At 50.4% G+C, this 72,089-nt stretch overlaps 1 protein-coding gene across 2 annotated transcripts; it reads right to left on the bottom strand.

The window, feature by feature from the left end:
* Positions 1-15,434: 15,434 nt before the first annotated feature.
* SLC49A4 (solute carrier family 49 member 4) lies at positions 15,435-70,572 on the bottom strand. 2 transcript variants are annotated; one of them, XM_073647517.1, is made up of 9 exons: positions 70,209-70,572; positions 61,274-61,367; positions 43,887-44,152; positions 43,444-43,573; positions 35,356-35,464; positions 34,331-34,398; positions 32,381-32,508; positions 25,886-26,068; positions 15,435-18,579 (listed from the first exon to the last, which is right to left on the bottom strand). In XM_073647517.1, exons 1-9 carry the CDS (start codon positions 70,471-70,473, stop codon positions 18,464-18,466), a joined length of 1,359 nt encoding a protein of 452 aa, XP_073503618.1. In that variant the 5' UTR covers positions 70,474-70,572; the 3' UTR covers positions 15,435-18,463. The 2 variants fall into 2 exon arrangements, with proteins under 2 accessions (XP_073503618.1, XP_073503619.1); XM_073647518.1 differs by lacking the exon at positions 15,435-18,579 and adding an exon at positions 18,586-18,729.
* Between the last annotated feature and the right edge of the window lie 1,517 nt (positions 70,573-72,089).

The raw sequence follows: 72,089 nt of genomic DNA, 5'->3' as shown, positions 1-72,089 counted from the left end.
GGGAAGAGCTTAATCGTGTAGAATGGGACCATGTGATGATAGCTGGGGATACCGAACGTAAATGTGGCATGTTTAAGGAAATACTACTATAACCCTGTAGAAAATGTATACCCTCTGGTAATAAAAAGAAACCATTATGGATAAATAAGACAGTACAAAGTTTAATAAGACAAAAACAAAAAGGGAATTAGTCCTACCGGTAATTGGGTTTCCAGGAGTCCAGCCTGACAGCACACCAGGAGGTAGTCCTTCATGTCCGACTACGGGCAGGAACACACGAGATGTTAAAGGCCCCTCCCCACCCTCCATCGCCAGTGTTTTTCCCAAGTACCACACCAGGATGGATGCAACACAATTTTATTGAAACTACCGATACATGTTAAATCCTCACATGCTCTGGCAACTCAAAAAGGGGGAGGGAATATAAGGGTGCTGTCAGGCTGGACTCCTGGAAACCCAATTACCAGTAGGACTAATTCCCTTTTTCCAGGACATCCCTCCTGACAGCACACCAGGAGAAATGCCAACTAAATGGTCCTAGGGAGGGACTACAGCCTGGAGTACTTTCCTCCCAAAGGCTGTCTGCTGATTGGACAACAAATTTAGTCTATAATGCTTACAAAATGTATTCAACCCTGACCAGGTGGCTGCATTACATATCTGCTCTGAGGATGTTCCTGCTCTCTCTGCCCATGAGGTAGATATGGATCTGGTGGAGTGGGCCCTTATGCCTTCTGGCACTAACATCCCCCTAGAAACATAAGCATGGGAAATGGCCGCTTTGATCCATCTGGCCAAAGTCAATTTTGGCAGGGGTTCAAAGGGGCTTTTACATAGGGCGTTTAGCACTAAATTTAAGTCCCACGGGGCCACCTTTTCCCTTATAAAGGGCCTTAATCTACCCACTGCTTTCGAGAATCTGGACACCCACGGATGTTTAGCCAAGGGATAGTCTAAGTATGAACTTAAGGCCGAAATCTGGACCCTAAGCGTGCTGGGGCTTAGTCCCTTGTCATACCCTGCCTGGAGAAATTCTAAGACTTCTGGAACTGGTGGGGTCTGAGTCTCTATTATTGCGTTCCCGTATACCGAACAGAATCTCTTCCATACCTTTGAATAAATGGCCGTTGTCACCGGTTTTCTACTTGCCTGAAGGGTTGTGATGACCCTATCAGAGAGGCCCCTGGACCTCAAGATCAACCTTTCAGGATCCAGGCCGATAGCTGGAGCCACTCCACCGCAGGATGCTTCAGAGGTCCCTGTAACAGAAGGTCGTGTCGCAGCGGGAGAGGGAAATGATCTTCTGCTGTCATCCGCATCAAGAGGGGGAACCAGCTTCTTTTTGGCCAGAAGGGGACCACTGCGATCACTGTGGCCCCGTCCTCCCGAATCTTCCGTAGCATCCTTGGTATTAAGGGTATGGGAGGGAAAGCGTAAGCTAGCGGCATATCCCAGGTCTGGGACAGCGCGTCGACCCCCGCTGGATTATCCTCTGGGCACCTGGAAAAGAATTTTTGGGTTTTCGCGTTCTTCCTTGAGGCAAAAAGGTCTATAGAAGGGGTCCCCCATTTCTTTATTAACTGAAGAAAGACTGCTTGGTGAAGTTCCCACTCTGATGGGTCTATCCTTTCCCTGCTCAGGAAGTCTGCCACCTGATTTTGGGAGCCCCTGAGATGAAGAGCTGAGATGGAGGAAACCGTATTTTCTGCCCAAGCGAAAGTTTCCTCTGCTATCGCCTGGAGCCATGTATGTCTTGGTCCTCCCTGATGTTGAAGGAAGGCTACCGTGGTGGAATTGTCCGAGGGAATCCTTACGTGTTTGCCTGCTAGTAGTGACTGACACCTCTGTAGGGACTCCCAGACTGCTCTTAGCTCTGTAATTTGAGGACCGGTGTCTGATCTCCTGAGACCAAGCCCCTTGTACGTATCTGCCCTCTACATGGGCCCCCCAACCCCACTGGCTTGCGTCCGTGGTAATGGTAATATAAGGGGAATCTATCCACTGGACTCCCTTTCACAGATTTAAAGGGGATACCCACCAGGCTAGGGAGCCTGTTAAGACTGGAGTTAAGGGCATCTTTTTGTCCAGGCCTGACTGACGTTTGTCCCAAGCGGAGCTGATTTCCTTCTGAAGAATTCTGGAATGTGCCTGACACCGCTTTACACAGGGGATGCACTATGTCATGGTCCCCAGAACACTCATAGCTTCCCTGACAGTTACTTCCCTCTTTCTGCGAAAGGAGCTGAATTTTTTTACTATGTCCCGAGCTTTCTTTTGAGGGAGACAAGCCCTGGTGCGAATCTAATAGCACTCCCAAGAATATCTTCTGGTTGCTTGGAGCTAGGTCTGATTTTCCTAAATTTAGAACCCACCCAAAGTCTGACAATACTCGCATTATCCGACGCTGATGAAGAATTAACTGCGTGTCTGAATCTGCTACTAGAAGAAAGTCGTCTAGGTAGGGAATTATGACTATGCCTTCTCTCCTTATATGGGAGACTACTTCCGACACTATTTTGGTGAAAATACGGGGTGCCAATGACAGGCCGAACGGAAGACATTGGAACTGATAGTGGCTTACGCCACCTTTCCCTCTTGTTGCAAACCTGAGGTATCTCTGTCTTGAAGGGTGTATGGGAATATGGCAATATGCCTGCTTCAAATCCAAGGTACACATCACCGCGTCTTTGGGTACCAGAGGTATCACCGATTTTATGGACTCCATTTTGAACCTCTTGTACTTTACCCACTGGTTCAGGGGTCTGAGGTTTATAATTGTCCTGTACTCTCCCGATGTTTTTTTTATGGAGAACAGTCTGGAATAATGGCCCCTGTATCTCTCTGAACGAGGGACCAGTGTTATTGCTCCGTCCTGGAGGAGCTGCTTGATGTCTACTTCCAGACTTCTGAGGGCCGCTGCTGAACTGGCTTCCGTGATCTGAAATCGTCGGGGGGGGAATTGAGAAAACTCGATCTTGTACCCGTGTTCTACAAAGTTGTAAAATCCTCTGATGTTGGGTTATTCTCTGCCAACTTCATAGGAAATGCTGCAGCCCCCCCCCCCCCCCACTGGTCCGGCGTCATTGACGCGTCTGTCTCTGACTAGGCCCGGGCAAGTCGCTTCGGGTAGCTCCATCTACCCTCTTTCCCCTTTCCTCTATAATTCTGGGACTGGGAGGGGCGGCTCCTTCGAATGGAAAAAGGGTGTCTAGGTCGTCCCTCCGGAAACCCCGCTTTACTATCGGCCGCCTTCTGCAGAATGCTGTCCAGTACAGGTCCAAAAACCTGTAGGCCGGAAAATGGGATAGCACAAAGTTTGTTTTTGGACTGCATATCGCCTGTCCAAGACCTTAGCCAGAGTGCCCTACGGGCCGAATTCGACAGCGCATCATTCCTTGCCGCGAACTGGACAGATTCTGCCGACGCATCTGCCATGAAATTTACTGCCATCCTGACCATGTATAAAGCCTCGGCTACATCCTCCCTGGAACCACTCTGTCTCAGTTTGGCTTCCAGGTCCTCCAACCATAAGCCTGCTGATCTGGCCACGGATATGGCCGCAATATTGGTCTTGATGACTGCAGCTGAAGCCTCCCAGGCTTTCTTAAGTAGACCGTCCACTTTTTTGTCTATCGGATCATTTAGACTCGCATCCTCAAAAGGGATTGTGTTGTTCTTGGAAACTCGGGCTACTGGTACGTCGATCTTTGGCACCTCTTCCCATATTCTGGACTCTTACGTTTCGAAGGGAAGACTGGACCTAAACTCCCCCGGGATTGATGAACGCTTTTTCGCGCTTTTCCATTCCACCAGAATGATGGATCTGATGTGCTTATTAACTGGAAAACATCTACTTTTCCTTGCCTGTACCCCACTAAACATTTGATCCTGGATGGATCCTGGATGGACTGAGCTACCTGCGGCTGTTCAATGTTCATAGTATTGAGTACCGCCTGTAATAGCTCCTCTGTGTCAGCCGAGGAGAAGAGGTATCTTTTATTCTCCTCCCGCTGACCACAAGGTAAATCAAAATCCAGCTCCTGGTACTGGTCTGATCCGTAGGCTCCCTCCTCTTCTTCCGAAGAGACTATACAATCCTGCCTGTTTTTTTTTGCAGGGAGGTTCGCCTGTAAAGGCCTGTGCTGCTAAAAGGGTGGACACCGAAGACTGCACCTTCTCTTTAATCATAGCCTTTACTTCGGCTCTGCTCCTCCGCCATAACTTTTGCTATACAGTCCTCGCACAGCTGTTTGTTATATGTGTCCAGAAGCCTGGTATTACAAGTTGGGCATCGCCTAGACCTTTTCTTAGGAACTGATCCCTTTGGGGTCCCTTTATCCTATGGACAGTATCAGACACAAGCAGTTGGTCAGGATACATCACAATAGCTTCAGGTGACAAAAAGGGGCCCTATAGACTGCTCACTTACGTGACCCAGGGAGATGGCCGTGGAATCAGTGTGCTGCGTGGGGCTACCCTCCATAGCTCACTATAGGTGCAGTGCCTAACCGACAGACACACATGGACAGATTTTACCTGTCTGCCATCTTCGCCGCCATCTTCCACAGGGTGGACCGCACGCCACAGCCGCGTCACCGGAAGTGCGCCGGCCGGCAGAGGCAGCGCGCCCAGAGCCCTCCGACGAGGGAAGCGGCGCCTTCCAGGAGCTCCGCTCCACTGGGCTGGTTGAGGGATCGGGACGGGTTTCAGCCGGCAGCCTGTCTTGACAGCGGGAGGAGACAGGTATGGCAACCCCTCCGGCCCCTGGGCTGCTCCTATGCTTCCAGCGCTGCTGCGCCCTCTCATGTGCCTGTCCTAATAGGGACAGGAAAAACACTGGCGATAGAGGGTGGGGAGGGGCCTTTAACCTCTCGTGTGTTCCTGCCCCTAGTCGGACATGAAGGACTACCTCCTGGTGTGCTGTCAGGAGGGACGTCCTGGAAAAGGGCATTCAAAATCTTGAAAGCCGAGAATACAGAAATAGAATTCAGGAGTATAACGATCTAAATAAGAAATGTAAAAAATAAAATCAAGCTACAAAGTTATCTACAGAGAAAGAAATTGCCAGCGACATAAACCCCTTCATGACAGTCAGTAATAGTACGTCCCTGCGCCCTGGTACTTAAGGACCAGGTATGTACTATTACGATAAATCTTTAATGCGGTACCGCAACCGAAATCACGGTGATCGCATTAAAGTTACAGCGCCATCTTACCGTAGGGTAGATGATGTCATCATCCTGAGAGGTGTTGCCGCCCGCCCCCGCACGCAAGTACGATCGCTGTGATTGGCTGTTCAATATTGAACAGCCAATCGCAGCATTTCAGGCAATCAGATTGCCTGAAACACTGAAGTCCAGCCTAGGATGGGAGGCTGTAAGAGCACCGACCATAGCCTGGTGTCTGGCAAGGCCAGGCTTGGCCCCAGCCCACTCTGATTGACTATGACATTGATCGCACCAATCACAGCCCACAGACGCGGTGTGACTGCGCTGTGACCTGACTGACCGCCCTGCAAGTTCTCATAGTAGTTGAGGATTTGTAAATGGCGGTGACACTGCTGATCCGCGCTGTGCTGGGCCTTGTGGTGCCACAGAAGCCTGTGACACCACAATCGCTGCTACTGCTGCTCCAGAAGACATTAGTAGAAAGATCCCCGTCTGATCTCTCCTCATCTACCCCAATCCCCCTCGTCCCCGCTCTGCCACTGAGCGCTAATCAGTACTTGATCGCTCGATTTTTGCCAGTTTTTTGTTTCGTGCGTCCTGCAGCGGCCGAGCACTGATGACGTAAATCACTGACCAATGTCCGTGCTCGCCGTTTTCCAGGACTTTTTTTTTTTGTCCCTGTCCATTTTTTCTCCCTCCCACTTTTCACCATCTCTATGCGTGCAGCCAACAGCACTCATGCTTGCTGTTTTACACTTTTTTTCCACTGACCCTTTTTTTTTTTTTTTACATGGCGGTCACACTGTCCGACTGGCACCGCAAGGCCCACCACGGTGCACACAGAAGCCTGTGACACCACAATCGCTGCTCCTGCTGCGACAGAAGACATCAGAAAGACGACAACTGTAAGTATATTTTTGATCCTTTATCCACCCCAATCCCCCTCACCCCGCCTTTCTGCCCCCCCAAGCGCTGATCAGTACTTGATAGCTCGACTTTTGCCAGTTTTTTTTTGTGCTCCCTGCAGCGGACGAGCGCAGATCAGTGACTGCAGATCACTGATCCGAATTTGTGCTCGCAGTTTTACACTTTACCCCCTCCCCTTTCCACTACCTCTGTGCGCACATCCAGCAGCCGCTGAGCGTTGATCGGTGACGCATATCACTGATCCGCACTCATGCTCGGTGTTTGCACCACCTCCGGTTTTTTTTTTCCTTCTTTCACAAAAAAAAAAAAAAAAAAAAAAAAGAAGTTTACACCAAGCACACTGACACACACACGCAGCACAAACATTAAAAAAAAAAAACAAGTCCCACTTATCCCAACTCGCTATCCAGTGGAGGAGGCATATGCTTTCCTTGCCTCCGACACTGACAGTGAGGGAAAGGATCCCACCTTTATTTCGGATTCCTCCTCCTCAGGTGATGCGGAACCACAACGAAGAAGCCCAGGACAGAAGCTGAACCAGCGCCCCCCATTACTGACACCGTATGGACCTCGCCCCCAAAATATTATGAGCCACTGATTCCTGGTTTTGTAGAGGAATTTAGTTTGACACCACCAGCCTCACAGAAATAGACTTTTTCAAAGTTTTTTTCTCTGAGGATTTTGTAAACCTCATGGTGGGCCAAACTAATTTGTACGAGTAACAATTTTTAGCACAAAACTGCTCATTTTCTAACTGGACTCCTGTAGACGTAGTAGAAATGATGACGTTTTGGGGCCTGGTCCTTCATATGTGGATCCTGAAGAAGCCAGAATTTCAGCAATACTGGGGTGTTGACGTTTTGTATAACACTCCAGTGTTCCGAATGGTCATGACCCAGATACATTTTGAGGCCATCCACAAGTTCTTGCATTATAATGATAATGCACCGTGTCCTGCACGAGATGACCCCAACTTTGAACGTCTTTTCAAAGTTCGGCTGGTCATCGAGCACTTCAACAAGTTTGCTGAAGTGTCCGTGCCCCAAAGGGAAGAAGGCCAGGTACGGAATTAAGCTCTACAAGCTGTGAGAGAGTACCTCAGGGTACACCCACAAGTTTAGGGTTTATGAAGGGTAGGACTCCTGGATTGAACCCGCTGAATGCCCCCATCCTGGGAGTGGGAAAATTGTGTGGGATTTGGTGCACACACTGCTGGATCAAGGTTATCACCCCTACGTGGATAACTTTTATACCGGCCTCCAACTGTTCACATCACTCTCTGCACGAGGTATCGCAACCTGCGGTACTGTCTGCAAAAATCTGAGAGGCCTCCCGAAGAAGCTAATTGTGCAGATGCTCACAAGGGGTGAGAGCATAGTCCAATGTAGCGAACACCTGCTGATGGTCAAGTACAAGAGGGATGTCCTTTTCTGGACCACCATACATGGTGATGGTAGCACCCCCCAGCATTGTATGAGGTTCCTCTACACCGATCGTCAAACCAGACTGTGTACTGGGGTACAAGTAGTACATGGGGGGAGTTGCTCTCGCTGATCAAGTCCTCCAGCCGTACAGTGCGTTGAGAAAAGCCAAGATATGGTACAAGAATCTAGCCATGCACATCGTAAAGATGGCAATGCACAAAGCTTTCCTTCTATCACGATGTGCAGGCCAGACTTTTACGTCGTACCTTCAGCTCCAGGAGGTAGTGATCAAGGCCCTGATATTTGGCAATGGTGAAGGAGCGGGCCCCAGTACTTCCGGAACTGAAGGACCTCGCATCGTACCAGGCCAAAATTTCCCAAGGGAGGTCCCTCAAAGCAGAAAAAAAGGTAAGTCACAAAAGAGGTGCAGAGTGTGTTACAGAAGGGGGATACGCAAGGACACCATGTATCAATGTGACACCTGCCTCGACAAATCTGACCTGTGTATGAAAGAATGTTTCAGACTGTACCACACATTCATGCACTACTAAGTTAATTTCTGACTTACACAACTGACGTATGACAACCTGACGAACACTACAAAACTGACGTATAACACTACATTATAAAATTCACATACAAGGAATCAGTAGATCAGTTCCAAAAAGGGGGCACTTGTTGGGCATTTCCACTGTTTAGGCACATCAGGGGCTCTGCAAACGCAACATAACGTCCACAGACCATTCCATCAAAGTCTGCATTCCAAAAAGTCACTCCTTCCCTTCCGAACCCCGACGTGCACCCAAACAGTAGTTTTCTCCCACATATGGGGTATCAGAGTACTCAGGAGAAATTTTACAACAATTTTTGGTGTCCAATTTCTCCTGTTACCCTCAGGAAAATAAAAAAAATTGTGGCTAAAAGATTTTTGAGGAAAAAAAAAGTGATTTTTTTTTTCACGCCTCTACGTTATAAACTTTTGCGACACACTTGGGGGCTCAAAGTGCTCACCACGCATCTAAATAAGTTCCTTAAGGGGTCTAGTTTCCAAAATGGGGTCACTTGTGGGGGGCTTTTCACTGTTTAGGCACATCGGGGGCTCCCCAAACGCGACATGGTGTCCGCTTCCAATTCCAGCGAGTTTTGCATTGAAAACGTCAAACGGTGCTCCTTCCCTTCTGAGCCCTGCTGTGCGACCTAACAATGGCTTTCTCCCCACATCTGGGGTATCAGCGTACTCAGGAGAAATTGTACAAGAACTTTTTGGGTCCAATTTCTCCTGTTACCTTTGTGAAAATAAAAAAATTGGGTCTAAAAGTAAAATTTTTGTGAAAAAGTTAAATGTTAATTTTTTCCTTTCACATTCGATTAACTGCTGTAAAGCAAGTGAAGGGTTAATAAACTTCTTGAATGTGGTTTTGAGCACCTTGAGCGGTGCAGTTTTTAGAATGGTGTCACTTTTGGGTATTTTCTGTCATATAGACCCCTCGAAGTGACTTCAAATGTGGTGGGGTCCCTAAAAAAAAAGGTTTTGTAAATTTTGTTGGAAAAATGAGATATTGGTGGTCAACTTTTAACCCTTATTACTTTCTAACAAAAATAAAATTGGGGTTACAAAATGGTGCTGATGTAAAGTAGACATGTGGGAAATATTATTTATTAACTATATTGTGTGACATATCTCTGATTTAAGGGCATAAAAGTTAAAATTTTGAAAATTGCAAAATTTTGGCCAAGTTTCCATTTTTTTCACAGATAAACGCAAGTGATTTCAAGTAAATTTTACCACTATAGTGAAGTACAATATGTCACGAAAAAACAGTCTCAGAATCAGGGGGATCCGCTGAAGCTCCAGAGTAATTACCTCATAAAATGACAGTGGTCAGAATTGTAAAAATTGGCCTGGTAATTAACGTGCCAACAACATTCGGGGGTAAAGGGGTTAAACTAAATCCTAAACATGTTTATAAATACATCAATGGCAAAAACAAACATAGTATCGGCACCTTAAAAAGACGATAAGATGGTAATTATAAAGGACTCCCCACTTCCTCCTCACCCCGCCCCCTATCTGTTGGAGTTCCTCAAGGCTCGGTCCAAGGACCCCTACTCTTCTCAATCTATATCTTTGGTACTGAAAGCCATGGGATTTTATGAGCTGTCCCAGGCCATCTGTACGCTGATGACAGCCAGATCTACCTCTCTGCTGTCCAGAATCCCAGCATGTCTAGCATCCATATCCTCCTCCTTCTCCTCCCGCTTCCTCAAGCTCAATGTGGACAAAACTGAACTCATCTTTCCCTTATCTCACGTATCTTCCCCACCTGATCTTTCTATCACAATAAATGACATCACACTGTCCCCCATACCGGCAATCCGCTGCCTCGGAGTAACCCTCGACTCTGCCCTGCCCTTCAAACCCCACATCCAAGCTCTCGCCACCTTCTGTCGCCTCCAGCTCAAAAATATTTCCAGAATCCGTCCTTTCCTCAACCCTCAATCTACTAAACTGCTTGTGCATGCCCTCATCATCTCCTGCCTCGACTACTGCAACATCCTCCTCTGTGGCCGACCTGCTAACACTCTCACACCCCTCCAATCCATCCTTAACTCTGCTGCGCGACTGGTCCATCTCTCGCCTCGCTACTCCTCTGCTACCCCCCTTTACAAATCCCTTCACTGGCTCCCATTCCCCCAGCGTATCCAGTTCAAACTACCAACACTGACCTACAAAGCCATCCATAACCTCTCTCCTCTGTATATATCTGAACTAATCTCCCGATATATTCCCTTATGTAACCTCCGGTCCTCCTTCTCGCCTCCACACTTAGTTCCTCACCTAATCATCTCCAAGATTTCTCCCATCCTATGGAATTCTGTGCCCCAACACGTCCGATTATCCGCCACATTTGGATCCTTCAGACAGAACCTGAAAACCCATCTCTTCAAACAAGCTTACAGCCTGCCATGACCACACTGCCACCTCAACACCGGAGCTACTGCAGCCCCCCCAACCTACTGTCTCCTTCCCTGTTCCTGTAGAATGTAAGCCCACAGGGGCAGGGTCCTCTTTCCTCTGTACCCGTCTAACATTGTTAGTTACTGTAAGTGATATCTGTATCTGGTATGTAACCCCTTCTTATGTACAGCGCCATGGCATCAATGGAGCTATATAAATAATAATAATATACAATGTATCTGTAGAATGTAAGCCTCCAGGGGCAGGGTCCTCCTCCCTCTGTACCCATCTATCATTGTTAGTTCTTTACTGTAAGTGATATCCGTATCTGGTATGTAACCCCTTCTCATGTACACCACCATGGAATCAATGGTGCTATATAAATAATAATAATATACAATGTATCTGTAGAATGTAAGCCCCCAGGGGCAGGGTCCTCCTCCCTCTGTACCCGTCTATCATTGTTAGTTCTTTACTGTAAGTGATATCTGTATCTGGTATGTAACCCCTTCTCATGTACAGCACCATGGCATCAATGGCGCTATATAAATAATAATAATATAAGGACAAAGAAAAGGCGGAGATATTAAACAGGCACTTTTCATCCAAGTTCACCAACAAACCATCTGTTACAGGAATCTTTCAAAAAGGCAAAAATCAAAGTTCACCACCTGATAGAACTAGTTTAACACAAAAAGAAGTACGCCTGCGTCTGAGCAAATTAAACATTGACAAATCCCCCGGCCCAGATGGCATTCGTCCACGGATACTGAGGGAATGGAGCTCAGTAATTGACAGACCAACGTATCTTCTTAGACTCCCTTGTAATAGGGTCGGTGCCACAGGATTGGAGGACGACTGATGTGGTACCGATAATTAAGAAAGGTAAGAAGGTGGATCCAGGTAACTACCGTCCAGTAAGTGACATCAGTGGTGTGTGACATATATGAGGGCATCATAAGAGATGAGCTGCAAGGTTCATCATTTATTATATTAATCAGCACGGATTCATGAAAAATAGGTTGTGTCTAACCAACATGTTGGGTTTCTATGAGGAGGCAAGTGCAAATCTGGATGTTGGTAATGCGGCTGATGTGATTTACCTGGACTTTGCCAAGGATACTTTTGATCTTGTACCACATAACAGCCTTATACTGAAGCTACAGGAGCAAGGACCTGGGGGAACTGTATGCAGATGGGTAAGGAATTGGCTAAATGATAGGAAACAGAGTCATCATAAATGGTACATTCTCAACAAGTGATCTGTGCCGGGCGCCGGCAAGGGATCTGTGCTAGGACCGATTACTCTCAATCCCAGCCACTAGGACATTAAAAAAGGGGGTGAAAAGAAAGTGTCAGTCTTTGCTGACTACACCAAACTATGTAGGATATTAAAATCTGATCTTGAGATTACAATATTGCAGAACGATCTGGATAAGAAGAGTGAATAGGCATGCACTTGGCAAATTAGGTTTAATTTAGAGTATTGCACTTAGAATCTTATTGCTGCATATACATCAAATGGGAGTATACTATGGACTACAGAATCAGGAGAAGAATGGGGGAGTCTGGTTACAAGTAGACTGAGCAGCAGCACTCAATGTCAGGCAGCAGCCGCAAAAGCAAATAAAAAGAAAATCCTGCGATCTACAGTACTGTTACCTTTATAAAATCACTGGTGAGGCAACATCTGGAATAAGGGATCCAGTTTTGGGCTCCACATTTTAAAAAGGATATTCAGAAGTTAAAAAGTCAGTTCAAAGGCAGCAACTAGATTATTACAAGGGATAGAAGGCCTCATATGATGAGAGGTTGATAAAGTTGGGCTTGTTTAGCATAGAAAAAAAAGACACCTCAGATCTCATTTACATGAACAAATATGTGTGTGGTCAGTACAACGTACAGGCACATGATTTATTACTTCGAAAGACCATACTAAGGCTGTGTGCCCACGATGCGTGTTTTAAGCGTTTCCGCAGCGGCAGAAACGCTTAAAAAACGCTTGGTAGAAGGTCTCCCATGTCCCCCAATGATAATCTCCATGTGCTGTGTACATGCTGCGGAAATTTCCGCTGCGGATTATCATTGCGGAAAAAAACGCAGCATTACCAATTATTTTGCGGAAGCGCGGCGTTTTCGCCGCCATTGAAGTTCATTGGAACACATGGAATCCGCATCCCTGCATCTGTACATGCGGATAACATGCGTTTCAATGTGCGGTGGTACCCGGGTGTGGAGGACAGGAGACTCTCATCCGGACCCGGGTACCATAGAACCTGTAAAAAAAAAGAGAATAAAATAAAAAATAAATATGATATTTACCTTCTGATGGCCCCCGGTGTCCTTGTCTTCACTTGCCAGCAGGTCGCGGTGGACTGAAGGACCTGCGCTGAAGTCATAGTCATGTGACGGCAGGTCCTTCAGTGTAGTGTACCGCGAGCTACCGGCAAGCCAGGACGGAGCGAAGCAAGACACTGGGGGCCATCAGAAGGTAAGTATAATATTTATTTTTTACCATTCTTCCGGTCACACTATATATGCCGGTTGCTGGTTACATGGATTTATATAGTGTGACCAAGTTGTCAAGCACTTTCCAAGTGATGCTAAAATCGCTTGTCAACCCGCATGCGGAAATGCAAGTGAAGAACGCTTCACATCCGCATGTCCCTGGCAGGAAAAACACATGTACAATCCGCATGTACAATCCGCATGTACAATCCGCATGTGTTTTTTTTTTCAGCCAGGGAGATGCAGAAATGATCAGGAAAAAATCCGGAGCATTTCTGCATCGTGGGCACATAATGAGTGCCCCTTGGTCCTTAGGCTACGTGGGTGAGGAGGGGAGAGAAAGGCGATTCCGGCAGCTAAATGTGAAAGGGTTCTTTACAGTCAGAGCAGTTGGACTGTGGATGCCGACCACAAGAGGTAGTAATGGCCGACACTGACAGCTGTATACAAGGGCCAGATGATTCCTCGATACACAACATTGTGCGTTATAGTTAAATTAGTGACAAAATGTACAATTGGGGGAGGAAAGTTGAGCCTGATGGGCCTAGGTCTTCAACCTATATAACTATAAACTTGCACTTAAAAGGAAAAAACTGTTCCCCAACAATTTAATAATGAAACTTAATATGCATGTACTTTACCTTCTTAGAAGCAATGGCTCCAGCACATCAAAGATTTTTCTTAGTTGTTCAGTTCTCCAAACTCAGCCATAGCACATCTTACTACTCTCACCTGCATGGTCCCAGAGACATTCACTATGGCACAACTTGTGTCATAACTAGTCGACACAATGACCATTATTCATTCTGCAGTTTAGGTTTTCCATGTGGAGGAGACCACCCTGGTGAAAGGTAGAAAACTGGTAGAGGATTCTAGCACCAGGTTGATGTAATTCATAGTTTTGTCTTCGTTACTATCAGATTCTAGACCATTTCGGTTTTCCATCCAGGTGAAAAAAACACTAAATTGAATCACTAATAGTCAAGCAATAGAATCTCTTCTTGGTTTCTGGAATGAAGACCATTAAAATTTTCACTATGACACCATTTAATGCTTGTTATAGTGGTACATGCCTCACCAAGACCACCAGCGTCTGGTTCTCTGGAGGGACGCATGCCTTCTATCCAGTATCCTCTCTGGGTGTAATCACTGACTAACAGCAGTTTGGGAGATGAAAATCACTAATATTCAAGCAATACCATATATTCTTCTGTGGCTGCAGGTAGGTCATAGCTTGTCAACACATTGACAACTAGCCATTCTGCAGTTTACTTAGATTTTCAACGAGACAAACTTGGTAAAAGGTTAGAAAACTTGTAGACATATTCAACACTCAGTCAACGTAATTAATCTTATTATTAGGAAGTCTCAGTCCTTAAACAAGACCAGTGTCAGCTTCACCATAAGGCAAGCATGGCATACTGTTAAAGAGTCACCAGTCTGTATTTACGACAGCAGTGGCCAGCCACAGAATATTTTTCTAAGTATAAAATCAAAAGTGCCGCTAGTGTCTTAAACACCCCCTTAAATTTCTTCCAAAGGTCAGGACCAAGCTTCCAGGTTATGGATCCCAGGGCACTGCTGCACGAGCTCTTTTTCTGTTTGGTAACACTCAGTAATTAATAAATCAGCACCGAGTTAGTGCAAAGCGCGAGATCTCACCTTCACAATGAAAGTCAACCAAAAAGGGGTGAGCGATCCCGCTCTGCATGACACCTTATAACCTGGGAGATCGGGCCAGATTTTACTGAAAGGTAAGTATCCTTTAGGGATACTTCTGCCCAATTTCAACCAGTTCTATTTAGAGTAAAGGCCCAGTCTGCGGATGCCCACATTTCTTAAAAAGTGCAGGCACATACAGATAAGCGCTCTAAGTGGCTTGGCCTGTAATCATATAGAATAAGACTTACCAATTAAGATGCTAAGGAACTCTGTAAGACTCGAGCAATACTAGATTTTCTTTCATGATCTTTAGAGGCTTCATGGTCAAACACCGTAGTTTCCATTGCACAGAGACCGTCACTATGACACTGGGTATGTCAGAGCGGTTTACAATTCTCCATTTCTAAGCCATTTTGGTTTTCTCACACGAGAAAGAACCTGGAGAAAAGGTAGGAAAACTGGAAGAAGTGTCCAACACCAGGTTGCTGGAATTGTTTAACCTCGTTAGTATAGTGCCAAGTATCCCTTCCCATAACACACAAGACCACATCTGCAGCCCCCTAGGGATACATTACACATGAGTCTGGTCTCATGCTCAATAAACTAACCTATCAAGCAATACCATATCACTGATATTGCTTAATCCTCGGTAATAAGGTGGTAAGTATACCTGCCCATGACCAGCGTCCGCTTCCTGATGTGTTCAGGGGTCCGGTCCCTGAGAATCCTGCTTAGAAGACTAAAAGGTAATCACTAGTATCAAAGACAAGAAAACATTCAGAAAAGTTATTTATTTAAAACTTTTATTTCACATTACAATGAAAATTCTTTATAAAAAAGGCATTACCTGACAGTACTAGCAGTGAGCAGGTTAATAATTCATGATAGACATTAAACAACTTTATTCCAGATCACATTATATACAAAATTAGAGAACAAGATAATCAACACAAAACAAAACGGGAACTTTTTCGTATTCCCACCTCCCAGAATATTAGCAGCATGGAGTAAAGTACAAGAGAAAAATAATGCCACAAAGTCGCCGCTCCCCCTATAATCCTGAATATCTGAGGCCACGAGGAAACGGCACACTGACAGTGTTGGGATCAGTAAACCTTCATCAAAGACAAATCATGTATAAAAAGGTCTTAATTGTGGATATTACCATGGAGTGAAGTGCTGTACCGTCTCACATCGACCACTTCCCAGATAAGCAGATTATCTGCTGTGGCGAGTGCAGGCTTCACCAGACATTTTCTAGGAGATTGATCTTACTACGGTCATCTAGACGTACCTTCAGGAGTAAGCCTATGTACACGGGTTGTTGTTTTTTACATGGATTTTAAAGTAACATTCATATGCAATGGAAATTAAAGGGTTTCACCATTTTGTGCACTGAACATTGGGTCTAATCCATTACACTAGTGTGTACACCTGACCTAGGGTGAATTCACACATGCAGGTTTGTTGCAGAAGTTTCTGTGATTAAACGTCTTTTCCACTAACCTGAATGCGGTTGTTTCTGCAGTAAACATGAATTTTGACAAACGCACTCAGAGCAGTGCAAGTCACAGGAATCTACACAATGCTACCATGTGTAAAGTAACCCATAGAGTCCTCACTGTCCTGCGCCAAATGAGCCTCCATGTCTGAGCACACGACGCACCATACCGCCTTTCACACTAGAGCCGGGATCAATGGTTCAGGGCCACATTGGGTCACACTTCAGATTACATATACGAGGATCGCCATACATGTGGCGTGCCGTGGCCAAGGGCTATTTCACATGCGGTGGGTGGCGTGGCATGACGTGGCTACGCTTTGCTGAACAAATAGTTTAGTTTTAAATCCAAATACTGGTGGCTGAATCTAAACTCCAGATGGCGCCTCAGTATTATTGACAGCTTCTCTTAACAGATCAGGATTGAAAGTTCTCAGACGTCGTAGATTTTAGAAAACGACTACAACTACCTCCAGATAAAGCTGCTATACGGACAAGAGATTCAATGTACGATCTCCCCCGAACTGATCCCAGCCGGTCTTTACACTGACATTTCTAGATAATGATCTCGCAGAGCAATAACACAAAGCAAGACATGATGGGTAAGAAGTGAGCACTCTTACATCTTCCCTCTAAAGGGACATCATGGATGGAAAAGGATGTCGTGCTGCGATGACAACTCTGCTGTCATTAGTAGTAAAGTGGTGAAAGCTCACGAAACGCGCTCGCTGCCAGCGCTCATCATCTCCCCTCTCCACTACGACTATTGGATACATATATTCCCTTTCTACAGTGACGGCGACAGATAAATTAATTCTAGCAAAAGATATACTCAACAAACACCAGCACAGTCCAGTAACAAAAAAAGCCAACAGCGAACATCCTTAAAGAGCACCTGGCGTTTGCCAGAAATAGGAGTTTTTACCTGGTGTAAATGCTGCAGTCCTAATTCTGGGGTCAGTTTTGTATTTGTCCCTGCGTCTCTCCATTCTTGAGATCTGGTTCTTTCTTCGCTGTATGTAAACCTAGTTTGTCAGCCAAGGGGGTGTGGTCTTATACTCTTCTCCAGGAGCACAGCCCCATGGCTCGCAATGCTAGATTTACATACAGGGAAGAGGTGAACAACTCAGCAATGGAGAAGCACAAAAACAAATATGTCAGATCCAGGAGAGCAGCAGCCTTTTCATCAGATACAGAGATATATCTATATCTAAGCTCAGGTGACATCAGAAGGTCTCTGCTGTAGAAGAAAAAAAAGTAATGGGCACCTGGGAAGCGCCAGAGTCCCAATAGGAGGCAACCCGGCGCCAGAGTCCCAATAGGAGGCAACCCGGCGCCAGAGTCCCAATAGGAGGCAACCCGGCGCCAGAGTCCCAATAGGAGGCAACCCGGCGCCAGAGTCCCAATAGGAGGCAACCCGGCGCCAGAGTCCCAATAGGAGGCAACCCGGCGCCAGAGTCCCAATAGGAGGCAACCCGGCGCCAGAGTCCTAATAGGAGGCAACCCGGCGCCAGAGTCCTAATAGGAGGCAACCCGGCGCCAGTCTAGATGCAGAACTAACAATAAAACAATGAGTAAACCAGATGGACATGTGTCCAGATATACAAAAAATACTGACAATATTAATGACAGAGAAGCAACATTGTAGGTGGCAAATAAAGCTTAATCATTGTAAATTGAATGCTCTGCAGGGATTTCTCAACATTTTCAATATCTCTGCTTGCTGCTAGGAGGAAAAAAAAAAAAAGCTGAAAATGGAGCATTTACTCTCATCTTGAGAACTGCAGCCATCGCTGTAGGGTCTGGCTACAATGTTCTGTTTCACAAGGCTTTAACGGTATATTCAATATCATGATATGGTAAGGCCACCTAATTGGAGATCTTACAAGTTTGGGGGATAGAGTTCCTCAGATATTCGGACACAGAGGTGGGCAAGTCCTCGGCTCCTGGGTGTTGATATGGTATCATTGACGCTGACCATTTGTATCAGACGTTGCCCACATCTCCCCATCGTGTAAGGTGTCAGCAGATTGTGAAGCTTCCATGTGACAAACGGTGATTAGACTCCACGTATTCATGGTGAGCATTAATCCTTCACCTCCATTAATATCCCTCGAAGGCAGCGAGAGCAGACGACGTCCCTGGTAATTGATGCTCCTCACTTTCCAGGATCAGGAGTAAAATACACACGCGGGACCTTTTATTTAGTTGTTAATATCAGACCGCTGGTCTCGCGTCGCTCGTCTTCCTCCAGTCTATTGTGCAATACCAGACAATTGTGCCGTGAGCGGAGTGTGCGGCCCGGTTGGGGCTATTACACAGATATAAAGACATCAAGATAGAGTCTATCATAGGATTCCCTGAAGCACACAATAAAGAGCAGGCTGAGAAAGCTGGATCCCGTCAGGCACCAGTTCAGCCACGACAAGTCTGGAAATGAAAAAACAACATTGAATAATCCCGACATTCAGATCGTGTACTTCTGCTGAGACAGTTTATCACTGGACTCCCTGGAGCAGATAACAAACACGAGGCCGAGGAGACAAGACCCCGAGAGGCACCAGCTCGACCAGGACACTGCTGTGTGAATACAAAAAGCAAGAGAACATCACAGCGACCGTCACCAAACACTCAGGACATAGAAGTCTATAAAACACATGCACTCATGACCAGAAATAAGCAGCGCTGCCACAATCAGTCAGCGCTGCCACAATCAGTCAGCTCACATTCAGGAACGTGCAAGATGCTGCACAACGGAAGGAAAACTGCAGGGCAACTCCGAAGGTAAAGCCCTCACCACAAGCGGCACAAGCCAAACAGCGTCCAAGCCGAGAGACCGCTGGCACAAGCCAAACAGCGTCCGAGCCGAGAGACCGCTGGCACAAGCCAAACAGCGTCCGAGCCGAGAGACCGCTGGCACAAGCCAAACAGCGTCCGAGCCGAGAGACCGCTGGCACAAGCCAAACAGCGTCCGAGCCGAGAGACCGCTGGCACAAGCCAAACAGCGTCCGAGCCGAGAGACCGCTGGCACAAGCCAAACAGCGTCCGAGCCGAGAGACCGCTGGCACAAGCCAAACAGCGTCCGAGCCGAGAGACCGCTGGCACAAGCCAAACAGCGTCCGAGCCGAGAGACCACGGCACAAGCCAAACAGCGTCCGAGCCGAGAGACCGCTGGCACAAGCCAAACAGCGTCCGAGCCGAGAGACCGCTGGCACAAGCCAAACAGCGTCCGAGCCGAGAGACCGCTGGCACAAGCCAAACAGCGTCCGAGCCGAGAGACCGCGGCACAAGCCAAACAGCGTCCGAGCCGAGAGACCGCGGCACAAGCCAAACAGCGTCCGAGCCGAGAGACCGCTGGCACAAGCCAAACAGCGTCCGAGCCGAGAGACCGCTGGCACAAGCCAAACAGCGTCCAAGTCGAGAGACCGCTGGCACAAGCCAAACAGCGTCCAAGCCGAGAGACCGCTGGCACAAGCCAAACAGCGTCCAAGCCGAGAGACCGCTGGCACAAGCCAAACAGCGTCCGAGCCGAGAGACCGCTGGCACAAGCCAAACAGCGTCCAAGCCGAGAGACCGCTGGCACAAGCCAAACAGCGTCCAAGCCGAGAGACCGCGGCACAAGCCAAACAGCGTCCAAGCCGAGAGACCGCGGCACAAGCCAAACAGCGTCCAAGCCGAGAGACCGCGGCACAAGCCAAACAGCGTCCAAGCCGAGAGACCGCGGCACAAGCCAAACAGCGTCCAAGCCGAGAGACCGCGGCACAAGCCAAACAGCGTCCAAGCCGAGAGACCGCGGCACAAGCCAAACAGCGTCCAAGCCGAGAGACCGCGGCACAAGCCAAACAGCGTCCAAGCCGAGAGACCGCGGCACAAGCCAAACAGCGTCCAAGCCGAGAGACCGCGGCACAAGCCAAACAGCGTCCAAGCCGAGAGACCGCGGCACAAGCCAAACAGCGTCCAAGCCGAGAGACCGCGGCACAAGCCAAACAGCGTCCAAGCCGAGAGACCGCGGCACAAGCCAAACAGCGTCCAAGCCGAGAGACCGCGGCACAAGCCAAACAGCGTCCAAGCCGAGAGACCGCGGCACAAGCCAAACAGCGTCCAAGCCGAGAGACCGCGGCACAAGCCAAACAGCGTCCAAGCCGAGAGACCGCGGCACAAGCCAAACAGCGTCCAAGCCGAGAGACCGCGGCACAAGCCAAACAGCGTCCGAGCCGAGAGACCGCGGCACAAGGCAGATCACCATGGGACCAAGAGCTGGCGAGCTTACTAATGCTGGCCATACAAACTACCAGGACTCGCAACATATATAGCTAGTGAAATACACCCAGTATTCTACTGCAGAGCTGCACTCACTGTCTACATACATTACTGATCCTGAGTTATGGCCTGTATTATACTCCAGAGCTGCGCTCACTATTCTGCTGGTGCAGTCACTGTGTACATACATTACATTACTGATCCTGAGTTACATCCTGTATTATACTCCTGAGCTGCACTCACTATTCTGCTGGTGCAGTCACTGTGTACATACATTACATTACTGATCCTGAGTTACATCCTGTATTATACTCCAGAGCTGCACTTACTATTCTGCTGGTGCAGTCACTGTGTACATACATTACATTACTGATCCTGAGTTACATCCTGTATTATACTTCAGAGCTGCACTCACTATTCTGCTGGTGCAGTCACTGTGTACATACATTACATTACTGATCCTGAGTTACATCCTGTATTATACTCTAGAGCTGCACTCACTATTCTGCTGGTGCAGTCACTGTGTACATACATTACATTACTGATCCTGAGTTACATCCTGTATTATACTCCAGAGCTGCACTCACTATTCTGCTGGTGCAGTCACTGTGTACATACATTACATTACTGATCCTGAGTTACCTCCTGTATTATACTCCAGAGCTGCACTCACTATTCTGCTGTTTCAATTAAAAATCAGCAAGCATATGGCAAAACAATTTCCTATAACAGCTTAGCCAAGCTCCTATAAAGCCTGCAGAATAGTGAGTGCAGCTCGGGAGTATAATACAGGAGGTAACTCAGGATCAGTAATGTATGTACACATTGACTGCACCAGCAGAATAGTGAGTGCAGCTCTGGAGTATAATACAGGGTGTAACTCAGGATCAGTAATGTAATGTATGTACACAGTGACTGCACCAGCAGAATAGTGAGTGCAGCTCTGGAGTATAACAGGACCAGTAAAACGTAATGCATTTAGAAAGTGATTCATTATACACATTAACTCTACATGTAAGTTGCAACATGGCGGTCGGAGGACGACGTACATTTTAAGTGCTCCTCGGTGAGCATATATTTTATTAAAGAGGTTGTCCACTACTATTAACAATGCCCCCATCAATTTAAATTTTGTAAACAAGTCTTTTTGTAAGTACCTTGCGTGGTCTTCATTGCCTGTGAGTGGCGCTATCACTGGCCGCTCACCAGGCATCACGTGACCCCCTGATTGATGGGGAGTGTGTGGGGTCACCCCACGTGTCACAGTCCAGCATCCACTGAGCGCTTTCCCTCTACTCAGCTTTCGTTGGGAAACCGTGCGCTGTGCTGGGCTGTGACACGCGGGGTAACCACACACACCACCCATCAATCAGGGGTCACCCCCGGCTCCAGCCGGAACGTGCTGTGACATCAGAGCCGCCTGCAGCCGGGGTCACAGCACTATTGTTGACCGCTCACAGGCAATAAAGACCATGCAAGGTAATTACAAAAAGATAAAATTTAAATCGATGGGGGCATTAATAGTAGTGGACAACTTCTAAGAACTCGCCACACGCTCCCACTAAAAAAAAAAAAGCAGCTCCAACTGAGGGAGTGGAACTAAACGACGTCAAAGAGAAACGATCGGCAGCAGCAGTGAACTGATCATTGTGCCCCCCATACAGGATGATATAAATGCATGTGCAGCATCATACAGAACTACCCCCTGTGCCATCTATAGTGATACCCCCCATATCGGCAGCGAGTACTCCAATATGTATGTTGCCTCCCTGTTTCTCTGCTCTCCGTCCAGCATCCCTCGTGTGAAGATGCGATTCTTCTCCCATCTCGCTGGCCTGCCCTCCTTTATTATCAAAGGACATTGCATCTGCTGTACAAGTGCAGATCTTGGGGTCTGAGCGCTGGGACCTGCACAGAACGGGCACTATACCTCCCTTAGGATGGAGCGGCAGTGCACATGTCCAATTGCTGCTCTAATCCTCTATGGGGCTGCTGGAAAAAAGCCGAGCACAGAGCACGGCAGCTCCACAGGGAGCGAATGGCGCAGTGACAAGCCCCTCTATACTAAAAGGGGGTAAGAAGTGACCCGCTCCGCTATCTCAGGAGGTAAATGCACCAAATGGAAGACACAAAGCTATAAAAAAGGTAGTAAATGCAGATCTCGTGCTTTTTTTATCTCATGATATTGTTATGCAAGATTGCAATATCTGGATGCTGCAGAAATGCAAAAACAGAAAGTGTTAACTGCACCTTCAGAACAGCAGCTCTGGAGATAAATGGAGGCTACAAATCTAATGTCCAACCCATGTCTGTCATCTGGAGGAACAAAGATTCTTCATTCCTGGGAGAGATCAACGTCACCACAAAGTCGTGTGTAATTGCATATAATCGGATGCCTGGATGCATTTATGGTGACGTGTCCTTTGTGTACAGCAGGAAAGAACATTGGACATTTCCATCCATAGTTGTCCCGATGCTACACAGCCTTGTCCCCCCCCCCCCGGCATACAATTTCTCGGACACAGGGACATTACTGCATATTTGAGCCGCTCTCTTTTTCCATTGATGCTGTGGCCTCTATCAATCCCTCAATGGCACAGTCTTCTCCTCCGGTGGAATGACTGCCTGGAAGATGACGGATAGACCACGCCGGGGAATTGCAATGCTTGAGCTGCTCCTGATGGAGACATTTATCAGCCTGAATGCCGCACTTGGATTTATAACTGGATATTGCCCTCCTTCAGAATTTAATTCCTGAAGGCTGAAAAGGAGAAAATGGTCTTTTTTTTTTCTGCTCAATCTTTAAAATGACAAACGCTGTACGCAGAACTGGAGACAACTGGGCAGCGGCAACCCGAAGAAAGGAGAGACCGCGATGCAGCAAGAGCGGGCGACCGCAGGCCAGGAGCCACATCTATATCGTCAGAGGACCATACACAGCGCGATACAGGTTACAGGGACGGTAAAATGAATGGGGTCATTCAAAACCGCAACTCGTCTCAGAAAAACACAAGCCCTCGTGCAGCGATGTTGACGGAAAAATAAAAGTTTTGTTATTGCGCTTTCGTCTTTTCCTCTCCTTCTTCCAAGAACCAAAAGACTGACCGCGGAAGTAAGGGGTTAATGTGGAAGCTCGTTGCCCATACTGCACATTTCCACGGTCATCTGTATTTGGAAAGAAATACTAGATTTTACATTTTATGATTTTTTTAGCGCAGCATGCATTGACTGGGGGGTGAAGTTCAGCCAAGTGATGGCCGAAACATTAATTGACATTATACATATTGTCCCAACGTCTCCTCCTCGTCTGCGGATTATTCAGTGCTGCTCATTCTGCTGCCTTAAATCATTTGTGGGTAATTATATATTTTATGATGACATTAAAATGAGTCATGGATGGGAGCGGACCGGTGTCCTTTCCAAATCTCCAGCACAAAAAGCAGCTGAAACATTTGTGTGCGCAGAACGTGGCGCGCGCTCAGAATGGATTTCCTACCCGGCGAGATCAATACGCGAAGCAGAACTTTTACCTGGAATTAGAGACAAAATGTCAGGCGTCCCAAAATGTCAGCACGCAATTATCCGCTGCATCCGGAGCTGCGCTCTGACCTTACAACCGCGGCAATCGTGGCGACTGATTAATGGGGACCGCAGCAATAGGACGGCGTGATTCCGATTACCGGAGCAAGACCAAAAGGGCTACGGGAAAAAGGTGCAGCCCGATCCATTAATATGGATGGAGAATGGAGAGGATGTTCTTGGGGCTTGTATGTAGACACCACGGAAAAAAAAAAAAAACGCTCCAGTGACGAGCGCTGCAGGCCAGCTATGAAATGCTACATACAAGCCCCGATCCACCGAACGATCATCAGCAGCAGAATTGTGGCATAAAATAGTTTGAAATATTGGGAAATTGTGAATTTGGCGTTTTTATGGCGAAACTGGTTGGCATTGGCATTTTTTTTTTTTTAAATCGGGTGGGGCTTGGTGCGGAGGAGGCATGGCTGAAGACAGCCGGAAAATTCATCATAACTTACGCCATGAAACAGGTGTAAAATAGCTACAGTAATGTACTGCAGTCACCGGCGCACAAGAGCTGAGACCGCCGCTTCTTACCCCAGTGCCCTCCTCATCGAGGCTAGTGTGCACAATGCCCAGCTTCATGAATCAGAGCTGAGCGGTAAAGTGCAATTACATGTGTCCATCTAGACAAAAACCTGGAAGTAGCCAGGACCCGAAGTAAAATCCTTCATTCTTTACACTGCAGGCTGCATGAAGAGCACAGGAAAAATATGCAAAGCGCTTTTATTATGAAGTGACCAATTTCATTTTTTTTTTTATTGATTTTTAGAATAAGAATTTAAAATAAATTGTAACAGGTACCCTAATAAAGCATTCACAGGAGCGGGCAGCGGCCTTAATTTACAGTCCATGTTACAGGGCGGTTTCCTACCGGAGCGCCGGACCTCAGCGAGGAGAAGCAAGTCGGCACATTATCCTCTGACGCAAGGCCCTATCGGCTAGAGTGTAAGCCACAATACAGCGGAGGTCCGGGGACCTCATCTCCTGGGGGCACTGGCTGGATACTTCCAGCTCCAGGGTCGAGTTGTGGTTTTTGTGGAGACTGTACACAGGATAATAGCGAGATACACCTCTGATTACCAAGGAGAAAACAAACACGATGCGCAGCTATGGCGGTCGGCCATTCAAACTCTTGTTATGACGGCTCAGATGCTGAACAGAGGCAGAGGCCTTCGGCGAGGGCAGGAGGGGCGCTGCCGGCCTTCGGCGAGGGCAGGAGGGGCGCTGCCGGCCTTCGGCGAGGGCAGGAGGGGCGCTGCCGGCCTTCGGCGAGGGCAGGAGGGGCGCTGCCGGCCTTCGGCGAGGGCAGGAGGGGCGCTGCCGGCCTTCGGCGAGGGCAGGAGGGGCGCTGCCGGCCTTCGGCGAGGGCAGGAGGGGCGCTGCCGGCCTTCGGCGAGGGCAGGAGGGGCGCTGCCGGCCTTCGGCGAGGGCAGGAGGGGCGCTGCCGGCCTTCGGCGAGGGCAGGAGGGGCGCTGCCGGCCTTCGGCGAGGGCAGGAGGGGCGCTGCTGGCCTTCGGCGAGGGCAGGAGGGGCGCTGCCGGCCTTCGGCGAGGGCAGGAGGGGCGCTGCCGGCCTCAACCATGCAAGAGCTAGACCCAGTCATCATCAAGTCCCCGAATAGCAGTCCTCATAAACCCTTGTTCAAATGTACGCCAACATTTATTTACAGGTGCAGTTCTCCACAAATTCTAAAACTGGTCATTCTAGAACGCACAAAAAAAAATATTATTGTATGTCGGTGCATAACCCCTTTAAGGACGCCATCCGGACACACACACACACACACACACACACACACACACACACACACACACTGGAGTAACCCACCCACAGTCCTTGAACTCTACGTTTCTGTATCAAGCACTGAATGTGATCTTCTGTATCGTCCACTTACCTGTGTGATAAAAAGTTAAAAACACCAGCAAAAGTCCGGTGAAGATATTACTCAGGAAGGTGACAAAGCCGCAGGTGATCCCCTCCGGGACAGGGTAGACCGTCTCCACAAACGTCTCGAAGAAGATTGGCACCGTGCCGTTGAGGAAGACACCAATCAGGATACATGAGGTATACAGGGTCGCTGCGTCACAAAACACAAAGTCACTCAGCAAAGTTTCAACGTTCACATGGGCGATGTACAGGTTTAGCTTTAATTAAACATCTGCAACTTTCATTAGCACGAGGGTTACACAAACTGTGCCGCCATAATATTAAATGCCGGACTCCGCAGAAACAACCATTGTTCTTTTTGGCTTCTTCTCTAGAGACCCCACATTAGTTATAGCAAAAAAAACAACAGAAGGGATCTTGTGCAATCGCAGTTAAATGAGTTTCTCAGGACTAATGTCATCAATATCAGATCAGTGGGGGTCCAACAGCCAGCGCCCCCACAATCCGAGGTGCAGCGGCCGTTCTTGGCTTCTGCAGGTCAGCTCCTGTAAGGGTGCAGAGCTGCAGTACCCAGAACGGCCACTACAGTGTACAGCGCTGTGCTGCTAGGTCACCGATGTAATGTCCATCTGCGCAGGAGCGGAAAACAGGTGACCGGCGGGGGTGCCAGCTGTCAGGCCCCTACAGAGCAGATATTTTTCACCTATCCTAAAGGATAAGACATCAACAAATAAACCCCAGAAAACCTCTTTAAAATCTTTGTGCTAAAGTGACATATAACACCAAAGTGGAATGAAAGCTTCCTGCAACGTGGTCGGAGGTCGGCTGCTGCAGTCACAGGTCTCCATGTTTCCTGTACTAAGGACATTGTGACATAGATCAGAGTTCAGCTAAAAGATTTGCAGGACGCTGGTCCAGCGTTCATGTCAGTAGCCACCGATCGAGAGTCCCGAGACCCTCCGCCTACTCCCGGCATTTCACAGCCTCTTCCCATTAATAGGTGAAGTGTGACATGCGCATGACGTCACACGTTGGCCCTGCTAGTCTGGAGTAGTGCCGGGGAGTCCGGCAGGTGGTGCCGAAGTCAGCACGACTCTGGTTGTCGCCGAGGATTTGTCACCTGTTCAACAGTGCCCAGTTTTTGCACCGCTTCCCTGAGTTTTGTGTTTTTTGTTTTTTTAAATCCACCATGTTTTTAGAGATACGCACCTTTTGTTTAGTGCCAATTTTTATGGTCTTTACCAAGGGGGCATTGCTCAGGTTAATTGTAAAGAGCAGCCTGAAGACACATCCCCAGAGAATCCTGCGAGACACGCCCAATTGGTAAAGATTATGAAAATGATAATGTTGCGCATCTCTGGAACCGAACGGCGGATTTACCAAAATTTAAAACTGAAAACTCAGGGAAGCAGCGGCTCGCCGTCCGTGGGCTGGCCCCCTACAGGAGGGCTCGCCGTCCGTGGGCTGGCCCCCTACAGGAGGGCTCGCCGTCCGTGGGCTGGCCCCCTACAGGAGGGCTCGCCGTCCGTGGGCTGGCCCCCTACAGGAGGGCTCGCCGTCCGTGGGCTGGCCCCCTACAGGAGGGCTCGCCGTCCGTGGGCTGGCCCCCTACAGGAGGGCTCGCCGTCCGTGGGCTGGCCCCCTACAGGAGGGCTCGCCGTCCATGGGCTGGCCCCCTACAGAGGCTCACCGTCGGTGGCCGGGGACCCAGGATCCCGCTAGGAGCGTCTGTAGTAACAAGTACAATATCTGGATGTAAGAAAGGTTTCATCTGCAGCCGCTTTCTCCTGATGCGACCAACGCCAACAATATCTGCAGACATTTACAACACTTGGCTCAGTTTCCTGACGGCGAGCCGCAGCGCACCTCTAAACGTCTGCACGTCCTTTATATCTTCATGTAATGGAGAGGAACGGCTAGAACGCTCCAGTCAGGCAGATTTACGAGTCATTAGTCAGATGCGAGGACGAGCTCCGCCGCCAACTGCGCAATTCAGTGCGGTCAGGAAAAGCGCCGACCTCAAACACAAAACATCTGACGCAAAAGGTAACGACCCTGCAGATACGAAGCTCCGCGCCAAGACACCGAGAAACTCCTGCGCTCATCACAGCCGCCTCCAGAGCCGCCATGAACTGATGTCTATGCTATGAAGAAACGTGACATTATGCAAAAAAAAGATATTCCATTATTTTTAGGGGACGTTCCAGAAAACGAGCCGCCAGCAAGGGCACGGATCAGACCCTCGGCAGGGCCGCGCACAGGAGATGGAAGCGGACTGACGACCCAGTAAGAAATCTCATTTAAATGAGTAATTATTCTGTAACCATCGACCTTCTGCAGAAGGTTAAACATTTCATTACGTGCGAGCAGGAGACGAGGATCTTCCGAGAAAAAGTGTCAGATGAAGAAACAATCAGACAAACAAGTTAATTAGACGGTAAAAGGCAGGAGTCGCCACGTGGTGCATGCACCCTGCCCACGGCCCGCAAACGAGGCACAAGGCGATCAGATGACCGGCAACATTGTACAGCTGCCCACAAGTGGCACAAGACATAGACCTAAGCAAAAACTGAAAAAACGCAGAAAAAAACACGACTGCCCACCATTACAGCAGGCGCAGGACCCCCACTATGTAACTAGTGTGAGCAGCTTTATCCCTTCAGATCGGCCATTACAGCAGGCGCAGGACCCCCACTATGTAACTAGTGTGAGCGGCTTTACCCCTCCAGATCAGCCATTACAGCAGGCGCAGGACCACCACTATGTAACTAGTGTGAGCGGCTTTACCCCTCCAGATCAGCCATTACAGCAGGCACAGGACCACCACTATGTAACTAGTGTGAGCGGCTTTACCCCTCCAGATCCGCCATTACAGCAGGCGCAGGACCCCCACTATGTAACTAGTGTGAGCGGCTTTACCCCTCCAGATCGGCCATTACAGCAGGCGCAGGACCCCCACTATGTAACTAGTGTGAGCGGCTTTATCCCTCCAGATCAGCCATTACAGCAGGCACAGGACCACCACTATGTAACTAGTGTGAGCGGCTTTACCCCTCCAGATCAGCCATTACAGCAGGCGCAGGACCACCACTATGTAACTAGTGTGAGCGGCTTTACCCCTCCAGATCAGCCATTACAGCAGGCGCAGGACCACCACTATGTAACTAGTGTGAGCGGCTTTACCCCTCCAGATCAGCCATTACAGCAGGCGCAGGACCCCCACTATGTAACTAGTGTGAGCAGCTTTACCCCTCCAGATCAGCCATTACAGCAGGCGCAGGACCACCACTATGTAACTAGTGTGAGCGGCTTTACCCCTCCAGATCCGCCATTACAGCAGGCGCAGGACCACCACTATGTAACTAGTGTGAGCGGCTTTACCCCTCCAGATCAGCCATTACAGCAGGCGCAGGACCACCACTATGTAACTAGTGTGAGCGGCTTTATCCCTCCAGATCGGCCATTACAGCAGGCGCAAGACCCCCACTATGTAACTAGTGTGAGCGGCTTTATCCCTCCAGATCGGCCATTACAGCAGGCGCAAGACCCCCACTATGTAACTAGTGTGAGCGGCTTTACCCCTCCAGATCAGCCATTACAGCAGGCGCAGGACCCCCACTATGTAACTAGTGTGAGCGGCTTTGCCCCTCCAGATCGGCCATTACAGCAGGCACAGGACCACCACTATGTAACTAGTGTGAGCGGCTTTGCCCCTCCAGATCAGCCATTACAGCAGGCGCAGGACCCCCACTATGTAACTGGTGTGAGCGGCTTTATCCCTCCAGATCAGCCATTACAGCAGGACCCCCACTATGTAACTAGTGTGAGCGGCTTTACCCCTCCAGATCAGCCATTACAGCAGGCGCAGGACCCTCACTATGTAACTAGTGTGAGCGGCTTTATCCCTCCAGATCAGCCATTACAGCAGGCGCAGGACCACCACTATGTAACTAGTGTGAGCGGCTTTACCCCTCCAGATCCGCCATTACAGCAGGCGCAGGACCACCACTATGTAACTAGTGTGAGCGGCTTTATCCCTCCAGATCAGCCATTACAGCAGGCGCAGGACCACCACTATGCAACTAGTGTGAGCGGCTTTACCCCTCCAGATCGGCCATTACAGCAGGCGCAGGACCCCCACTATGTAACTAGTGTGAGCGGCTTTACCCCTCCAGATCAGCCATTACAGCAGGCGCAGGATCACCACTATGTAACTAGTGTGAGCGGCTTTATCCCTCCAGATCAGCCATTACGGCAGGCGCAGGACCACCACTATGTAACTGGTGTGAGCGGCTTTACCCCTCCAGATCAGCCATTACAGCAGGCGCAGGACCACCACTATGTAACTAGTGTGAGCGGCTTTACCCCTCCAGATCAGCCATTACAGCAGGCGCAGGACCACCACTATGTAACTAGTGTGAGCGGCTTTATCCCTCCAGATCAGCCATTACAGCAGGCGCAGGACCACCACTATGTAACTAGTGTGAGCGGCTTTATCCCTCCAGATCAGCCATTACAGCAGGCGCAGGATCACCACTATGTAACTAGTGTGAGCGGCTTTATCCCTCCAGATCAGCCATTACAGCAGGCGCAGGATCACCACTATGTAGCAGGACCACCACTATGTAACTAGTGTGAGCGGCTTTACCCCTCCAGATCGGCCATTACAGCAGGCGCAGGACCACCACTACGTAACTAGTGTGAGCGGCTTTATCCCTCCAGATCAGCCATTACAGCAGGCGCAGGACCCCCACTATGTAACTAGTGTGAGCGGCTTTATCCCTCCAGATCAGCCATTACAGCAGGCGCAGGACCACCACTATGTAACTAGTGTGAGCGGCTTTACCCCTCCAGATCAGCCATTACAGCAGGCGTAAGACCACCACTATGTAACTAGTGTGAGCGGCTTTACCCCTCCAGATCCGCCATTACAGCAGGCGCAGGACCACCACTATGTAACTAGTGTGAGCGGCTTTATCCCTCCAGATCAGCCATTACAGCAGGCGCAGGACCACCACTATGCAACTAGTGTGAGCGGCTTTACCCCTCCAGATCGGCCATTACAGCAGGCGCAGGACCACCACTACGTAACTAGTGTGAGCGGCTTTATCCCTCCAGATCAGCCATTACAGCAGGCGCAGGACCACCACTATGTAACTAGTGTGAGCGGCTTTACCCCTCCAGATCAGCCATTACAGCAGGCGCAGGACCCCCACTATGTAACTAGTGTGAGCAGCTTTATCCCTCCAGATCAGCCATTACAGCAGGCGCAGGACTACCACTATGTAACTAGTGTGAGCGGCTTTATCCCTCCAGATCAGCCATCACAGCAGGCGCAGGACCACCACTATTTAACTAGTGTGAGCGGCTTTACCCCTCCAGATCAGCCATTACAGCAGGCGTAAGACCACCACTATGTAACTAGTGTGAGCGGCTTTATCCCTCCAGATCGGAGGTGACACAGAAGCGGATGCACTGCTGTGAGTACGTCTGGAAGCTAATACTGAAGAATTCTAATTTCTGGCATTTTGTGTGCACTTTGTCTAGTTTCAGCATCGCTTTTCCATTCCACCATTTCTTACAGGTGACACTATATGACGCTGGTTACACATTGCAGCTACCGCACCCGAGAGGTGGCACCGAGCCGTACAGAGGGAACAATACTGTACACGAGGACGTGAAAATCAATGCACAAGCATTTTATTACATTCGCTATGTAAATTCCACAAGGCAAAAAGCACAAAACTACTTGTATATAAGCACACGAAAAGCCAAATCCAGATCCAGCGCCCCATGCCGAGGCCATACCCCTCAAACTCAATCAATCAGGTGGCAATCCCACCCCTGCAAAATAAAACTAAAACAAAGGAAACCCTATAACAGATATATAAAAAAAAAAAAAAAAAAAAAAAAGTGCGACAAAATATCATAAAGCACAAAAAAAAAAAAGACGCCTCCCAAAACACAACATCAGATAAAATCCCACAGCAGATGGAATATAGATGGAGGGGGACATGAGGGACAGAGGGTGTGAAGAGCCCCCGATGTAGAGAGCGGGCGCAGCAGCTGAGCCCGCACCAAACCCAGGAGACGCCGGCGGTGATATGTAGCCCGCCTCTTCCTATAACAGTGAGTGGAGCTAAGCCCCGATCGCTGCTGTTTAACCAATGTCCACAGCAAATAAACAGCGCAACGGTCAGTTTGTGCACAGGCTCCTATCTGCCCTCACCATCCTCCTCGATTACCAATCCCACGGAGAGGCGATGGTTTGTCATGCCAGCTAGGGGAATAAAAATCCAAAACTATCAAAATATAAAATTAACCCATAAAGATGGGAGAAAAAAATTGAAATGCCAGAAATGCGGTTGGTTTGGCTGCAACAAAAAGCGACCAAACCAATTTTCTCGCCATTTTCTCCCGTGCCTACAGCGCTGCGGATATTTACTGCTGGACTAAAATACAACATGAATGATAGAAGAAAAGACGACCTGTGTGCACGCACCTGTGGTCAGAGGAAGGTGGGTGATGCGGCTTAAAAACGTCAGTGTGAACCACGTAGCTGAAAGTGTGGCCCCCGAAAAGAGAAGGACAAGTATGGGCTTCAGAACAGCCCGGACAGAATCTGCAAACCTGGGAAGAAAGAAGAGACGATCATTACAACTGCAGAAAACATATCACCGAGCAGAATCACCCCCCATCATCAATAACCAGTCACCCCCCATCATCAAGAGATCAGACGTGCAGCAATCGTGGGGAAATGAACATAGTCTCCTTGGGTCTTGTCTTGTAGTCAGAATGTTCCTTTCTTTCGGAGCTTCTTACATCATAGCCTTAGCCGGGGCAGGACTAACAACCTCTCACATGGTGTACAGGCAGGTAGACAGGCAGGTAGACAGGCAGGTAGACAGGCAGGTAGACAGGCAGGTAGACAGGCAGGTAGGCAGGCAGGTAGGCAGGCAGGTAGGCAGGCAGGTAGGCAGGCAGGTAGGCAGGCAGGTAGGCAGGCAGGTAGGCAGGCAGGTAGGCAGGCAGCGGTGCTGGGGTTGGATTAGGACCTCGCACCAGGCGCAGCCCCAAGTATCTGTCTCCTCGGGCCGCTTTTCCCGGCCGAGACGAACAGGAAAACATACGAGGATCTGCCTCCAAAAAAGGAATTAAAAGATGGAGTTTGTAATTAACCAGTTCAGGAAACACAATTACAGGTTGTCGTCAAGGACGGAGCGGAGGAATCATTTGCAGAAAATGACAGGATCACGCTGAAATTGTGAGATTTCTGCCTTTGCTAAACATCAGCATCTGGTAGAAGAAAAACACAGAAGGCGTTTTGGATGGAGTAACCGCACCGCCACAGCCGCACTTCAGCGCAGAGAAATCTGTGAAATGTGACAAGAATTACGACCTCATTTTCCTGATTACAACTTTCAGCAGATTATTATGGCCGGGCCTGTCATGGATCCAGTCCTCCAGAAAAGACAGATGAGCAGCCCCGAGTCTCATTAGGTTCCTGGAGACGGGCCCCGTTGTGGTTTCAGCCTCGGCGCTGCTGTCAGCCGCGAGCAGATGCATCGATGACCGCTACATTTACTGGGAAATTGGCTTCTCAGCCCTGCGCCCCTGGACAGGGAAGACTGGACGTGCGAGATCCCCATAAATCAACGGGGAAGAGCAGATTTATCCGTGTCCAGCGTGAAAAATAACTCCAAGAGCATCCGCAGAGGACATCAATTAGTGGCGTACGTGCATACACTAATGTGTTCCCCAGACTAGAGCAACAAAAGGAGCCCACAACAGTCCTCAAAAGTCTCCAGCACTGAGGTCAGATCCCGCTACAACATGAGCTGGTTCTGGAGGCGGCCGCAGGTCCTGAGCTCTCTTGGCACAGATGCACACACACATATATCAATGCAGGATGTGCTGTAAATGTTTTTATAAGAGTTTGGGAACGTTCTGAAATGTCCTATAAATGTTCTGTTCCTGATCTCAGGATCTCGGCTTTTAGTTGAGGTGAATCTGCTGCACTTTATATACACGCTCAGTAGTGACCGGGGCTGTGGGATCAGAGTCGGGGATAATTGAGGAGTCGGTGGTTTGGGATTTAATCTGACTGCCAGATTGGTGTCGGGAAGTGAATTTTTCCTCAATGATGTAAATTGGCCTATACCGCATGTTTTTTTTTTTTTGCCTTCCCCTGGATCAACGCTGCAGAATAGCTGCAGTGCACAAGAAATAGGCTGAACTGGACGGACGCTTGTCTTTTTTCGGCCTTATAAACTATGTAACACACACATATATATATATATATATATATATATATATATATATATATATATATATATATATATATATATATATATATATATATATATATATATATATATATATATATATATATATATATATATACACACATACATACATACACACACATACACTGCAAATATGATTTTCTTACCTTCCCACAGCAATTCCTACAAAACATCCGCCGACAATTGACCAGAAGCCGATCCAGCCGGCATCCACCTGTGAACAGAGGACCAGGGAGATTACTTATGAGACACACGGTAGATCCGTCACCGCCGGGCGTCCGTATAGCGATCCTCTGTTCACTACTGGGCAGCCAATCGGAATAAGCGCTCTTCTCCAAACCGCGGGCATAAAGCTTCTCCTATTGGCCGGCCTGCTGTGTAGATGATCATTGTGCAAAGAGCTGACTGAGCATGTGCAACCGCCGAAGCTCAGCTCATAAGCTGCACATGCACCATTCCCTGCACTGAACACCAGAGGGCGCCACACTATACACAATATGCAGTGATACACCCCCTGCAATGACCTTAAAAAGGTACAGAGCGCCGACAGCTTTAGGTCCAAACCAAGAAGACATAAGCTCTTATTAGCACCCGAGTTTGAATCACAGAAGTGCAGAAGTAAAGTGAAACATGCAACTGCAGTAAAATAAAGTGAGCGATATAGTCCTGGTACAGCGGCTTCACAACTATTGTGCCGGTATAAGCTGGGATCATGTCCTGGTTATTATGTGCGGAGATGACCAGCACCACAGGAATTAATTCAGGGAAGGAGACTGATGATAATTCTGGTGAACGAATGGACTCTGCAGAGTCGAGACGCCCGGCTCTCGGCAGCATCTGCCCGCAGAGGCCGCGCCGAGACGTCCGGCTCTCGGCAGCATCTGCCCCGCAGAGTCAGAGCTGAGACGTCCGGCTCTCGGCAGCATCTGCCCCGCAGAGTCAGAGCTGAGACGTCTGGCTCTCGGCAGCATCTGCCCCGCAGAGTCAGAGCTGAGACGTCCGGCTCTCGGCAGCATCTGCCCCGCAGAGTCAGAGCTGAGACGTCCGGATCTCGGCAGCATCTGCTCGCAGAGTCAGCGCCGAGACGTCCGGCTCTCGGTAGCATCTGCCCACAGAGTAGACAGCCAGCGCTTAACTCACTGAAGGACTATCCACCACATCGTAGACTCACTTGATTAACATGAATTGGGGTTAAAATGAGATCCAAAACCCCCGACCAGCCAGCGTAGAACCCCAGAGGGATGGCGTAGGCCAAGACGATCATCAGGAAACGGCCATTACTAGGGAAAATAAAAGAAATGTAATTATTAACCTGCTGAGAATCTGAATGCAAGATCACCACTTATTACAAAACGCAACAGACAAACAAGAGATTTTTTAATATAAAGTGTCAGAAAGAGAAAACAACACAAATCAGATGATTAAGTGATCACTACACAAATACAAACAACTGATCTGAGTATAAATGACCAGATTTCCGCTCAGCGTCCCACCCAGAGACACAATCACAACGCTACAGAGACGCCCAGCAGCCAAGGATAGACATCAGTAAAGCCTCGTGCAACGGGGAGAAGCCTGAACGATGGCACAAGGAGAGCTGCACCGGGATCAGAGATCATAAAGCCTCGTGCACCGGGGAGAAGCCTGAACGATGGCACATGGAGAGCTGCACCGGGACGGGAGATCATAAAGCCTCGTGCACCGGGGAGAAGCCTGAACGATGGCACATGGAGAGCTGCACCCGGGATCAGAGATCATAAAGCCTCGAACACCGGGGAGAAGCCTGAACGATGGCACAAGGAGAGCTGCACCCGGGATCAGAGATCATAAAGCCTCATGCACCGGCGAGAAGCCTGAACGATGGCAGAAGGAGAGCTGCACCCGGGATCAGAGATCATAAAGCCTCGTGCACCGGGGAGAAGCCTGAACAATGGCACAAGGAGAGCTGCACCGGGACGGGAGATCATAAAGCCTCGTGCACCGGCGAGAAGCCTGAACGATGGCACATGGAGAGCTGCACCGGGACGGGAGATCATAAAGCCTCGAACACCGGGGAGAAGCCTGAACGATGGCACAAGGAGAGCTGCACCCGGGATCAGAGATCATAAAGCCTCGTGCACCGGGGAGAAGCCTGAACAATGGCACAAGGAGAGCTGCACCCGGGATCAGAGATCATAAAGCCTCGTGCACCGAGGAGAAGCCTGAACGATGGCACATTGAGAGCTGCACCGGGACGGGAGATCATAAAGCCTCGAACACCGAGGAGAAGCCTGAACGATGGCACATGCAGAGCTGCACCGGGACGGGAGATCATAAAGCCTCGTGCACCGGGGAGAAGCCTGAACGATGGCACAAGGAGAGCTGCAACCGGGATGGGAGATCATAAAGCCTCGAACACCGGGGAGAAGCCTGAACGATGGCACAAGGAGAGCTGCACCCGGGATCAGAGATCATAAAGCCTCGTGCACCGAGGAGAAGCCTGAACGATGGCACATGGAGAGCTGCACCGGGACGGGAGATCATAAAGCCTCGAACACCGAGGAGAAGCCTGAACGATGGCACATGCAGAGCTGCACCGGGACGGGAGATCATAAAGCCTCGTGCACCGGGGAGAAGCCTGAACGATGGCACAAGGAGAGCTGCAACCGGGATGGGAGATCATAAAGCCTCGTGCACCGGGGAGAAGCCTGAACGATGGCACATGGAGAGCTGCACCGGGACGGGAGATCATAAAGCCTCGAACACCGGGGAGAAGCCTGAACGATGGCACATGGAGAGCTGCAACCGGGATGGGAGATCATAAAGCCTCGAACACCGGGGAGAAGCCTGAACGATGGCACATGGAGAGCTGCACCGGGACGGGAGATCATAAAGCCTCGAACACCGGGGAGAAGCCTGAACGATGGCACATGGAGAGCTGCACCGGGACGGGAGATCATAAAGCCTCGAACACCGGGGAGAAGCCTGAACGATGGCACAAGGAGAGCTGCACCAGGGATCAGAGACCATAAAGCCTCGTGCACCGGGGAGAAGCCTGAACGATGGCACAAGGAGAGCTGCAACCGGGATGGGAGATCATAAAGCCTCGTGCACCGGGGAGAAGCCTGAACGATGGCACATGGAGAGCTGCACCCGGGATCAGAGATCATAAAGCCTCGTGCACCGGGGAGAAGCCTGAACGATGGCACATGGAGAGCTGCACCGGGACGGGAGATCATAAAGCCTCGTGCACAGGGGAGAAACCTGAACGACGGCACATGGAGAGCTGCACCCGGGACGGGAGATCATAAAGCCTCGTGCACAGGGGAGAAGCCTGAACGATGGCACATGGAGAACTGCACCCGGGATCAGAGATCATAAAGCCTCGGACACCGGGGAGAAACCTGAACGATGGCACATGGAGAGCTGCACCCGGGATCAGAGATCATAAAGCCTCGTGCACCGAGGAGAAGCCTGAATGATGGCACTTGGAGAGCTGCACCCGGGATCAGAGATCATAAAGCCTCATGCACCGGGGAGAAGCCTGAACGATGGCACATGGAGAGCTGCACCCGGGACGGGAGATCATAAAGCCTCGTGCACAGGGGAGAAGCCTGAACGATGGCACATGGAGAACTGCACCCGGGATCAGAGATCATAAAGCCTCGGACACCGGGGAGAAACCTGAACGATGGCACATGGAGAGCTGCACCCGGGATCAGAGATCATAAAGCCTCGTGCACCGAGGAGAAGCCTGAATGATGGCACATGGAGAGCTGCACCCGGGATCAGAGATCATAAAGCCTCGGACACCAGGGAGAAGCCTGAAAGATGGCACATGGAGAGCTGCACCGGGATCAGAGATCATAAAGCCTTGTGCACCGAGGAGAAACCTGAACGATGGCACATGGAGAGCTGCACCCGGGATCAGAGATCATAAAGCCTTGTGCACCGAGGAGAAGCCTGAACGATGGCACATGGAGAGCTGCACCCGGGATCAGAGATCATAAAGCCTCGTGCACCGAGGAGAAGCCTGAATGATGGCACATGGAGAGCTGCACCCGGGATCAGAGATCATAAAGCCTCGGACACCGGGGAGAAGCCTGAAAGATGGCACATGGAGAGCTGCACCCGGGATCAGAGATCATAAAGCCTCATGCACCGGGGAGAAGCCTGAACGATGGCACATGGAGAGCTGCACCCGGGACGGGAGATCATAAAGCCTCGTGCACAGGGGAGAAACCTGAACGACGGCACATGGAGAGCTGCACCCGGGACGGGAGATCATAAAGCCTCGTGCACAGGGGAGAAGCCTGAACGATGGCACATGGAGAGCTGCAACCGGGATGGGAGATCATAAAGCCTCGAACACCGGGGAGAAGCCTTAACGATGGCACATGGAGAGCTGCAACCGGGATGGGAGATCATAAAGCCTCGAACACCGGGGAGAAGCCTGAACGATGGCACATGGAGAGCTGCACCGGGACGGGAGATCATAAAGCCTCGAACACCGGGGAGAAGCCTGAACGATGGCACATGGAGAGCTGCACCGGGACGGGAGATCATAAAGCCTCGAACACCGGGGAGAAGCCTGAACGATGGCACATGGAGAGCTGCACCGGGACGGGAGATCATAAAGCCTCGAACACCGGGGAGAAGCCTGAACGATGGCACATGGAGAGCTGCAACCGGGATGGGAGATCATAAAGCCTCGTGCACCGGGGAGAAGCCTGAACGATGGCACATGGAGAGCTGCACCGGGACGGGAGATCATAAAGCCTCGAACACCGGGGAGAAGCCTGAACGATGGCACAAGGAGAGCTGCACCCGGGATCAGAGATCATAAAGCCTCGTGCACCGGGGAGAAGCCTGAACGATGGCACAAGGAGAGCTGCACCAGGGATCAGAGATCATAAAGCCTCGTGCACCGGGGAGAAGCCTGAACGATGGCACAAGGAGAGCTGCAACCGGGATGGGAGATCATAAAGCCTCGTGCACCGGGGAGAAGCCTGAACGATGGCACATGGAGAGCTGCACCCGGGATCAGAGATCATAAAGCCTCGTGCACCGGGGAGAAGCCTGAACGATGGCACATGGAGAGCTGCACCGGGACGGGAGATCATAAAGCCTCGTGCACCGGGGAGAAGCCTGAACGATGGCACATGGAGAGCTGCACCCGGGATCAGAGATCATAAAGCCTTGTGCACCGAGGAGAAGCCTGAACGATGGCACATGGAGAGCTGCACCCGGGATCAGAGATCATAAAGCCTCATGCACCGGGGAGAAGCCTGAACGATGGCACATGGAGAGCTGCACCCGGGACGGGAGATCATAAAGCCTCGTGCACAGGGGAGAAGCCTGAACGATGGCACATGGAGAACTGCACCCGGGATCAGAGATCATAAAGCCTCGGACACCGGGGAGAAACCTGAACGATGGCACATGGAGAGCTGCACCCGGGATCAGAGATCATAAAGCCTCGTGCACCGAGGAGAAGCCTGAATGATGGCACATGGAGAGCTGCACCCGGGATCAGAGATCATAAAGCCTCGGACACCGGGGAGAAGCCTGAAAGATGGCACATGGAGAGCTGCACCGGGATCAGAGATCATAAAGCCTTGTGCACCGAGGAGAAACCTGAACGATGGCACATGGAGAGCTGCACCCGGGATCAGAGATCATAAAGCCTTGTGCACCGAGGAGAAGCCTGAACGATGGCACATGGAGAGCTGCACCCGGGATCAGAGATCATAAAGCCTCGTGCACAGGGGAGAAACCTGAAAGATGGCACATGGAGAGCTGCACCCGGGATGGGAGATACAGCATATCAAAATCACAAGACAACAATTTGCAATAATTTTTCAGAATATCAGTTACTTTCATCCTTGTGCTGCAATTTTAAAATGAAATTTTCATACAACATTAAATCCAATTAAAGCCATCTCTTCCATCTTCATATTAGGACATCAGAGCAGACATCTTTCACTGAAGAGGAAAGCTCTACCATATTTGCGCTTTATTTCTAAGGTCTATTGACGAGCCCTGTGGGAATGTAATGCCGGTAATAATACAGAGGGCTGAGGTCTGGCATCCATGCTCCCACGCACCGGATGCAGGTGATGAGGGCAAACGGTTTCTAAGGTTGAAATCAATGACAATCTTAGCAAAGACCCTTCAGATATTGGGGGGAGGATTTCAATTTAGTCTATTTATTACAGTTTGTAAAAAAAAAAAGCCTCCGGACGCACAATAGCAGCACCACAGCTAGGAGCAGCCCCTGGCACGGTAACCAATCCATTAGATAAAGGGGGCATGCACAAGAGTAGACAAGCCCCCACTAATGAAGGTAGCGCCCCGCCGTCCCGCCACTCAGAAGCCAGCGCCTTCCCTCCTGCATGTGAGGAGGTGACAGCCGCATTGTGCGGGGCCGCCGTGCAGTGACAGGTGCCCTTTAAATGATCCGCTATTTGCAGCCGCCTCTCTGGAGCCGTCGTCTGCGAGTGGAATAACAGGGAATAAGTCATTCTCACTTGTCTGAATTCTGCTCCATTTACCGCAGGAAGCTGTTAAAAGTCTCAATTAAATTAATCCCGCGTGTCACTTACAGGAATGGATTTCATTTGCTTCTATGTATTAACAAACTAATGCGGCTCCAGAAACAACTGCAGGCGGAGACGTTCATCTCCGTGTGAGCGAGGGCCCCGCATCACCGGCTGCATTTATCAAAGCCCGGGGAGGTGTAATCCGCAGCTCCTGTATAAACACGTATTACAATCATTGCTCCTGTCACAGAAGCAACTGGTGGCCGCACAATTCACCGGAATTAATCCCCCCGGGAGGCGGCGAGCCCCCGCGCCACAATGCTGAACATCGGGTACGCCAGAGCAGAGGCGGATCTGAAGGATAACTCCTGTAAATGCCCCTTTATTCATCCAGGGAGAATGAATCAGATCCGGTGCACGAGCCAAAGAATGAATGTCATCAGGAATATCACAGGACACGAGCATCCGCACAGCGAGGACAGACAATCCTCCGTAATCAGAACCGCCCGGAGCACAGGCCGACACTGTACAACCATCAGGGGAGACTCCACCTGCAGACACGCAGCGCTCAGAGCATCGGCACAATGGCGTCTGGTAAAGTATCTCAGAAGGTGGCGGACTTTCTGCATCTATCAGAATCCCCCCAGCTCCTCTTCCAGCATCGGCAGGGCCCCCCACCTGTCTCTGTACATTCTCCGCTGGCCTTATGGACATGTGACTGCTGCAGCCATTGCCATTCAATGGCCATAGCAGTGCCCAAGTGATTGGCTGCAGCAGTCACACACAGTCGTAAGACTAGAACAGGAAGCAGAGAGACTAGCGAGATCAAAAGCAATGCAGAAAGATGAGAGCTGAGCGATGAGCTCTGAGTGCGGCTGTTAATCTGACAGACGGATGTAAGAGGACGGCTCCGCTGTGTTCTCCGGTCGCCCCCATCAGTCACGTGGCACAATATTTACGGTGCTGCCAAGTCCTATGAGAACAGACCCTGCAGCATGCTGCAACACATGGGTGCAAGATCTACTATTAGGATTAGAGATGATGGGATCAGTTCGCAGGAGCCAGGTCCAGACCCACGTGAGTAATCCATGGAATCATCTACCTGCCGCCATCCCCAGCGCCTCTTCCGATTGGTGGACCCAGTGTGACATCAAGCTGCAATGATTATATGTTGTGCCGGGCCTACAAATCAGAAGAGGCGCCGAGGATGCCGGCAGGTCGGAGACGTTTCGGAGGGCTCCTGCCCTGCGGCCAGGGACTATTGAAGCCGCCATAGACTCGTTCATCTCCGATTAGGATGCGTCCAGAAGTGACGGCGGAAAACTGGCAGCAAATCTTCAGCAGCGTAAACTGTACAAAATCGTGCAGGTTTCACTCTGCAGCACATCGGTGAAAATCTGCAGCAGAAATGATGAATTACCGTAGACTACAAATCCTCAGTACAGGGCAATTTCCATGGCAGATTTTCTCCACAAGGTGGGTATAAATTACTGTAAGATGCGGTCAGTTTACTATCCAGAAAGACGATGCGTATCTGACCCACGTGTCGACGGTGTAAGGCCTCGTTCAGATGTCGCTCCTTATCACATACAATAACAATCACTGATTTTCATCAGTGTGCAGACCAAATTATCAGTTTCGTTTTTACCATCAGGCTGCGTGCCCACGTAGCGTTTTTCAAGCGTTTATGCTGCGGAATTTCCGCAGCGGAAACGCTAGGTAATCCGCCCCCCATGGGGATTCCGCATGTTCTATGCACATGCTGCGGATTTTTCCGCAGCGTTTATGCTGCGTACAAAAATCCGCAGCATGTCATTTAATTTTGCGGAAGCGCAGCGGAACTCCCGCCATTGACTTGCATTGAGACGCATAGAAACTGCGACTGTACATTTTTACAAGTGGCTTCTATGCGTCTCTATGTGCGGATGGTACCCAGTTCTGGAGGAGAGGAGACTCTCATCCAGACCTGGGTACCATTTTACCTGTAAAAAAAGAATAAAATAACAAATAAAGTTATATTCACCTGTCCGGCGGGTTCTCTCTGAATGCCGGCATCGCTTGAGGACCTGCGGTGACGTCAGTCATGTGACCGCAGGCCCTTCACCGCTCTGTCTCGCGATATGCCGGCAGCCGGGAACCAGCCAGGAAGCAACGCTGCAGCCACACTGGGGCCTCGGGGGTGAGTATAGCTTTATTTGTTTTAATTTTTACGGTTCACACTGTATAAATCCATCCTGGTTGCATGGATTTATACAGTGTGACCTAGTTGTCAAGCACTTTCCAAGTGATGCCATCGCCTGGAAAGCGCTTGTCAATCTGCATGCGTTTTTTCTTCCAGGGAGATGCAGAAATTTTCTGCTTCATTTCTGCATCGTGGGCACATAGCCTCAGGGATTTTCTTGTACACAAACAAAAATTTGCAAAGCTTCTCCTATCCATTCCAATGTTAGAGACGGGCATCAGAGGAATTCACACGGACGGCACCCGTGCACCATCCTTAATTTTCATGGACCATAGACTTGATCCTTATCTAAGCCTTGGATCAAAAACAAACGTGTCTTCATGATCTTTTGTGTCATCCATGGTCTGTTGAGGATTGTTAGGAGAAGAATTGCAAATTTAAATTTTAGGATCACTGGTGGTTAAATTAGAAAAAAAAAAAAAAAAACACACAGGAGCGAGAGTGCAGCTCTGCAAAGAGTAATCCAAATTATAGCACCAATCAGTACTGGACTCACCTGAGCAACTTTCTGATGCTGCTCCTGTATCCGAGCCTGCGGCCGGCAGCAGCTACACTGGGGGGCACTGGGGGCCGGGAGGGGAAGTAAGCCAGAACAGCCGCAAACAGCAGCGAGATGATCCCAAACTCTGCAACAGAACAACAGCTATGAAACCAAAACTCACGTCAGAGGGTCGGAGCGGAGACCACCTAAAAGACATTGCAGCCGCAGATCTGAACGGCTGATGCTCCCATGATCTGCACATAAAAGGTTATGTCTGGGGCCACTTATATCTCCCCACATTGTGCAGGAGAGAATCAGACTGAAAGGTAAATCTGCTAATCACTGCAATAGAGCAACTCGAGCTGCTGCAAAACTAAGCATCAGTTAAGAGTCCAGGAGACGGATCCATATTGGTATCCACCCCGAAACTGCGACTGCATAGTCTAATCTGTACGTACCTGTGTACATCACGGCCTCAATCCGATCCTTGATCGTGGCCTCGTGTTCTTCCGTCAGGAAGCTGCCGGATGTATTGTTAGGAGCAGGAACAATTAAAGGTCCAATTAAAAATGCACAAGCTCCTCCTAAGTAGTTCAACATGGAGGCAATGGCGGTGGCTGTAGCACGCTCATCTGGAGAGAACCACGTCGTGGAAAGAAGAGGAGCAGCGTTCATAGCAGTGGGTCCCGCAAATCCATTCAGCAGCTGACCACCATGTATGAGCCTGGAGATAAAGCACAAAATATATAGATTATATACCACACAAATCTCAAGGTTCTCCTAGAGCATACTCCAGAGCTGCGCTCACTATTCTGCTGGTGCAGTCACTGTGTACATACATTACATTACTGATCCTGAGTTACATCCTGTATTATACTCCAGAGCTGCACTCACAATTCTGCTGGTGCAGTCACTGTGTACATACATTACATTACTGATCCGGAGTTACATCCTGTATTATACTCCAGAGCTGCGCTCACTATTCTGCTGGTGCAGTCACTGTGTACATACATTACATTACTGATCCCGAGTTACCTCCTGTATTATACTCCAGAGCTGCACTCACTATTCTGCTGGTGCAGTCACTGTGTACATACATTACATTACTGATCCTGAGTTACATCCTGTATTATACTCCAGAGCTGCACTCACTATTCTGCTGGTGCAGTCACTGTGTACATACATTACATTACTGATCCTGAGTTACATCCTGTATTATACTCCAGAGCTGCACTCACTATTCTGCTGGTGCAGTCACTGTGTACATACATTACATTACTGATCCTGAGTTACATCCTGTATTATACTCCAGAGCTGCACTCACTATTCTGCTGGTGCAGTCACTGTGTACATACATTACATTACTGATCCGGAGTTACATCCTGTATTATACTCCAGAGCTGCGCTCACTATTCTGCTGGTGCAGTCACTGTGTACATACATTACATTACTGATCCCGAGTTACCTCCTGTATTATACTCCAGAGCTGCACTCACTATTCTGCTGGTGCAGTCACTGTGTACATACATTACATTACTGATCCTGAGTTACATCCTGTATTATACTCCAGAGCTGCACTCACTATTCTGCTGGTGCAGTCACTGTGTACATACATTACATTACTGATCCTGAGTTACATCCTGCATTATACTCCAGAGCTGCACTCACTATTCTGCTGGTGCAGTCACTGTGTACATACATTACTGAGTATACAAACAGTGGGGAAAAATAGTATTTATTCAGCCACCAATTGTGCAAGTTCTCCCACTTACAAAGATGAGGTCGGCCTGTAATTGACATCATAGGTCGACCTCAACTATGAGAGACAAAAGGAGAAAACAAATCCCGAATATCACATTCTCTGATTTAGAAATATTTTTTTTTTTAAATTTTGGTGGAAAATAAGTATTTGGTCAATTACAAAAGTTCATCTGAATACTTTGTTATATTTCCTTTGTTGGCAATGACAGAGGTGAAACGTTTTCTGTAAGTCTTCACCAGGTTGGCACACACTGTTGCTGGTATGTCGGCCCATTCCTCCATGCAGATCTCCTCTAGAGCAGTGATGTTTTGGGGCTGTCGCTGGACAACACGGACTTTCAACTCCCTCCAAAGGTTTTCTATAGGGTTTAGATCTGGAGACTGGCTAGGCCACTCCAGGACCTTGAAATGCTTCTTACGAAACCACTCCTTCGTTGCCCTGGCGGTGTGCTTGGGATCATTGTCATGCTGAAAGACTCAGCCACGTTTCATCTTCAATGCCCTTGCTGATGGAAGGATTCATTCTTTCATGTACACGGATCAGTCGTCCTTGTCCCTTGGCAGAGAAACAGCCCCAAAGCATGATGTTGCCACCCCCATGCTTCACAGTAGGTATGGTGTTCTTTGGATGTAACTCAGCATCTTTCTCCTCCAAACACGACGAGTTGTGTTTCTACCAAACAGTTCCACTTTGGTTTCATCCGACCATATGACATTCTCCCAATACTCTTCTGGGTCATCCAAATGCTCTCTAGCAAACTTCTGACGGGCCCAGACATGTAATGGCTTAAGCAGGGGGGCACGAGTGGTACTGCAGGATCTGAGTCCCTGGCGGCGTAGTGTGTTACTGATGGTATTCTGTGTAACGTTTGTCCCAGCACTCTGCGGGTGATTCACTAGGTCCCCCCTGTGTGGTTCTGAGATTTTTGCTCTCCATTCTTGAGATCATTTTGACCCCACGGGGTGAGATCTTGTGTGGAGCCGCAGATCGAGGGAGATTATCAGTGGTCTTGTATGTCTTCCATTTTCTGATTATTGCTCCCACAGTTGATTTCTTCACACCAAGCTGCTTGCCTATTGCAGATTCAGTCTTCCCAGCCTGGTGCAGGGCTACAATTTTGTTTCTGGTGTCCTTCGACAGCTCTTTGGTCTTCACCATAGTGGAGTTTGGAGTGTGACTGTTTGAGGTTGCGGACAGGTGTCTTTTATACTGATAACAAGTTCAAACAGGAGCCAGTACTACAGGTAATGAGTGGAGGACAGAGGAGCCAGTACTACAGGTAATGAGTGGAGGACAGAGGAGCCAGTACTACAGGTAATGAGTGGAGGACAGAGGAGCCAGTACTACAGGTAATGAGCGGAGGACAGAGGAGCCAGTACTACAGGTAATGAGCAGAGGACGGAGGAGCCAGTACTACAGGTAATGAGCGGAGGACAGAGGAGCCAGTACTACAGGTAATGAGCGGAGGACAGAGGAGCCAGTACTACAGGTAATGAGCAGAGGACGGAGGAGCCAGTACTACAGGTAATGAGCGGAGGACAGAGGAGCCAGTACTACAGGTAATGAGTGGAGGACAGAGGAGCCAGTACTACAGGTAATGAGTGGAGGACAGAGGAGCCAGTACTACAGGTAATGAGTGGAGGACAGAGGAGCCAGTACTACAGGTAATGAGTGGAGGACAGAGGAGCCTCTTAAAGAAGAAGTTACAGGTCTGCGAGAGACAGAAATCTCGCTTGTTTGTAATTGACCAAATACTTATTCTCCACCGAAATATGAAAAAAAAATATTTCCAAATCAGACAATGTGATATTCGGGATTTGTTTTCTCATTTTGTCTCTCATAGTCGAGGTCGACCTATGATGTCAATTACAGGCCTCTCATCTTATTAAGTGGGAGAACTTGCACAATTGGGGGCTGAATAAATACTTTTTTTTCCCCCACTGTTTAACTGTTTGTACCCGGATCCAATCCCCGCTGATCTCTCGCTCGTCACCATCTTTGATTTCCTGTTTCTTCCATGATTGATAAAGTTCACGAAGACCAATCAAAATGTGAAAGGTCATCGACTGATGATCAATATCTGCGACCTGTCGCCCCGACTGCTGTCAGTGATCTGCACAAGTGTGAGGAGGACCCCAGACCCCGGAAACACAAAGGTGACATTAGAGATCCCTGCAGAGAGGAGGATTCACCCCAGAAAATCATCAAAAGTCACCTACAAAATCAATGCCACATACACCCAAAATGAATCCAGAGCTGCGCTCACTATTCTGCTTGTGCAGTCATTGTGTACATACATTACTGATCCTGAGTTACATCCTGTATTATCCTCCAGAGCTGCACTCACTATTCTGCTGGTGCAGTCACTGTGTACATACATTACATTACTGATCCGGAGTTACATCCTGTATTATACTCCAGAGCTGCACTCACTATTCTGCTGGTGCAGTCACTGTGTACATACATTACATTACTGATCCTGAGTTACATCCTGTATTATACTCCAGAGCTGCACTCGCTATTCTGCTGGTGCAGTCACTGTGTACATACATTACATTACTGATCCTGAGTTACCTCCTGTATTATACTCCAGAGCTGCACTCACTATTCTGCTGGTGCAGTCACTGTGTACATACATTACATTACTGATCCTGAGTTACATCCTTTATTATCCTCCAGAGCTGCACTCACTAGTCTGCTGGTGCAGTCACTGTGTACATACATTACATTACTGATCCTGAGTTACATCCTGTATTATACTCCAGAGCTGCACTCACTATTCTGCTGGTGCAGTCACTGTGTACATACATTACATTACTGATCCTGAGTTACATCCTGTATTATACTCCAGAGCTGCACTCACTATTCTGCTGGTGCAGTCACTGTGTACATACATTACATTACTGATCCTGAGTTACATCCTGTAGATCTTTTTATTATAAAAATGAAAAACATAACAATAATAATAACAGAAACATAACAAAATTAATAACCAGAAAATAAACAATGTAATGAACTGGTCCAGCCGCTCCCTCTCTCCTCACACACATATTATACATATATACACACAATAATAACTACCTACACCATGACATCTGGTCTGGTTACCAAACAAAAAATAACAATATAATAAACAATAACCGACAAATTATATACAAACTAATATATAAATTTTTTTTTTTTTTTTTTTTAATAAATAAAATAAATACTAACTATACAAATATATACAAGACAAAACAAAACCCCCCACACTCGAGCCCACCAGTCCCTCCCCGGCACTGACCTGAGAGCTGCTCCTGCGTCTCATGCCTCAGTCCATGTCCAACGTCCATAGGCCAGATCAGGCAGTGCCAGTTATTCACCCAAATAACCAGTGTCCCACAAGATGAACCCACCTCCCCCCTTTTCCCTCCACCCAACCTAACACCTACACCCAAACCCATATATACAATATATACAGAAACAAACAATACAATAACCACAACTGACAAAGCCCAAGTTCGGCGCCTGCAGCCCTACATCACTGTCTACTGATCAATAAAACAAAAATCTATGGTGTCAGCAGCAGCCCACCACCAGGAGAGGAGACGACCAGACTAGGGCACACTAAAAGAAAAGCCCCTCCAGAGGAGAGCGGCCCTCCGTGTACCCAGTCTCTCATACTCCAGAGAACGCACCTTCACCAGGTCACCGAGTATGGTCCTAAACACATCGTCCACTGGGAGGATTTTCCGCTGCGTCGATACTAAGCACCGTGCGTTCCACATGTGATACCTAACCACTGCGCTAACTAGAAATAAGGTGCAGCGGTCCCGACCACCCAGGTCCCCGAATGCTCCATAGGCCCATTCCGCATAAGAGAGACCGGCCAGCCGGGGCCAGCCAATGGAGGCGCCCACCCTGTTGTACACCTCTGTGTTAAAGGGACAACGAAGCAGGAAGTGGTCCATGCTTTCAAGCATGGTACCACAATGCTCCCGAGGACAGTTCCTGTCCTCAGAGCTCCTACACTTCAGATTGTCCCTCACACACAGTTTCCCATGGAAGCAGCGCCAAGCCAAGTCCCAAACCTTCGAGGGGATCCTGATAGAATTCAAAAGATGCAGACCCACCCCAAGATCCCGACTTGGGCAATCCCTGAGCGCCAGAGGCCTCTGAAAATGGGTCAACAGAACCCTTTTGTCAAGGAGCTTCCTTGGCAGAGTCCTGACCTCCCACATTCCCAGACCCCACCGGCGAATTACCTTCAGAACCACGGTAGCGTAAGCCGGGAGATGTCCATGCGGTGTGCGGAGATCCTTCACTTGCCCTCCAGTCTCCCATTCCTGGAAGAAAGGCTGAAACCATCCCTTACAGGAGAATACCCACGGAGGAGCCCTCTCTTTCCAGAGGTTTGCAATATTGATCTTAATGAAGGTATTCACAAGGAATACCACAGGGTTGACCATACCCAACCCTCCTAGTCTCCTCGTACGTTAAGTAACCTCCCTCTTGACCAGGTTCAGTCTATTCCCCCATAACAGTTGAAAGAACAAACTGTAGACCCGAGTCCAGAGAGGCTCTGGCAAGATGCACACACTGCCCAGATAGATCAGCAAAGTGAGCAGGTAAGTTTTGATCAGGTTTACCCTTTCCCTTAGGGTCAAAGACCAACCCTTCCATTGGTTCACCTTCTGAGTGGCGATCTCTAGCCTGCTGTCCCAATTTTGTTTGGGGTAATCCCCCTGGCCAAATTCGATGCCAAGAACTTTTGCAGAGACTTTGGGTCCTGGAAGGGTGTCCGGGAGATCAAAACCAGGATCTCCTCCTCCCAGCCAGAGACTCTCACACTTATTCCGGTTGATCTTAGACCCGGATGCCTCCGAGTAGCGATTTACCTCTGACATCAGCCATTCTGCCTCCCCATCAGAGGAAACAAAAACGGTGACGTCATCGGCATATGCCACCACTCTCAGAGTGGCTTCCGATGCTGCCTGGTCCATCCCGATCCCAGCTAACGGTCCACGCTCCACCCTCCTAAGAAGTGGGACAATCGAAAACGCGTACAGTAGCGGGCTCAAGGGACAACCCTGGCGAACACCACACCCAACCTCAAAAGAGCTGCCAATCCAATCGTTCACAAGCGGGAAACTCTCTGCCCCAGTGTACAAGGTCTTAAGCCAATCAACGAACCCCCCCCCGGCAGGCCATACCTCAGAAGGACAGACCAGAGGTACTCATGATTAACCCGATCAAACGCTTTTGCCTGGTCCAATGACAGCATGTACCCCTTCCAGTGGCCAGCCCTACCCTGCTCCACCGCCTCTCGGACACAGAGTACAGCACTAATTGTACTGCGGCCCGGAACAGAGCAATGCTGGGCCCCCGAAAGGAGCTGGGGTGCAAATTTCACCAGCCGATTAAACAGCACCTTTGCCAAAACCTTCCTGTCTGCATTGAGAAGCGCTATGGGACGCCAATTCTCAATGCAAGATGGGTCCTTACCCTTTGACAAGATGATCAGGGCAGACCTCCTCATTGACTTTGGCAGAGTGCCCGAGGAAAGACACTCATTGAATACCTCAGTCAAGAGGGGAACCAAGGCGTCCTTAAAGGTCTTATAGAATTCAGATGTTAAGCCATCCGGACCGGGAGATTTCTTCAGGGCAAGCCCTTCAATCGCCAACTTAACTTCCTCTTCCCTGATCATCTCTGTCAAAACGCCAAGAGAGGGGTCTACCCCTGGTTCGGGGACGGCTTCAGACAGAAAAGCCGACATCTCATCCCAATCCAGATCCCTCTTCCCCAAGAGGTGCGAGTAGAAGGATCTGACAACCTCCAGGATCCCCGATCTGGATCTTTTCAGGGACCCCGCAGTGTCAAAGTCCTGTAACAACTTTACTATTCACTGACATCTTGCAGTTTCTGTAAGGGTCGGGCGAGCGGTACTTCCCGTAATCCCTCTCAAAAACCAAAGATGCTTGTCTATCATACTGACACCTCATTAGCAAAGATTTCACTCTGGAGATCTCCTCGCGGCTACCTCCAGTTGAGACAAGATGCTCGAGTTTCCTCCTTAGGCCCTGATACAGGCAATACCTGTCCAGGCTCCTGAGGCTCGAGAGCTGGCGGAAGAATCTCGCCACCCTTTTCTTGAACATCTCCCACCACTCTGACTTACTACTACAAAGATCCAGTAAGGGTACCTGGCTCTGAAGAAAATCCTCAAAGGACTGTCTTATCTCCGCTTCTTCCAAGAGAGACGAATTGAGCCTCCAAAAGCCTCTTCCCATCCGGGGGGTCTCAGTAACATTCAGGGAAAACAAAATCATACAGTGATCGGAGAACTCCACCTCAACAACAGATACTGCTGAAGAGACGGCTTCCTCCTTTAAATAAAACCTGTCTATCCTGGACCTGCAGTTACCTCTATGATAGGTGAACCCCTCGTGGCCTGCGGTGTGCCGGATGTGGACATCCACCAGGCGAGCCTCACTAGCTATACTATTAACGGCGACGCTATCATAAGCCAGCTTGTCTCTGGAACCTCCTCTATCCCGGGGCCTCGTGACAGTGTTGAAGTCCCCTCCAAAGACGACCTGCCGACTCGTAAAAAGGTAGGGCTTGATCCTCGTAAAGAGACACTTCCGGTCCCACTTAGATTGGGGACCATAAATGTTAATGAGCCGAAGCTCCTGTCCCTTCATGAGGACATCTAATATCAGGCACCTCCCCATTTCTAACTCAATAACCCGTCGGCATTCTACTGGTGCGGTAAAAAGGACCGCCACTCCGCTATACGGCTCGGCCGCAAGAGACCAATAGGAGGGCCCGAGTCTCCACTCCCTCTTAGCTATAAACACCTCTGCCATATTTGGCAGCCTGGTCTCTTGCAAAAAGAAAATGTTAGCTTCAACCCGGCTGAGAAAATCAAAGGCCGCAAATCTAGCCATATTTGACTTAATGCTGGCGACATTAATGGAAGCCAGCGTCAACGGAGTGGGTACCGCCATCATTGGTGATTGAGTTAGATGGCTTTCTTCTTCCCACTCCCCTTACCCTCTGCCTCAGAGGAGGAATCCTTCCCCCTCTTTAATGACACAGAGGTGTCCATTCCCACATTTTTCCTTCTTTTCTCGTCCTCGTCTCCGGACTCTGGGCCAGTCCCTCCCCCCAAGGACCCTGCATCCCCAGGAGAAGGAGACTCGGCACCCCCTGTAAGCTCCGCTGAAGCCGGAACCTCACCCTCGGCCTCCTCCTCAGAGGAAGAGATGTTATCAAGGGCTTGGAACCGGTTAGAAAGACCAACCAGAGGGGAGTCAGTTTTACCTTCCTTAGGTACCTTGGTCAGAGCGGGAGAAGATGTTTTATCTCCCTTCTTTTTCTTCTTTTTGGTGCCGAGCTTACGCTTGTTCTCTAGCCACCGCTTATTATCCTCATCCATACTTTCATAATGGGAGGATTCTGAGGCAGAGGCAGTTTCCTCCCTGTGGATCCTGCTGACCTCCTCATCCAACTCATCATCCCTCGGGGCCTCAGCAGCAAGACTGGCATCCAGGACAGGGGCTGCCCCGGTAGTCTGGGGCTCGCCCCGCTCCCTCTCCTGTCTGCACTTGTCTAGACGCCTCAGCTGGGCAGGCGTCTTTTTATTGCTTTTCTTCCCTGGCCCCTCGGCTCCCCCACCCCTGCTAGTCCCCTCCCCAGCAGAATCGGCCTCACGGCTTACTCCCACCGGGGTCTCGACTGCATTAGCGAAGGAGCGAGGACAACGGCTGAATGGGTGACCTAACTCACCACACAGGTGGCACCTAATCTCCACACAAGAGGCGGCAAGATGGCCGACACCCCCACACAACGCGCATTTCTGCACGGTGCAGTTTGCACTGAAGTGTGTGGGGTCGCCGCACCTGTGACAGAGCTTCGGTTGCCCCTGGTAGAAGACCAGGATACGATCCCTACCCAGGAAGGCAGACGATGGAATGTGGGCAACCGTACCACCTGAACGCTTAAGTTTTACCATAAACGTCCAGGCCCCTGACCAGATACCAAACTCGTCGCGGTTTTTCTTTGGCATCTCCACCACCTCTCCATACCGACCAAGCCACGTCATGATGTCATAGCAAGAAAGCGACTCGTTACGATTCATCACGGTCACTTTCTTGATTTGGTTTTGGCGAGACACTGCCTGAACGGCAAAGTCTCGCCAGCCGGGCTCATTTTTTGCCAGCTCATAATTCGCCCAGAAGAGCTCAAGCCCCTCCGGCCGAACAAAGCTGATATCAAACTCAGGCGTGGAATAGGCATGTATCAAGGCGTAGATGTCAATCGCCTTGAAGCCCATCCTCAGCAGGAGCTCCACAACTTTAGACCTTGGAGGACATGCATCACTGCCCCTCCACCGAAGACGGACCACATTCCTACGCACACTGCCTGGCCCGGCTGTTGGGAGGGACCACACTGTATCCCCCCCTTTTTGCTCTCGGAAGGCCCCGAGGCCATGCCTCTCTATCCAGAAGGATAGATCAACCTCTCGACCCTCTACCATTAGTGATCTCTCCCCCTTCTTTAGAGCCTCCAGAAGGCGCCGTTGCAACATGCCGTCCCCAAAGCCCGGAGACAAGGAGGATGCCCTATTTGCCCCGGAGGTGACACTGGCATAACTCTGGACAGGTGTTGCCACCCCCAGGGGGGCAACCGGACCAGTGACCACATCAGCCCGAACAGCAACACCATTACCCACCTCCATCTCACCCTCCACCAAACCAGCAACCACACCACTAGACAATGAATTAGCCTCATTCACCCCCACCACCACATTCATTCCTGCTGGACCAGTAACAATGGCGGATGACATTTTGACCTCCGCATCAGGCACAAGGGGCTCAGTCACTTCCATGGAACTGGAGGCGACCTCACCCCTGGTCTTGTGTGTGCCCTCCACATCATTGGTCGGTAATTTCCGCTGTTTGGCATTCGGAATAATGTGCCGCTGATCTTTAGATGCTGTTAGGCGCCGCTGATCTTTAGCATCAGGATCTTCCGGACCAGCGACGCCAACACAAAATAGCACTTTCGTGGGAGGACCGGAACACTCAGCCCCGACAGCCCCCTCACACCGCCGTCGCTTCTCAACTAAGTGATCAGCGGCAACAGCATTCAGAGGTGCCGAGGCTACCGGAGCTGCCCCCGACACCGGGCTGCTCCCCCCTCCCACTGAGGAGCGCACCACAGCATCGTGGCCTGATGGAACGCCCGCCGCCGGGCCGCCCTCACTGTCCAGCCTCTCGGCTGATGCACCTCCTGCTGCGTCCCCGCTACTACAAGCAGAGACGGAGCTCTGCGCCTCACTACCGCGCTCTGTAATCTCCCCGCGCCTTTGCACCGGATCCACAGCAGAACCCGGGCTGGGATGGGCAACGGGGCTTATACAGCGAGCTGAGCCTGCTGCCGACTCAGGGGGTACAGGGAGGGGGGCATATACGTATCTTACCGCCTCCTGCAGCTTTGGCTTGGTCTTCTTTGCCTTTTTGTGGCCCCCAGGTGCCTCTTCTGGTAGATCGTCACCAAGATGGAAGTTTTGGAGGCACACTGGGGACTCCAGGAGCTTAATCTCCGCCATTAGCGCCCCTCCCTGGCCGCTGCTGTCACTGTCCTCCACAGAGCCGGCAGAACTGCGACCGGATGTCACTGTCGCCTGTCCTGCAGGGAGCTCGCTGCACGTGGCCTGCGGGTGACTTTGCAGGCTGCCAGGTGGGGCTTCCTACTGGTCATCATCACTCTCATCATCCACCTGGCTCTCAGGCTGCAGCCCCATCTGCCTTTGCTCTCTGGTATCAGCCATTTCTCTAAAGCGGTCTTCATTTATTAGTTTTTCTTTGAAATGACCACTCTGCTTCCTGATGTCAGCTTTCCTCAGTTCCAGCAGGTGAATCTCGCTGGTCAGTCGCTTTACCTCGGCCTGGAGTTTAGCCTTGCTCTGTTTGGAGGCCCCCGCAGCTTTGGCGCTTGTGCAGCGCAGCTCCTTCCGGAGCCTCCTGATGAGCTTACTGGCATCTTCATACTCACGGAGGCGGATCATGACCCGGGAGGCATAGGTGGACACAGACTCCCGGGGTCCCTGCAGCGCCCAACCCCCCTCAGGGAGGTCGGCCTCACCTCCGTGAGCACTCCGCTTTCCTCCGGAAGGAGCACCATCATGCACACCGCTGTCAGGCTTTACCTCCATGCTGGAAGCCTTGCGGCTTCTAGGGGTCTCCACAATCCCGGGAGGAGTAGGAGCCACATTGCTGCGACTCCTGGTGCAGCGTCTCACCCCCGAGTCCTCTGATGTGCAGGCCGGTTGCTGGTTTCTTCTGCCCCCCGCCGGCCTGGTTCGGGAAGCAGAAGCCTGGGGCTTGGCTCCTTCACTCATCCCAGAAACCAGCTCTCCCTCCGGGAAAGAGAGAGAGCAGGTCCCCAGGTGGAGAGGTGTTGGTTCTCAGAGATCAGGAGCTCACAGCAGGATCTGCAGCCACCACACCCGTAATCACCACACTGACTAGCAGCTGATCAGAGCTGCACCCAGTATGCTGCTGGTGCAGTCACTGTGTACATACATTACATTACTGATCCTGAGTTACATTCTGTATTATACTCCAGAGCTGCACTCACTATTCTGCTGGTGCAGTCATTGTGTACATACAGGTGCATCTCATTAAATTAGAATATCATCAAAAAGTTCATTTATTTCAGTTCAATACAAAAAATGAAACTCATTATATAGAGTCCTTGCGCGCAGAGGGAGCTATGCTAGAGAGTCCTTGCGCGCAGAGGGAGCTATGCTAGAGAGTCCTTGCGCGCAGAGGGAGCTATGCTAGAGAGTCCTTGCGCGCAGAGGGAGCTATGCTAGAGAGTCCTTGCGCGCAGAGGGAGCTATGCTAGAGAGTCCTTGCGCGCAGAGGGAGCTATGCTAGAGAGTCCTTGCGCGCAGAGGGAGCTATGCTAGAGAGTCCTTGCGCGCAGAGGGAGCTATGCTAGAGAGTCCTTGCGCGCAGAGGGAGCTATGCTAGAGAGTCCTTGCGCGCAGAGGGAGCTATGCTAGAGAGTCCTTGCGCGCAGAGGGAGCTATGCTAGAGAGTCCTTGCGCGCAGAGGGAGCTATGCTAGAGAGTCCTTGCGCGCAGAGGGAGCTATGCTAGAGAGTCCTTGCGCGCAGAGGGAGCTATGCTAGAGAGTCCTTGCGCGCAGAGGGAGCTATGCTAGAGAGTCCTTGCGCGCAGAGGGAGCTATGCTAGAGAGTCCTTGCGCGCAGAGGGAGCTATGCTAGAGAGTCCTTGCGCGCAGAGGGAGCTATGCTAGAGAGTCCTTGCGCGCAGAGGGAGCTATGCTAGAGAGTCCTTGCGCGCAGAGGGAGCTATGCTAGAGAGTCCTTGCGCGCAGAGGGAGCTATGCTAGAGAGTCCTTGCGCGCAGAGGGAGCTATGCTAGAGAGTCCTTGCGCGCAGAGGGAGCTATGCTAGAGAGTCCTTGCGCGCAGAGGGAGCTATGCTAGAGAGTCCTTGCGCGCAGAGGGAGCTATGCTAGAGAGTCCTTGCGCGCAGAGGGAGCTATGCTAGAGAGTCCTTGCGCGCAGAGGGAGCTATGCTAGAGAGTCCTTGCGCGCAGAGGGAGCTATGCTAGAGAGTCCTTGCGCGCAGAGGGAGCTATGCTAGAGAGTCCTTGCGCGCAGAGGGAGCTATGCTAGAGAGTCCTTGCGCGCAGAGGGAGCTATGCTAGAGAGTCCTTGCGCGCAGAGGGAGCTATGCTAGAGAGTCCTTGCGCGCAGAGGGAGCTATGCTAGAGAGTCCTTGCGCGCAGAGGGAGCTATGCTAGAGAGTCCTTGCGCGCAGAGGGAGCTATGCTAGAGAGTCCTTGCGCGCAGAGGGAGCTATGCTAGAGAGTCCTTGCGCGCAGAGGGAGCTATGCTAGAGAGTCCTTGCGCGCAGAGGGAGCTATGCTAGAGAGTCCTTGCGCGCAGAGGGAGCTATGCTAGAGAGTCCTTGCGCGCAGAGGGAGCTATGCTAGAGAGTCCTTGCGCGCAGAGGGAGCTATGCTAGAGAGTCCTTGCGCGCAGAGGGAGCTATGCTAGAGAGTCCTTGCGCGCAGAGGGAGCTATGCTAGAGAGTCCTTGCGCGCAGAGGGAGCTATGCTAGAGAGTCCTTGCGCGCAGAGGGAGCTATGCTAGAGAGTCCTTGCGCGCAGAGGGAGCTATGCTAGAGAGTCCTTGCGCGCAGAGGGAGCTATGCTAGAGAGTCCTTGCGCGCAGAGGGAGCTATGCTAGAGAGTCCTTGCGCGCAGAGGGAGCTATGCTAGAGAGTCCTTGCGCGCAGAGGGAGCTATGCTAGAGAGTCCTTGCGCGCAGAGGGAGCTATGCTAGAGAGTCCTTGCGCGCAGAGGGAGCTATGCTAGAGAGTCCTTGCGCGCAGAGGGAGCTATGCTAGAGAGTCCTTGCGCGCAGAGGGAGCTATGCTAGAGAGTCCTTGCGCGCAGAGGGAGCTATGCTAGAGAGTCCTTGCGCGCAGAGGGAGCTATGCTAGAGAGTCCTTGCGCGCAGAGGGAGCTATGCTAGAGAGTCCTTGCGCGCAGAGGGAGCTATGCTAGAGAGTCCTTGCGCGCAGAGGGAGCTATGCTAGAGAGTCCTTGCGCGCAGAGGGAGCTATGCTAGAGAGTCCTTGCGCGCAGAGGGAGCTATGCTAGAGAGTCCTTGCGCGCAGAGGGAGCTATGCTAGAGAGTCCTTGCGCGCAGAGGGAGCTATGCTAGAGAGTCCTTGCGCGCAGAGGGAGCTATGCTAGAGAGTCCTTGCGCGCAGAGGGAGCTATGCTAGAGAGTCCTTGCGCGCAGAGGGAGCTATGCTAGAGAGTCCTTGCGCGCAGAGGGAGCTATGCTAGAGAGTCCTTGCGCGCAGAGGGAGCTATGCTAGAGAGTCCTTGCGCGCAGAGGGAGCTATGCTAGAGAGTCCTTGCGCGCAGAGGGAGCTATGCTAGAGAGTCCTTGCGCGCAGAGGGAGCTATGCTAGAGAGTCCTTGCGCGCAGAGGGAGCTATTCTAGAGAGTCCTTGCGCGCAGAGGGAGCTATTCTAGAGAGTCCTTGCGCGCAGAGGGAGCTATTCTAGAGAGTCCTTGCGCGCAGAGGGAGCTATTCTAGAGAGTCCTTGCGCGCAGAGGGAGCTATTCTAGAGAGTCCTTGCGCGCAGAGGGAGCTATTCTAGAGAGTCCTTGCGCGCAGAGGGAGCTATTCTAGAGAGTCCTTGCGCGCAGAGGGAGCTATTCTAGAGAGTCCTTGCGCGCAGAGGGAGCTATTCTAGAGAGTCCTTGCGCGCAGAGGGAGCTATTCTAGAGAGTCCTTGCGCGCAGAGGGAGCTATTCTAGAGAGTCCTTGCGCGCAGAGGGAGCTATTCTAGAGAGTCCTTGCGCGCAGAGGGAGCTATTCTAGAGAGTCCTTGCGCGCAGAGGGAGCTATTCTAGAGAGTCCTTGCGCGCAGAGGGAGCTATTCTAGAGAGTCCTTGCGCGCAGAGGGAGCTATTCTAGAGAGTCCTTGCGCGCAGAGGGAGCTATTCTAGAGAGTCCTTGCGCGCAGAGGGAGCTATTCTAGAGAGTCCTTGCGCGCAGAGGGAGCTATTCTAGAGAGTCCTTGCGCGCAGAGGGAGCTATTCTAGAGAGTCCTTGCGCGCAGAGGGAGCTATTCTAGAGAGTCCTTGCGCGCAGAGGGAGCTATTCTAGAGAGTCCTTGCGCGCAGAGGGAGCTATTCTAGAGAGTCCTTGCGCGCAGAGGGAGCTATTCTAGAGAGTCCTTGCGCGCAGAGGGAGCTATTCTAGAGAGTCCTTGCGCGCAGAGGGAGCTATTCTAGAGAGTCCTTGCGCGCAGAGGGAGCTATTCTAGAGAGTCCTTGCGCGCAGAGGGAGCTATTCTAGAGAGTCCTTGCGCGCAGAGGGAGCTATTCTAGAGAGTCCTTGCGCGCAGAGGGAGCTATTCTAGAGAGTCCTTGCGCGCAGAGGGAGCTATTCTAGAGAGTCCTTGCGCGCAGAGGGAGCTATTCTAGAGAGTCCTTGCGCGCAGAGGGAGCTATTCTAGAGAGTCCTTGCGCGCAGAGGGAGCTATTCTAGAGAGTCCTTGCGCGCAGAGGGAGCTATTCTAGAGAGTCCTTGCGCGCAGAGGGAGCTATTCTAGAGAGTCCTTGCGCGCAGAGGGAGCTATTCTAGAGAGTCCTTGCGCGCAGAGGGAGCTATTCTAGAGAGTCCTTGCGCGCAGAGGGAGCTATTCTAGAGAGTCCTTGCGCGCAGAGGGAGCTATTCTAGAGAGTCCTTGCGCGCAGAGGGAGCTATTCTAGAGAGTCCTTGCGCGCAGAGGGAGCTATTCTAGAGAGTCCTTGCGCGCAGAGGGAGCTATTCTAGAGAGTCCTTGCGCGCAGAGGGAGCTATTCTAGAGAGTCCTTGCGCGCAGAGGGAGCTATTCTAGAGAGTCCTTGCGCGCAGAGGGAGCTATTCTAGAGAGTCCTTGCGCGCAGAGGGAGCTATTCTAGAGAGTCCTTGCGCGCAGAGGGAGCTATTCTAGAGAGTCCTTGCGCGCAGAGGGAGCTATTCTAGAGAGTCCTTGCGCGCAGAGGGAGCTATTCTAGAGAGTCCTTGCGCGCAGAGGGAGCTATTCTAGAGAGTCCTTGCGCGCAGAGGGAGCTATTCTAGAGAGTCCTTGCGCGCAGAGGGAGCTATTCTAGAGAGTCCTTGCGCGCAGAGGGAGCTATTCTAGAGAGTCCTTGCGCGCAGAGGGAGCTATTCTAGAGAGTCCTTGCGCGCAGAGGGAGCTATTCTAGAGAGTCCTTGCGCGCAGAGGGAGCTATTCTAGAGAGTCCTTGCGCGCAGAGGGAGCTATTCTAGAGAGTCCTTGCGCGCAGAGGGAGCTATTCTAGAGAGTCCTTGCGCGCAGAGGGACCTATTCTAGAGAGTCCTTGCGCGCAGAAGGACCTATTCTAGAAAGTCCTTGCACGCAGAGGGACCTATTCTAGAGAGTCCTTGCACGCAGAGGGACCTATTCTAGAGAGTCAGTACACGCAGAGGGACCTATTCTAGAGAGTCAGTACACGCAGAGGGACCTATTCTAGAGAGTCAGTACACGCAGAGGGACCTATTCTAGAGAGTCAGTACACGCAGAGGGACCTATTCTAGAGAGTCAGTACACGCAGAGGGACCTATTCTAGAGAGTCAGTACACGCAGAGGGACCTATTCTAGAGAGTCAGTACACGCAGAGGGACCTATTCTAGAGAGTCATTACACGCAGAGGGACCTATTCTAGAGAGTCATTACACGCAGAGGGACCTATTCTAGAGAGTCAGTACACGCAGAGGGACCTATTCTATAGAGTCATTACACGCAGAGGGATCTATTCTATAGAGTCATTACACACAGAGGGATCTATTCTATAGAGTCATTACACGCAGAGGGATCTATTCTATAGAGTCACTACACACAGAGGGGTCTATTATATAGAGTCATTACACACAGAGGGATCTATTAGATAGAGTCATTACACACAGAGGGATCTATTATATAGAGTCATTGCACACAGAGGGATCTATTATATAGAGTCATTACACATAGAGGGATCTATTTCACGTGTTTATTTCTGTTAATGTTGATGATTATGGCTTACAGCCAATGAAAACACAAGTCATTATCTCAGTAAATTAGAATAATTTACAAAAAACACCTGCAAAGGCTTCAAATTAATTTAAAAAGGTCCCTTGGTCTGTTTCAGTAGGCTCCACAATCATGGGGAAGACTGCTGACTTGACAGATGTCCAGAAGGCAGTCACTGACACTCCACAAGGAGGGTAAGCCACGAAAGGTCATTGCTAAAGAAGATGGCTGTTCACTGAGTGCTGTATCCAAGCATTTAATGGATAGCTCAGTGAAATCTGGAGTTACATCCTGTATTATACCCCAGAGCTGCACTCACTATTCTGCTCATTATGACATTACTATCAGAATATGTGAGCTTATCGCCATCATGATTACACTGTGGATTAGTTATAAACCCCCGGAGCAGCGATCACCTTCACACTTGGTCATTTTGTGGCGTCTCACATAACTTACCATCTCCTTACTCCCAAGTCTGACACTGGGACACATCGCAGGCCGGAGCCGACCACCATTAAGAGCAGCGTGAGGAGGACGGTGACACGGAGACCTGGGAACAGTAATGAGACCGGGATTAGCCGGACGCACAAGAGAAGCAATTTGAGAGATACAGTGTAATGGGAGCGCGGGAGGAATCTGTAAGGAGGCAGCAGAGGTCGGCGCTGGCGCTTTATCATGGCCGGGCGCCATCATGGCCGGGTCAGCTCAGGAGAACGGTCATTAGGGCACGTTCAGACTCCACATTGTGCGCAGAGACCGCACACAGTTATCAGCCCTATGTGGTGGTGATGGATGAAGAGAACGGCTGCATCTTCCCAGGATCTGACTGTACAGAAAGCTGCGAGCACAGACCCGATACTCATCATACACGACTCGTATACACAGAAGACTGCTCCCGCTGCAGAATGTGAGCAGCGCTGTGCAGAAGATGTGCGCCGCTGCTGCAGAGTAAGGCTGCTTGCACACTGGGCTTTTCTCCACGTTCGTGGGTCCCGTCATATGTCCGAGTGTCCTCCTCCAGTAAGCGTATACATCCAAAAAAGATGCACGACAGAGTGCCCGATCGATCTGCCGGCACCATTATGGTCTACGTCCACGTTGACATACGTCCGCATCCCGTTTTGCAGGGGGAATTCAGAAGCAAGCCCGGACGGGACCCATGTATGTGGAGAAAAGCGCAATGTCAAAGCATCCCAAGACGCTTCATACATGGAAGACTGAAATGTAATTTGTTAATTAATAAAAAAATAAACTAAGTGAATGAAGAAAAGAGAAAAAGTTAATACCATCGGTATTTGTGGAGCAGATCTGTGATCGCCCGGCCACCTGAACCACCATATCCGAGCCTTGTTGATGGTCAGGGGGTCGCGTTATAGCCAGCATTTGAGCGCTCGTAAGGGGGTTGTCACCCAGCTTTCCACATATTTAAAAGAACATATAGAACTACTCTACTCGTTATCTGTACCATCCTGCTACCCATGTAACGCAGTGCGGCCAAGGGGGTTTAATGTGGCTCCAAGAGTTAAAGGGTTTCATATGGCTGCAGCGGTCTTGTCCAATGTACACTGGAATTCCCACTAAGTGACTGGCTGCAGCATGTTACAGATGGGGTGTCAATGCTGAGCCAGGGATGTCGCCATTGAGCCCTGCGATTGTTTGCAGCAATCACATGTCGTATATCGGATGTCACTCTTCAGTCCAGTCAGAAATCAGTGGGGATCGGTGAAGAGGAAACGCTGGACAGAAGGGGCGAGACAGGCAGCGCACCCCTCATTACTACAGTCAGGGGCTGTGAAGTTGGGGTTCTGCATTTCTGTGGTTTTACTTTGTGCAAGAACAATTGTCGCTGCAATGTTCAGCATTGTAATGGTTATCAGGAGCGAGGCCAGAGCAGCGCGTCACAGACCATCTCCAGACACGAGCCAGAAGACTAACTAAGGAGATGGAGAAAGAAAGAGGAGGATAATGGACCTCAGAGGCTCCCAATAAAGCAAACACTGACAAAGGACGCAGATAAGGCCTCCTCTGCATTAATGTGGCCGTCCCGGCGGCTTTTACCTCGGGCAAAGTAGTCAAACATAGGAAGGAAAATAATCCTACGGGATCACTCCCAATTATCCGATGGATCAGCCTGTTGGCGTGACTGTCTGTACTTCTCCTACGCCGCTTTAGAATCACAGGTGTGGTCCCGGCTCCAGGACCGGACCGCGGCTCCCTCGGTCACATGCATCTGGAGTCCCCGGGATATTTTATCTTACATTCATTTCATTTTGACTTTGCGCAACTTTCTGCACCGCTGCATTACAGTACCCCACTACAAACAGAAGGGGGCAGAATGGAGGGGGGTTAGTGACAGGCAACTGGCTGCCGACACCTACAGGTCCGTGCCAACAGACGTCAGACGCCCCAGAACGAGTCCTTATAAACAAGCAGCGAGGCGAGTCACGAGACGTCTATGGAGAAACTGGTGACGTCACAGCCAGGAGGAGCCTAGGAGCTGTGGCACCAGATGGCACGACTGCAGCACAGAGCATTTACAGCACCATCTATGGATGGAAGATAAACAGTCGGAAAAAATAATTATCCAAAGTTTCAAAAAAACAGAAGCAATTAAGAAAGTGAGTTTTGTGACAGCTCCCGATGAGACCTGCAGTTTGATCCAGACGACAGCGGATCCGGTGCCGGGATTTTCCTCTATTTCTGGCTGACTTGTTTTTCATGTCTGGGGTGTTTGAGGGCTGACAAGTCACATTAACGTCTTAGCGGGTGACAGCTCTCACAGCCGCGGATCCTGGGATGTCATCCCTGTAACATGCTGTCAGAAGTGTAAAGTGTTCCCGCGCAGCAGGATCGACAGCGCTCTAATTATCTCACCAGCCACCGGCGCAATCACCACGAACATGACGGGAGGCGAAGAGTATATGTACATCCACAAATGAGCAATTATCCAGACAAACACTTCCCTGCATCCGCTGCAGAGCGATGCCTTTTACATCCATGGTATAGCACCTCCCGGTGTTCAGCGCATAGCAATGCGCACATCCATCTAATGCGCTGAGCGCTGCTGGGGTCTCTGCATAGTGACCCCCTGTGCAATGCAGGAGAAATAGCCTGCGAGACAGACAAGAAGCGGCCTCTGCAGGACGTGGCACCACAGCTGACAGGGGACGTAAGAAGGGGCTATATCAGCTGCCAGAGGGGGAAGGAGACCGATATTGACAAGAACTGCCACAAGCAGCAACAAAGCTACAAGAGGCAAAAATTACGAAAAAGGTAATTTTAAGCAATAAACACTAAAATGACATCAAATAACAGACTTTCAGGAGCTTTGATATTAAATTATTCCTGGGATAGCGCATTTCATCCTGGTAAAATGAAAGTTGCTACAACTGAACACCTGCCCATTGGAGCTAATTAACGTTTCTGCACTTTTGCTCTTCCCTCCCTTTTTCCAGGTGCCATAACTTCTATTTCTCCATCTAGATCATTGTATGACGGCATAAGATTCTTGGGCAAAAAAAAAATCCAAGTTGTGGGGAAACTGGAAAAGAAGACCCCCCCTGTCCTGCCCGTGTTTCAGGTTTTGCTTTCCCAGCGTTCACTCTGCAGTAGCCAGGAGCTGGTGACCCGATTATCCACATCAGTTCGATTAGGGCGAAACTGAACGTGTAATGTTTTTTTTGGTTTATATTTAGTAATTTAAAAAAAAAAAAAAAAAAATTAAAACACTTTTGAAGTTTGTAACAATAAAATGTGTGTCGTGTCGCCATTTTCTGAGACTCGTTCATTACTAAGCTTGTTCAAACTCTCCATACTTTAATAGTTAAGAGTTAATTATTGGTTGAATCTCTTTTTTTATCAATATATTTGCTGACTTGAAGCGTGGGCATTATGCCCATAAGGAAAAGGGCACCGTTAGGTGTGACATCCCCGGAGCGTGCGCATTGGAGAAATGATCTTTCTACATCCAAGATGGCGCTGTGGGTGTGACGACGTCAGCAACGCATGCCCAATGGTTGCCCAAACTATGGACCTGATTTAAGATGGCGCTGCCGCTACTTCCGGTTTCCCGGATCCAGTTTGCATACGGCCTGCGCCCTGACATGCGTGGTGTGCCTCTCCTAGACGCCGAATTTTGGCGGTTTTACCTGATGATATGAAGTGATGAAATGTGTATGTATTTGATTAATGACACTTGTATGGCTTTTTATCAATTAACTGAGATATAGGCTATTGCTATGATATGAATTATGTATGTAATTGCTATGAGGTGTATTGTAAATCACATTGATTACTGTATTGAATCATGTTTATTGATATCTCATGAATTTTTCACGCCACTATTGCATTTTATTGATATAATTGGAATAGATGATTGTATATGGTTAAATATTCCTCTTGTGCACATGTCACATTGCTCGAGAAAGGCTGAAACACAGAGACGAAACGTCGCCTTAGCTCCTTTGAGCTAATAAATCACTGGAATTTCCACAGGAGTGCTGTCTTCAATTTTTTTGATATCTATCGTGCCGGCCTGTACCCCGAGGACGTACACCCGCTTGAAGTTAGTGTGTTTGCTGGTGCTGTTTGGATTTTATTTTTTCTCTAGTCATTTTCCTAAATATTTGTAAAACTTATTTTTACTTTTTTAGTCCCCATAGGAGGTGAACCTGCAGTCATTTGATCACATGCTACCTATTGCGGTATATGGTAAAACTAATGACGTCAAGAGCAGCCCGTGCCCGTGGGCGATTGGACAGACGCTTCTTGCCCTTTATGAAGTGGGTGACATTTCAGTCTCTGTATCCCACTCGCTGGCAGCAAGCAGAGGTCTTGAAAACTTCAAGTAATTAAAACAAATTCTACGAAAGTTGCAGAAATATTCACAGCACACAGCTGAAGTTTTACATAAAATTGGAAAATCCTTTTATCATGGAAGGTTCATTAAATTCTGAGGGGATTTACCGGTAAACCATAGGGGGCAGCACAGACATGGGGGGGTTGTTCATAAACACCCTGATATGGGTGGCCGCCCTCTTCTCTCTCCGTACTGACATCTAGCAGATATCAGCACACATTTAGGGACATGGGGGGGGGGGCCCATACGTAAAGAACAAGTTTCAGATTACTGAAAGAAGCTCTGGAAGAAAAAAAATAGTTATTTATTAAGCACCAGGGCTGGTGGAGAGTCCAGCTGTGCGAGGGTCCAATTTAGCAATTCTTCCTGAGACCGCCCCACCCCCATCTCTGTGAATGTGTGACCCCCCCCCATCCCCCAATCACTGCACAAAGCCTCTCTGCAATAGTGGCATCTGGCCTTTCAGCTGTGAGAACAAAGGATCGGCCATAATGAACTCCCAACATGCCCAATCACCTATCATCTGCCATCAGAGAAGAGATAGGAGCACCCACAGCTCGAGTAATGGCCGTCACCTCCGTGTACATACATGTGACCGCAATATGCACACGGCTCCGGTAATGACAGGTAACATCGGGGTGTATGGGAGGGGGTCACTATCAGGACCAGCATGGGGCAAGGCCAGGGTGTACACGGGTGTCTGGCAGATGTCAGCTAACATTCAGGTGCATACAGGGGGATATATTCAGGTGTTGGGTAGCACGGCGTCACCCGATATTAGGGTGTGTGTAGTTTTGGGTGTCCAAGTAGCATGGTGTTGCCCGTTATTAGGGGGGTCTGTATTTGCGGGCAGCACAGTGTCGCCTGTTAGGGCGTCTGTATTTTCGGGTGTCGGGCAGCACGGTGTCGCCCGGTATTAGGGTGTGTGTATTTTCGGGTGTCGGGCAGCACGGTGTCGCCCGTTATTAGGGTGTGTGTATTTTCGGTTGTCGGGCAGCACGGTGTCGCCCGGTATTAGGGGGTGTGTATTTTCGGGTGTCGGGCAGCACGGTGTCGCCCGGTATTAGGGGGTGTGTATTTTCGGGTGTCGGGCAGCACGGTGTCGCCCGGTATTAGGGGGTGTGTATTTTCGGGTGTCGGGCAGCACGGTGTCGCCCGGTATTAGGGGGTGTGTATTTTCGGGTGTCGGGCAGCACGGTGTCGCCCGGTATTAGGGGGTGTGTATTTTCGGGTGTCGGGCAGCACGGTGTCGCCGGGTATTAGGGGGTGTGTATTTTCGGGTGTCGGGCAGCACGGTGTCGCCCGGTATTAGGGGGTATGTATTTTCGGGTGTCGGGCAGCACGGTGTCGCCCGGTATTAGGGGGTGTGTATTTTCGGGTGTCGGGCAGCACGGTGTCGCCCGTTATTAGGGTGTGAGTATTTTCGGGTGTCGGGCAGCACGGTGTCGCCCGTTATTAGGGTGTGAGTATTTTCGGGTGTCGGGCAGCACGGTGTCGCCCGTTATTAGGGTGTGTGTATTTTCGGGTGTCGGGCAGCACGGTGTCGCCCGTTATTAGGGGGTGTGTATTTTCGGGTGTCGGGCAGCACGGTGTCGCCCGTTATTAGGGGGTGTGTATTTTCGGGTGTCGGGCAGCACGGTGTCGCCCGGTATTAGGATGTGTGTATTTTCGGGTGTCGGGCAGCACGGTGTCGCCCGGTATTAGGGGGTGTGTATTTTCGGGTGTCGGGCGGCACGGTGTCGCCCGGTATTAGGATGTGTGTATTTTCGGGTGTCGGGCGGCACGGTGTCGCCCGGTATTAGGATGTGTGTATTTTCGGGTGTCGGGCAGCACGGTGTCGCCCGGTATTAGGGTGTGTGTATTTTCGGGTGTCGGGCAGCACGGTGTCGCCCGGTATTAGGGTGTGTGTATTTTCGGGTGTCGGGCAGCACGGTGTCGCCCGGTATTAGGGTGTGTGTATTTTCGGGTGTCGGGCAGCACGGTGTCGCCCGGTATTAGGGTGTGTGTATTTTCGGGTGTCGGGCAGCACGGTGTCGCCCGGTATTAGGGTGTGTGTATTTTCGGGTGTCGGGCAGCACGGTGTCGCCCGGTATTAGGGTGTGTGTATTTTCGGGTGTCGGGCAGCACGGTGTCGCCCGGTATTAGGGTGTGTGTATTTTCGGGTGTCGGGCAGCACGGTGTCGCCCGGTATTAGGGTGTGTGTATTTTCGGGTGTCGGGCAGCACGGTGTCGCCCGGTATTAGGGTGTGTGTATTTTCGGGTGTCGGGCAGCACGGTGTCACCCGGTATTAGGGTGTGTGTATTTTCGGGTGTCGGGCAGCACGGTGTCGCCCGGTATTAAGGTGTGTGTATTTTCGGGTGTCGGGCAGCACGGTGTCGCCCGGTATTAAGGTGTGTGTATTTTCGGGTGTCGGGCAGCACGGTGTCGCCCGGTATTAGGGTGTGTGTATTTTCGGGTGTCGGGCAGCACGGTGTCGCCCGGTATTAGGGTGTGTGTATTTTCAGGTGTCGGGCAGCACGGTGTCGCCCGGTATTAGGGTGTGTGTATTTTCGGGTGCCGGGCAGCACAGTGTCGTCCGTTATTAGGGTGTGAGTATTTTCGGGTGTCGGGCAGCACGGTGTCGCCCGTTATTAGGGTGTGAGTATTTTCGGGTGTCGGGCAGCACGGTGTCGCCCGTTATTAGGGTGTGTGCATTTTTGGGTGTCGGGGAGCACGGTGTCGCCCGTTATTAGGGTGTGTGTATTTTCGGTGTCGCCCGTTATTAGTGTGTGAGTATTTTCGGGTGTCGGGCAGCACGGTGTCGCCCGTTATTAGGGTGTGAGTATTTTCGGGTGTCGGGCAGCACGGTGTCGCCCGTTATTAGGGTGTGAGTATTTTCGGGTGTCGGGCAGCACGGTGTCGCCCGTTATTAGGGTGTGAGTATTTTCGGGTGTCGGGCAGCACGGTGTCGCCCGTTATTAGGGTGTGAGTATTTTCGGGTGTCGGGCAGAACGGTGTCGCCCGTTATTAGGGTGTGAGTATTTTCGGGTGTCGGGCAGCACGGTGTCGCCCGTTATTAGGGTGTGAGTATTTTCGGGTGTCGGGCAGCACGGTGTCGCCCGTTATTAGGGTGTGAGTATTTTCGGGTGTCGGGCAGCACGGTGTCGCCCGTTATTAGGGTGTGAGTATTTTCGGGTGTCGGGCAGCACGGTGTCGCCCGTTATTAGGGTGTGAGTATTTTCGGGTGTCGGGCAGCACGGTGTCGCCCGTTATTAGGGTGTGAGTATTTTCGGGTGTCGGGCAGCACGGTGTCGCCCGTTATTAGGGTGTGAGTATTTTCGGGTGTCGGGCAGCACGGTGTCGCCCGTTATTAGGGTGTGAGTATTTTCGGGTGTCGGGCAGAACGGTGTCGCCCGTTATTAGGGTGTGAGTATTTTCGGGTGTCGGGCAGCACGGTGTCGCCCGTTATTAGGGTGTGAGTATTTTCGGGTGTCGGGCAGCACGGTGTCGCCCGTTATTAGGGTGTGAGTATTTTCGGGTGTCGGGCAGCACGGTGTCGCCCGTTATTAGGGTGTGAGTATTTTCGGGTGTCGGGCAGCACGGTGTCGCCCGTTATTAGGGTGTGAGTATTTTCGGGTGTCGGGCAGCACGGTGTCGCCCGTTATTAGGGTGTGAGTATTTTCGGGTGTCGGGCAGCACGGTGTCGCCCGTTATTAGGGTGTGTGTATTTTCGGGTGCCGGGCAGCACAGTGTCGTCCGTTATTAGGGTGTGAGTATTTTCGGGTGTCGGGCAGCACGGTGTCGCCCGTTATTAGGGTGTGTGCATTTTTGGGTGTCGGGGAGCACGGTGTCGCCCGTTATTAGGGTGTGTGTATTTTCGGTGTCGCCCGTTATTAGGGTGTGAGTATTTTCGGGTGTCGGGCAGCACGGTGTCGCCCGTTATTAGGGTGTGAGTATTTTCGGGTGTCGGGCAGCACGGTGTCGCCCGTTATTAGGGTGTGAGTATTTTCGGGTGTCGGGCAGCACGGTGTCGCCCGTTATTAGGGTGTGAGTATTTTCGGGTGTCGGGCAGCACGGTGTCGCCCGTTATTAGGGTGTGAGTATTTTCGGGTGTCGGGCAGCACGGTGTCGCCCGTTATTAGGGTGTGAGTATTTTCGGGTGTCGGGCAGCACGGTGTCGCCCGTTATTAGGGTGTGAGTATTTTCGGGTGTCGGGCAGCACGGTGTCGCCCGTTATTAGGGTGTGAGTATTTTCGGGTGTCGGGCAGCACGGTGTCGCCCGTTATTAGGGTGTGAGTATTTTCGGGTGTCGGGCAGCACGGTGTCGCCCGTTATTAGGGTGTGAGTATTTTCGGGTGTCGGGCAGCACGGTGTCGCCCGTTATTAGGGTGTGAGTATTTTCGGGTGTCGGGCAGCACAGTGTCGCCCGTTATTAGGGTGTGTGCATTTTTGGGTGTCGGGGAGCACGGTGTCGCCCGTTATTAGGGTGTGTGTATTTTCGGTGTCGCCCGTTATTAGGGTGTGTGTATTTTCGGGTGTCGGGCAGCACTCACCCCGGGTGTCCATCAACCACATGAAGAAGAAGCAGGGCAGGAAGCCGATGGGGCCCCACAGCACGAGCAGGGTGATGTCCAGGCTGCTGAAGCCGTAGGCGGAGCGGGCAGAGTTCTGGATGGGCCCCCAGCTGTTCCACACCAGGCCCTGCATGAAGCCGAGGAGGGAGAAGAGCAGCAGCACCAGCCAGCGCCGCCCGAACACCCGCGGAGGCCGAGGCAGCAGGGGCCGCCGCTCCTCCACTCGGCTCCACTCCAGCCCCATGGCCGGAGCTCTCACCGCAACGCACAGCCGGAAACCAGAGACAACGGAAGTGGCCGGCGCGCGGGGAAAACATCCGGTCACGGGACACTACTCCACCCACCTCAGTGACGTCACTAACCATGACAACGGCGGCGTGTCCCCGCCCCCGCTGTGAATAACACTGGGACGGTCCCCGCTCCTCCCCTCGTACTGGTTGTCATGGTTCCGCCTCCTGTAGACCACGCCCTTCTAGAATTGTGCTTATTTCCCACTGGAGTGATTTTTTGGCCATGTCTCTTAGGCCTAGTGCCCACGATGCAGAAATGCTGCAGATTGTTCCCGCTTCTCCCTGGCAGGAAAAACGGATGCGGATTGTACCTGTGGATTGTGCACGCGGATTGTACCTGCGGATTGTGCATGCGGATTGTACACGCGGATTGTACACGCAGATTGTACCTGCGGATTGTACACGCGGATTGTACACGCGGATTGTACACGCTGATTGTACACGCGGATTGTGCATGCGGATTGTACCTGCGGATTGTGCATGCGGATTGTACACGCAGATTGTACACGCAGATTGTACCTGCGGATTGTACACGCGGATTGTACACGCAGATTGTACCTGCGGATTGTACACGCGGATTGTACCTGCGGATTGTACACGCGGATTGTGCATGCGGATTGTACACGCAGATTGTACCTGCGGATTGTACACGCGGATTGTACACGCAGATTGTACCTGCGGATTGTACACGCAGATTGTACCTGCGGATTGTACACGCGGATTGTACACGCGGATTGTACACGCGGATTGTACCTGCGGATTGTACACGCGGATTGTACACGCGGATTGTGCATGCGGATTGTACACGCGGATTGTACACGCGGATTGTACACGCGGATTGTACCTGCGGATTGTACACGCGGATTGTGCATGCGGATTGTACACGCAGATTGTACCTGCGGATTGTACACGCGGATTGTGCACGCGGATTGTACACGCGGATTGTACACGCGGATTGTACACGCGGATTGTACCTGCGGATTGTACACGCGGATTGTACACGCGGATTGTGCATGCGGATTGTACACGCGGATTGTACCTGCGGATTGTACACGCAGATTTTACACGCGGATTGTGCCTGCGGATTGTACCTGCGGATTGTACACGCGGATTGTACACGCGGATTGTACCTGCGGATTGTACACGCGGATTGTACACGCGGATTGTACCTGCGGATTGTACACGCGGATTGTACCTGCGGATTGTACCTGCGGATTGTGCGCGCGGATTGTACCTGCGGATTGTGCGTGCGGATTGTACACGCGGATTGTGCGTGCGGATTGTACACGCGGATTGTACACACGGATTGTACACACGGATTGTACCTGCGGATTGTACCTGCGGATTGTGCGTGCGGATTGTGCATGCGTTTTTCCCGCCAGGTAGAAGCGTTTGTCAAGCGTTTTTGCATGCATTTCCGCATGTGGGTTGACAAGCGATTTTAGCATCACTTGGAAAGTGCTTGACAACTTGGTCACACTATATAAATCCATGCAACCAGCAACCGGCATATACAGTGTGACCAAGTAATAGTGAAAAAAAGAATAAAAATGGTAAAAAATAAAGATTA

Source organism: Phyllobates terribilis, unplaced genomic scaffold (assembly GCF_046119375.1).
Source record: "Phyllobates terribilis strain yellow unplaced genomic scaffold, ASM4611937v1 Scaffold_9__5_contigs__length_417890890, whole genome shotgun sequence".
Taxonomy (NCBI): Eukaryota; Metazoa; Chordata; class Amphibia; order Anura; family Dendrobatidae; genus Phyllobates; species Phyllobates terribilis.
The sequence above is the reverse complement of the archived record's forward strand: the minus strand, read 5'-3'. Positions and strand labels throughout refer to the sequence as shown.

Excerpts from the sequence above, each read along its gene's own strand:
- SLC49A4 (XM_073647517.1), bottom strand. The coding sequence starts at position 70,473 with ATGGGGCTGGAGTGGAGCCGAGTGGAGGAGCGGCGGCCCCTGCTGCCT. Across the intron at positions 26,069-32,380 it reads CCACCTTCCTCTGACCACAG|CGACCCTGTATACCTCATGT; the intron begins GTGCGTGCACAC and ends TTTGTGACGCAG. Across the intron at positions 18,580-25,885 it reads TTTAACTTTTTATCACACAG|ACTTGTCGTGGCTGAACTGG; the intron begins GTAAGTGGACGA and ends TTTCATTTCCAG.